A 71,794-nucleotide genomic window follows, 5' to 3' on the forward strand; every position below is an offset into this window, starting at 1 on the left:
AAACTTGTCGTGATTATACTCATTCGAAGCGTCTTGGCGAGCTTATCCAAGTTTCGATGGTGAAAATCAGAAATTCCGAAAATTTGAGCCCTAAAATTGCGAAAAATGGCTGAAATTTAGGGTTTTTGGTTGAAAATCGTCATTTTTCATTCAAAATTAACGAAAATCGTCTGTAATCGCCTCTGAAACCCAGATTTCCAAATTCAGCTTTCCAAGACGCTTTGAATGAGTATAATCATGCCTTGGTTTGCTCAAATTTGAAAATTTCGAGGTCTATGCGCCTTTAAAGTGGCTAAATTCCACTTGAGACCCAAAAATATCAAATTTCTTCAAAACTTGTCGTGATTATATTTATTCGAAGCGTCTTGGAGAGCTTCTCCAAGTTTCGATGGTGAAAATCAGAAATTCCGAAAATTTGAGTCCTAAAATCGCGACAAATGGCTGAAACTTAGGGTTTTCGGTCGAAAATCGTCATTTTTTCAGTCAGAATTGGCTGAAATAGCCTAAAAACCCAAATTTTCAGATTCAGCTCTTCAAGACGCTTCAAATGAGTATAATCATGCCTTGGTTTGCTCAAATTTGAAATTTTCAAGGTCTATGCGCCTTTAAAGTGGCCAAATTCCTCTCGAGACCCAAAAATTTCAAATTTATTCAAAACTGCTGGTGAGTATACTCATTCGAAGCGTCTTGAAGAGCTGAATCCAGAAATATGCATTTTATTGGTCTTAAAACGAAATTCAGCGGGTTACGGTAGTTTTTGTAAATTGGAAATTTTCGAAACGTTTCGAAAATCTGTAACTTTTTCACTTTCCAATCGATTTTTCTGAATTTTAGTTTGAAAATTGTAGAATCAATTGAATTTCAAAAGAAAAAACTAGTTTTCCACAGAAAAATTTGCGATTTGATGGATTCTGGAGCAAAAAAATGCGATTTTAGGCGGTTTTTCTCGATTTTTGAGCTCAAACTTCGAGATTTTTCGAATTTTCATTGCCATATTCGTTATCAGCTCGTCAAGACGCTTCGAATGAGTACAATAACGACCTGTTTTGCAGAAATTTGAAATTTTTCGGGTCTCGAGTGGAATTTGGCCACTTTAAAGGCGCATAGACCTCGAAAATTTCAAATTTGAGCAAACCAGGGCATGATTATACTCATTCGAAGCGTCTTGACGTGCTGAATCTGAAAATTTGGGTTTTGAATGCGATTTCAGCGAATTTCAGCCATTTCCGACTGAAAAATGACGGTTTTGGGTCATTTTGGCTCAAATTTTCTCGTTTTTTCCAGTTTTTCGGTGAAATTTTTGCATTTTTCGTATACTAACCAACAAGCAGCGAGTAATCCATCAAATGCATTCGAGTCAACCACTCGGTATCACTCGACAACATATCCAACAATTGTTTTCCGGCCTCCGGCGGCAAATTCAATTTCCAATTTTGTTCCAAAAAGTCGTTATCTTTCAAAGTTGGCAAATCTTTCGCTTTTTCTTTATCCGACGCCGCACGGGATACTGTAGATCCCTTCAAATCGAATTTCGTGTGGACACCGTATTTACGACCGAACACGTTACGCATCACGATTAGATACGTCTCCGAACCGTCGATTGTTAGTCTGAAAATGAAAATATCGAGATTTTGGGACGAAAACTCATCAAAATGAATAAAAATGGACTCAAAATCTGAAAAATTCACTAAAAATTGACCAAAAATGATCAAAATTCGGTTCAAATCAGTAAAAATAGGTTTTGGCTGAAATTTGGCTGAAAATATAGTAAAATTACTCAAATTTCATCAAAATCTGATCGGTAACTTATGAATAGACTGAAAATTGTGGCAAATCTAAGAAATTTGGCTGAAAAATGTGCGAAATCGACCAAAAATAATCAAAATTTGATTCAAATCGGTAAAAATAGAGTTTTGGCTGAAATTTGACTATAATTACTACAAAATAGCTAACAATTTGTGCTTGATTTGAAAATTTGGGTTTCAAAGGCGATTTCAGACAATTTTGGCCAATTTTTGGCGTGAAAATAGCAGAAACCGCCTAAAGTCACATTTTTTCGGTACAGCTTTTCGAAAAACTTATTCTTAAACAGGATTACGATAGATTTGAAACCAATTCAGTTTTTCGTTCAAAATACAGACTGCCCCAAGCAATTGGAACAAAAAATTAGAAAAATCGACTTGAAACTAAAAAAGTTACAGATTTTCGAAACTTTTCGAAAAATTTCTAATATACAAAAAGTACCGTAACCCGCAGAATTTCGTGGTGAGACTCATGTAACATAGATTTTCAGATTCAGCTCGCCAAGACGCTTCGAATGAGTATAATAACGACCTGTTTTGAAGAAAATCGAAATTTTCGGGTCTCGAGTGGAATTTGGCTACTTTAAAGGCGCATAGACCTTGAAAATTTCAAATTTGAGCAAACCAAGGCATGATTATACTCATTCGAAGCGTCTTGACGTGCTGAATCTGAAAATTTGAGTTTCAAATGCGATTTCAGCCGATTTTCGTTAATTTTGAATGAAAAATGACGATTTTCGACATAAAACCATACATTTCAGCCATTTTTCGCAATTTTAGGGCTCAAAATTTCTATATTTTTGATTTTCACCATCGAAACTTGGACAAGCTCGCCAAGACGCTTCGAATGAATATACTCACGACCTGTTTTGAAGAAATTCGAAATTTTCGGGTCTCGAATGGAATTTGGCGAATTTAAAGGCGCATAGATCTCGAAATTTTTAAATTTGAGCGAACCCAGGCATAATTATACTCATTCAAAGCGTCTTGATGAGCTGAATCGGAATATGACGATGAAAATTTCAAGTGTAATTTCGACAAGAAAAATTGGCAAAAATTAACGAAAATCATGGATTTTTGACATAAAATTCAAAGGCTGAAACCTTACCGATACAATCCGAGATATTGGGGCAGGAGGGTCTTTCCTTGCTTCTCGACGACATATTGATGATAGTTACGGAGGACTGAATGGAGTTCCGCAACCGCTTCCGAATCCATTGACTGAAAAATTGAAAGAATTGATTTCCGCAGTTTCGAGCGACTTTTAATTGAAATTAGCTAATTTTGGAGCAATTTTGAGACAAAATGAATCCAAAAATGACCAGTTTTTGAGGATTTTCAATATAAGCATTCTTATTTTCATTAATTTTTGATTCGATCAGTTTCTAGGCGTCTTTCAGATGATTTGAATCCAATTTTTATGAGAAAAAAAAGCGTTGAAGGAGGCACGCCAGACCACCGCTATAGAGTTTCCCCAAAAAACAAACGCGTTAGAGGTGCGCCAGAAACGAGATTTTCGACGTTTTCTGAAACGATTTAAGCAAAATTTAAAGAAGCGTCAAAGGCGCCCCAGCTAAGTGACTTATCGACATTTCGATCAGTTTCTAGGCGTTTTTTGGACGATTTAAAACCAATTTTTATGCAAAAAAAAGCATCAAAGGCGCGACAGCATCTGCGACTTCCGAAATGGCGTTTTTGTGGATTTTCAGCTATTTTCAGATAAAAAAAACCGCGTCTAAGGTGCGCCAAACGCGAGTTTTCTCAGACTTTTATGGTTTGTCTTGGCGTTTTTTTTGCTGGTTTTTCTAATATTTTTCGGTTATTTCTGACTAATTTGGAATATTGTATCAATTCCCACTGATTTTTAACAGACTTTTGCCGATTTTAGACCATTTTAAGTCGATTTATCTGATTTTTTCGCTAAAAATGGTATTTTTTTTCTGAATTTTAATCAATTTATTGACATGCTTGACTGTACTCAACTAATTACTGCTTAATTCGATTAATGTATCAATTTTCACCGATTTTAGACCATTTTCAGCCGTTTTTTCAGTTTTTTGGCTAAAAATCGTCTATTTTTCGATTTTACACTAGTTTATTGACATTTTTGCTTTATTGACTAATATACCAAATTCCATCGATTTTGGTCGATTTTGAACGATTTTACCCAATTTTTTACGGATTTTAACGGTTTTTAGCCGATTTTAACCAATTTTAATCCATTTTTAACCATTTTTTTCGATTTTTATGCTTTACCTTAATAACAAACCGCTTATCATACGATATAAAGAATCTCGGTGTCGAGTCTTTAGCGGATCCGTCCAACAAATCGGGTTCCGGTTCGTAACTCGTCAAACTACGTAAATATTCAAACGAATCGACACCGAATTGTTCTCGAAGATTCCGGAACACGTTGGGACAGTACTCCTTCACTTTATAGTGACTCGGCATGATGTCTTTGTTGAAATTGTGATTGTCGATCTTCACTTTTGAATACGCCTGGAAATTTGGGCGGTTTTTGGTGGGAAAATGGTGAAAAATTGAGAAAAATCGTTCAAAAATACTCTAAAATGCATATTTAAAAAAAATTCGAAAAAAAAAATTTTTTCATGATTTTTTCAAAACTAGAAAACATGTTCTAATATCAACTATTTAGGTGGAATTATGGGTTTTCGGGTGTAAAAATTGGGGAAAATTGAAAAAAAAACACCCAAAAATGAGTATTTTGAGCGGAAATTCGAAAACATTTTTTTCAATTTTCAGAAAAAAAATTTTTTTTTCAAATTTTTACAAAACCAAAAAATGTGTTATAGTATAAGCAGTTTAGGTGGAATTATAGGATTTCCGGGTCTGAAAATTCAAAAAAATCGAGAAAAATCACCCTAAATTTTTTCAATTTTCAGAAAAAAATTTTTTTTCAAATTTTTACTTTTTTTTTCGAAATTAGTCTAAAACTGATCTCTATAAGCTGAAATTAAACATTTTTAAGTATGAAATTATCTGAAAATCGAGGAAAATTACTCGAAAATTCAATTTTTAGTCTTATTTTTAGCTGAAAACAGGATTTTTGATAATTGTTTTTAAAAATTAAGGTTTTCTGAGTTTTCAAGGTGAAAATAAGGTTTTTCGTTGTAAAAATCGTCAAAAAATGAGAAAAAATCAATAAAAACAGTAGTTTAAGCGAAAAAATTTGAATTTTTTGAAAAAAAAATTTTTTAGAAATTGCTTGAAATCGAGATTTTGAGACGAAAATAGGGTTTTCAGGTGAGAAAAAATGCTGAAAATATAAAAAATTACCCTAAAATGTTATATTTTGAGCAAAAATTTTTTTTTCCAAATTCGAAAAAATTTTTTTTTTTTGAATTTTCGGTTTTTTTCTCGAATTTTTTAGATTTTAGGGTTATTTTTTATGATTTTTTCATATTTCTTATCAGATTTTAACAATTTTTATCGATTTCCACGGTTTTCCACCAACCTTAAAGTCATCTGGCATCAACAATCCGGGCGGTGGGACGTGCAACAACTGGTCGACGGTATGATTGATTCCCCACATGAAAACGGACAAAAGGGGCTCTTTGGCACGGAAAAGCTTCCATTTCGGCACCAGAACCTTGCCTTTCCCCTTTTTTGTCACCATCTTTGTCTTCTTTTTCGTCGACATCGCTTTTGGGGGCTCAAAGTGACCTTAAATGTTTAAATTTTTAATTTTAAGTACGATTTTTGAGTTCTCCGCAATTTTCTGATATTTCTAGCATTTTTATTCTCAAAAATCCGTTTAGAAATCGCTTTGAAAAATCAAAAAATTGAAAAATTGAAAAAATTTAATCTTGTCCGAGAGGAGTACACGGGGAGACGTCATAGCCGAAAGTTTTGGGTCATGCGCCTTTAAGGATTACGGTAGGCGGATTTATTTTTCTTTTCTAAAGCGAAAAATGCGATTTCAGAGCGATTTTTGGGGTTAAAAATATCAGAAATTCACGAAAAAACGGCGAGAAAAAAAATAGTACGAAAGTGTCGGCGGTGGGGAACGGCGAAAACAAAAAAAAAGCAAAACATAGAGTCAGAGAAAGTAAACAAAGAATATATTTTGGGAAAAACTACTTTTTGCGCTTTTTTTCGCCTAAAAATGACTCATTTTGGCAAAAAAACGGGCAAAAACAACGCTAAAAACAAAACAAAAAACAAAAATCGCGTTAAAACCAAAACTTTTTGATTTTTACCCATGCGGCTACTGCGACGTAGTTCGGCACCTGAAACAGCTCGTCCGAGAGGAGTACACGGCCGGCGGCCTAGGAACCCCCACTCAAAGTCGCGGTAGTTTGAATTCCTATTTTGAGAGTAATGTTATTTTTTTCTAGAAAAATGCGATTTTAATATTAAATTTAATTGATATTGTGGAGGAAATGAAATTTTTCTGGTAAAAATTTCGAATAAGGGATTATCATGTAGAAAAAATCAATTTTTGAAAATTAAAAATAAATTTCATGTTTTTTGAATTTTTCGGTTAGACTGCGGTCTGAAGTAAATTTATGATTATGATATACATACTTCTATTGGCTATTAGGAAAATGAAGTATATCTAGACACAATGTCAATCTAACGACAGTGTAGATGCAATGAAGATCTATTGCAAGTGACTATCAATCTAGATATGTGCGCCATCAGAACCTCGCTAATCTGGCTAGTGGAAAACATCTAAAAATTGACCTTTTAACTGTATTCATCTGTTCTTCGGTAATGAGAAGCGTAAAAAGGGCATTCCTATGATCAATTCACCTCATTTCTATCTAGGAGATAATATGATAAAAGTGGATTGTTGTAAACTCCTATTTGAAACATTCACAAAACAACAATTTTTGAGAAAAAATTTTGATTGCAGTTTCGCCTACGGCCACCAAAAACTTAAAAATTCGTCGAAATATTTTTTTCTTGAAAAAAAATACTGAAAATGTTCTCCGTCGTTTGAAACATACTCTGGTTCATTTCATTCATCTGAATCCACTTTTTGGATGATTTAGGTGATTTAAAACTTTCTACTTTTAGTACTGAAATCTCACAAGAATCTGAATAATTTTTCTACGAAATCGTTCTGCAAAATTGGAATACAGATTTGAAAAGAGCACGTTCTTAGCTTGTCATCGATTTGAACCTTAGTTTTTTTCATATCTGACAGCTTTATGGGTCTACGATAGTGAGATATTCTGGCACATGAAATGCCAGCATTCTTTTTATAAATTATGATTAAATAATCAACTTTCATATATATCTTTGTGTTTTTGAAGTGTATTCCACTATTTTCTCAAATAATCTGGAAAACTGCGAGAGCTCAAAAGTCTAGACTCGAAAAAATCGTACTTGTCAACCGGGTCGAACCGGGCTGACCGTTTTTTCTTGAATAACTTTTTCAGGCTGATTGATAGCCAGGTTGATTGATAGCTCAAAGGTTAGGTATGTTGAATTGCCACTCATTAAAAATAAAATATTAAAATTCCCAAGAAAATCACTCGAGCTACAATCGCTCTCGACCCGGGCGGGCCGAAGGCTGTGTTGGCATTTCCGGTTTTTAGATACATTTATGTGTTCAAATAGCCAATAGAAGTATAATCATAAATTTACTTCAGACCGCATTGCAGTCCTTTGACTAACCGAAAAATTCAAAAAAAAAAAATGAAATTTTTTTTTAAATTTTCAAAGTGATTTTTCTAATATTGTAATCCATCATTCGAAATTTTGACCTGAAAAAATCAATTTCAATTAAAATCGTATTTTTCTAGAAAAAATAACATTACTCTCAAAAAGAGGAATTCAAACTACCGCGATTTTGAATGGGGGTTCCTAGGCCGCTGGCCGTGTACTCCTCTCGGACGAGCTGTTTCAGGTGTCGAACTACGTCGCAGTCATGCGGCTTTAAATTACGGTAGTGATGTTTGTAAAATTTGAATTTCTGACTTTTTTTTGCGTTTTTTTCGCGTTTTTTCAGTGTAAAAATGGTGAAAACCGAAGAAAATGACTCATTTTAGCGAAAAACCGGGGAAAAACTATTCAAAAATCAAAAAAAAAAAATTGCCGTTAAAACCGAATATTTTCGAATTTCTGACTTTTGCATCGTTTTTTTTTTTTGCGTTTTTCAGTGCAAAAACGCTGCATAACGGGGTAAATGACTCATTTTTGCGAAAAAATGAAGAAAAAATCGTGAAAAATAAGCAAAAATTATAAAAACCAAAACTTATCGATTTTCACCCATGCGCCTTTAAATTACGGTACTGGTTTTTGTTAAATTTGAATTTTCGGCTTTTTCCGTCGTTTTTTTTGCGTTTTTCTGCACAAAAATAGTGAAAAACGAGGAAAAACAACGGTAAAGTCATAAAAATCGCTTTAAAACCAAAACTTTTCGGAATTCACCCATGCGCCTTTAAATTACGGTAGTGATGTTTGTAAAATTTGAATTTCTGACTTTTTCCATCGGTTTTTCACGTTTTTCTGCATAAAAATAGTGAAAAAAGGGCAAAAACAACGCTAAAAGCATGAAAATAAAAAAATCGCGTTAAAACCAAATCTTTTCGAATTTCTGACTTTTTCCATCGGTTTTTTTCATACTTGCAACGGGCCGGGCCGGGCCGGGCCGGGCCGGGCCGATTTGAGAATTTTCACCGGCCCGGCCCGGCCCGGCCCGGCCCGGCCCGGCCCGGCCTGGCCCGGCCCGGCCCGGTCGGCCCGGGTCATAGTACAAAAATTTGAAAATTTGAATTTTTTTGAAATTTTTTTGATTTTTTCGCAAAAAAGTCGAATTTTCGACTATTTTTTTACATATCGATAAAACTCAAGTTTACATAGGATTTTTGACTATTTTTGACGAAAATTTCAAAAAAATTTCGAAAAATTTTGTGAAAAAGTTGTGCTCATTTTTTGACTCCGGGCCGACCGGGCCGGGCCGGGCCGGCAACTTTCTCTACCGGCCCGGCCCGGCCCGGCCCGGCCGACGGGCCGAGCCGGGCCGGGCCGATATTTTGCAAGTCTGGTTTTTTTTTGCGTTTTTCAGTGTAAAAACGCTGCATAACGGGGCGAATGACTCATTTTTGCGAAAAAATGAAGAAAAATCGTAAAAAATGAGCAAAAATAACGAAAATCGCGTTAAAACCAAAACTTTGCAAATTTCACCCATGCGCCTTTAAATTACGGTAGTTTTTTTGTTAAATTTGCGAGTTTTTCCACCGTTTTATCGCGTTTTTCGCGTTTTTTAGCATAAAAATAGTGAAAAAATAGCAAAAAAAAGCGGAAAAAGTTCAAAAACCAATAGAAAAGCACAAATTCCCATGGGAAATCGATAAATTGATGTCTTAGTGAGAGCGCCAAAGACGGCGCAGTCTCTTGGGGTGGTTGGTGCATACACACACACAAACTGCAAAACATTGACGAAAAATGTGAAGGGGGGACACTAGGCGGTGGGGCGGGCGAGCGGACGGCGTGTGCGCGCGCACCCGATGTCTGCGTCTCCACCGGTAGATCACACTAAGCTGTGATCTCTCGTCACTTTCGTATCGACACTCTTCTCACATCAATGTCTCGGTCTCTCTCACTCTCTCGATAGGGGGCTTTGGCGGAAAATAGGGTATGCGCCTTTAAAGTGAGAGAGAGAGAGACGCAGAGAAATCGGGGCAACAAAATTATTCAAATCGAATCATGAGATGTGACCGACTTTGGAGAAACTAGTTTTCTCGGAAAAACGCAAAAATTGAGAGTGTGCGCCTTTAAATTTTTTCAATTTCCCCTTTTTTCGAGTGAGGGGCGGCTCCGTCCCCCTTTTCGCCTCGGGGGACTCTTGGACGATAAAATGGAGAGATAATAAAACTAAAAGCTTCGCTTTTTTTATTTTTCTAAAAAATCCAAGTTCTTCTGAAAATTTTAAGCCTAAAACCAAAAGATTTGATCAAAAATTGAAAGAGTTACCGATTTTCGAAACTTTTCGAAAATATTGCATTTTTCAAACTACAGTAACCCGCTCAGATTCGTGTCAGGACCCATAAAACTTATATTTTTGAATTCAGCACGTCAAGCCGATTCGAATGAGTATAATCATGACTAGGTTCTGAAAATTTTCGAAAAATGGGTCCCACCACGAAAATCTAGGGTTACTGTTGTTTTGATGAATGGTTTTTGGTAAAGTTATTTTTCATCGATAGTTCACAAGATTTTTTACTGGATTAGCACTAAAATTAGCTAAAAATGTTGAAAAATGAGAAAGTTACAGATTTTCGAAACTTTTCGTAAAAACTGAAATTTTCAAACTACCGTAACTCACCCAGTTTCGTGTCGAGACTCAAGAATTTTATATTTCTGAAATCAGGACGTCAAGCCGGTTCGAATGACTATAATCATGCCTAGGTTCCAAAAAAAATTGAAAAATCGGGTCCAACCAGGGGTTACTGTAGTTTTTGTGACGAGATCTGGGCGAAAAAAATTTTTTATGGAAAATTCGTTCCTGAGTATTTTGAGCTATAAACCCGCCAAATCGAGCGAAAACTCGAAAAATTACAGATTTTCGAAACTTTTCGATAGTCCAAAAATCTGAAAATCACTGAAACTACCGTAACTTGGTCAGTTTTGATGTGAGACCCGAAAAAATTATATAACCAGAACCACCTCAACGCGCTGATTCTGAAAATATAAGTTTCATGGGTCTCGCAGCGAAACTGGCTTACTGTAGTTTTAGTGATTTTCAGATTTTTTTTTTTGAAAAATTTCGAAAATCTGTAACTTTTCGAGTTTTCCGCCGATTTTGCTGTTTTTCAGTTCAAAATACTGAGAAACGCTTGAATGTTTCATAAAAAATAATTTCACCCTGGTCTCGCCACGAAAACTACAGTAACCCCTGGTTGGACCCATTTTTCGAAAAATTTCGAATCCTAGTCATGATTATATTCATTCGAACCGGCTTGACGTGCTGATTTCAAAAATATTAATTTTATGGGTCTTGTCACGAAACTGGGCGGGTTACGGTAATTTGAAAAATGCAAATTTTTCGAAAAGTTTCGAAATTCTGTAACTTTCTTAATTTTTGCTCAATTTTTTGGATTTTAGGCTTAAAGTTTTCAGCACAATCTGGATTTTCTGGAAAAAATGAATTCATAGTCTTGTGGCCTAGAGTTTTCCGGATTTCTAGGCCACCACACCTCAATTTGATGGTTACGAAATTTCCGATGACATGACTAATGAAAAAAAAATGAAACTGTCAATTTCAATTTTAATTTCAATTAAACAAAAAAAATAATAACTAGACTATAATAATTATTGCATTATGACTTTTTCTTATCACCACCACCCCACTCGTGTCATATGTGTCATACATGTATGGCTTCTCAAAAAAAATTTTTTTTGATTAAAAAAAAATTTATTACATGACTAGCGAACCGAACAGGAAGGGGGGAACCACAGACCAAAAAAATATTTTTTCGAAAATTTTCAAAAAATCGATAAAAATTCTCTGAGTAAAAGCAAAAATCTTAAAACAATTGGGGAAACCGGTTTTTGGGAACAGAAAATAATAAAAAATATTGCAATTTTTCGCATAAAACTTTTTTTCAGAAAAAAAATGGAAAACGGGGGGCAAGAATCATCGATCGACACCTAGTTCCTCTTCAGATGAGCGTCGTAGGCTTTCAGAAACGCGTCCGCCGACGCGCCAGCCTTCTCAGAAATTTCCGCTTCGCCTCTGGCGAACGCAATCATTACACGATGGATATAGAGATATTGGATTTCGGTTTGAATGCATTGGGCACGTTGTTTTCGGAGTTCCATGGCGATCTGGAATTTATTTTTATTTAGAAAATCCAGGTTACGCTGAAAATTCTAAGCTTAAAACCAAAAAATTTGAGCAAAAACTGAGAAAGTTACAGATTTTCGAAACTTCGAAAATACTGAATTTTTCAAACTACCGTAACCCGGTCAGCTTCGTGGCAAGACCCATGAAACTCATATTTTTGAAATCAGCACGTCAAGCCGGTTCGAATGAGTATAATCTTGCCTAGGTTTGGAAAAATTTGAAAAAATGGGTCCCACGTGGGGTACTGTAGTTTTCGTCCCGAGACCTGGGCGAAATTATTTTTCACGGAAAATTCAAGCGTTTTTCAGTGTTTTCAGCCAAAAACCGGCCGAATCGAGCTAAGATTCGGAAAATTACAGATTTTCGAAACTTTTCGAAAATATGGAATTATTCAAACTACCGTAACTCGCTCAGTTTTGTGGCGAGACCCATAAAACTTATATTTTTGAAATCAGCATGTCACGCCGGCTCGAATGAATATAATCATGCCTAGGTTTGGCGGAAATCGGGTCTCGCCACGAAGGCTGTCTGGGTTACTGTAGTTTTCGCGGTGAGACCCAATTTTCACCAAACCTAGTCATGATTATACTCATTCGAACCGGCTTGACATGCTGAATTTGAAAATGATAACCATTTCGCTCAAAAACCCTCGAATAAAATTTTTTCAAAGAAAAAACCAAAACTGACCTCCTCAAAATCCACCTTCATCCCTTTGTTCAATCTGGTATACGCGAATTCCAGTGCAACTACACAACCCGTCCGCCCGATACCAGCTGAGCAATGCACAACGCACGGACCTTGTCTGACTTGAGCGAGTAGCCTCTGGGGTACTGTATGACACTTTTCGTCGGGCACACCTCGGTCGGGCCAGCTGAAAAATTAGGTTTTGATATTTTGGGAAAATTAATGTCATTTTCGAATTCATCTCGTCTAGGCGGTTCGAATGAGTACAATCATGACAGGGTTTGAAAATTTTGGGTCTTGGCGCGAAAAAACTACAGTAATCCCCCAATTTTCGTGGTGGGACCCAACTTGCTTAAAATATGGTCATGATTATACTCATTCGAAAGGTCTTGTGACGCTGATTCCAAAAATATTAATTTTATCAAGTTCGATGCAAACCTGCCCGAGTTACGGTAGTTTTAGTGAGTTTTAGATTTTTAGAATTTTGAAAATTTTCGAAATTCTGTAATTTTTTCGTTTGTGAAGGTTTTCGTTTAATTTTTTGAGAAAAATTTTCAAAAACTTCAATATTTAACGTAAAAATAATTTGAAATATGTCAGAACTACAGTAATACCGTAGGTTTCGTGGCGAGACCCATTTTTTTCCAAAATTTCCAAAATTTTCCAAACCAAGGCATGATTATACTTTTCTAAAAGCCCTTGACAAGCTGAATTCAAAAATATAAGATTCATGAGTCTTGCCACAAAACTGAGCGGGTTACGGTAGATTTAGTAAAAATCTTGAACTTCGAAAAATTTCGAAAATCTGTAACTTTTTAATTTTCCATTCGATTTTCTTGATTTTGGTCTCAAAAAACGTAGAATTTCGCAAATTTGATCTAAAAAAATAAGAACCAACTCACTTGGGCCACTTGATCAAATTCACTCTCAACTCTGTCTTATCCGCCGGTTGCTCATTGGCCGCCACCTCGTCGGGCACAAAAGTCACCGCCAAATTGACGACTTCGAACTCGTCATTGCTCTCACCCATATTTTTGACCCGAATACAACCGTATTTTTCCTCTTCCCCGTTTGCCGGCCAGTACATCACACATTTCGGACGGCCCTCCTCGATTACTCTAAAAATTTTGAATTTTTTGGTTTTTACGTCACAAAATGCGAATTTTTGAGTTATACGAAAAATGCATGTCATTTTCAGACTCAGCAGGTCAAGACGGTTCGAATGAGTATAATCACGCCTATATTCTGAAAATTTTGAGAATTTCGGGTCTCGACGGGAAAACTACAGTAACCCAGTGAGGAGACCCACCTAGGTCATGTTTATACTCATTCAAACCGTTTTGATGTCCTGAATCCAAAAAAGTTGTTTTCAGACAGATTGGAGTAGAAATGACTGAGTTACAGTAGGTTTTCTGAAAAAGGCTAGAGTGCAGAGATACCAGACACTCTGCGTCTCTGACCCCAAAAATCGATATTTTCAGAATATAGGCATGATTATACTTTTCTGAAAGCTGGGAACGAGCTGAGTAAGATTTTGATATCAGGTTTACGCAGAAACGCTGAAATTTAAAATTTTCAGACTTTTTGAAAAAAAAATCGAAAACCTGAAATTTTCAAAATTTTTTGGAATCCAGAAACATAGGCATGATTATATTTTGCTGAAAGCTCTCAACGAGCTGAATCCAAAAACATAAACATTTTCGAATAATTCCGCCAAAAAAAACTTTATTACCCACCTACAAAGCATCAGAATACTTTGCGCCCGCTCCTGAAACACCATTCGCCAAAAATCGATGACGGTATACTGTAGCGGGCCTTGTGTGCAGATGAATGTGTTGTGAAGATACGGAGTTTTGACGTAGTTCGCGTGGATATAGTCACCGTGGTTACTGGCGTCAATGGTGAGTTTCACGCGGGTGTTGTCACGACACACGACATCTGGAAAATGAAAATTCGGGGGTTGTGGACTAGGGGACCGGGTTTAGATTAAAATAAAGTGAATTTTTAGAAAAAGCAGATCGAGACGGTTCGAATGAGTATAATCATGAACATATTCTAAAAATTTCAATTTTTAACAAAATATATTTTGGTTCAAATTTCCAGACTAAAACTACTGTAACTCGGTCAATTTTGCACCAAACTTTATAAAATCACTATTTTCGGAATCAGCAGGTCAAGACGGTTCGAATAAGTATAATCATGACTAGGTTTGGTAAGAATTGGGTCTCACCGCGAAAACTACAGTAACCCAGACAGCCTTCGTGGCGAGACCCAATTTCCGCCAAACCTAGGCATGATTATACTCATTCGAACCGGCTTGACGTGCTGATTTCGAAAATATTAGTTTCATGAGGTTTGTCACAAAAAGGATCGAGTTACGGTAGTTTGAAAAACTCAATATTTTCGAAAATTTTCGAAAATCTGTAACTTTTTCAGTTTTTGAGATTTTTCGATGTTTCTAAGCGCAATACGACTAGAGCGCTGGCAACTATCTGTGAAAATTAGTTTGACGTAGTTCCCACTACAGTAATCCGTATTTTCGTGGTGAGACCCTATATTTTTTTAATTCTCACTATTCCCCAAATATAGTCATGATTATACTCATTCAAACCGGCTTGACGTGCTGATTTCAAAAATATAAATTTTATGGGTCTCGACACGAAACTGTTCGGGTTATGGTAGTTTGAAAAATTCAATATTTTCGAAATTTTTCGAAAATCTGTAACTTTTCAATTTCCCAACCGATTTTCCTGAAATTGGGCTTAAAATAATCACAATAATTTGATCTACATTAAAATAATATTTCTAGTCTAATTTTCTAACCTGAATACCGATTCTTGTGCATATTAATTTTGAAGGCGTCGAAACTTAGCGACGAGTCCAGTTGGGCGTCCAATTTCCTATATTGCTTAGCTAATCCGTCGATTCCAAGTTTTTCAGTCGCAAAAATGAAATTTTCCAGTGTTTTTACATATAAATGGTGGTGGTGGTCGGGTTCGGTCTGAAAAAAAAAATTTCAAAAAATTTCAAAAAAAAATTTTTTTTTCGAAATTTTTTTTCAAAAATTTTTACTTTCTGTTGTTGAATAATATAATTATTCTCATCATTCTCAATATTATCTGTGTTGTGGTTGTTGTTGGTGTCCGTTTCGAAAAACTGATAGATCGGTGTGCCACGTGGCGGTGCGGCCGCTTTGATTCGGCCACGCGAGAATTTACAGCGCATTTTTTTTATGAGGGGGGTCTGGAATTTTATGGACTCACGAAAACTATGAAAAATAGAATATGAGAGAGATACGGTACGAAAATTGAGCGAAGGTGTTAGGAAAATAGGAAAAAAAAATTTCAGAAAAAAATTTTCAGGCTGAAAATTTTTTGTCTGAAATTTTTAGTTGAGAATTTTTCAGAAAACAGTTGTTATATTCAAAATCAGCGTGTTTTCAGCTTTCAGAAAAGTATAATCATGCCTATATTTGGAAAATTTCGATTTTTGGGAAAAAATGGTCTCAACACGAAAACATAGAAGGATTACTGTAGTTTTTCGTGGCATGAATTATCTCAAATTATTTTTTTGAAGATAGTTGACAACTTTGCGGTCATTTTGCGCTAAAAAACACAAAAATATCTTGAAAAATGAAAAAGTTACAGATTTTCGAAACTTTTCGAAAATATTGCATTTTTCAAACTACCGTAACCCCTTCAATTTCGCCATGAGACCCATGAATCTTATATTTTTGAAATCAGCATGCCAAGCCGGTTCGAATGAGTATAATCATGCCTATATTCCGAAAAATGGGTCCCACCACGAAAATATTGAATTTAAAGGCGCATACAGTAGGCAAAAAAGCAAATTGCTTCAAACCTAGACATGATTATACTCATTCGACGCGTCTTGACATGCTGATTCCAGAAAATTAAGAATTTTTGGTTTTTGACAAAAACCAACCGAGTTACACCACATTTTATGATTTTCAGTTTTTCGAAAAGTTTCGAAATTCTGTAACTTTATTAATTTTTGACATTTTCTTTTAATTTTTAACTCAAATAAACCAGAATAAGTTGAATTTTCTGGAAAACAATACAATCACACGGGTTGACACGGGTCTCGAAGCGAAAACTCAGTTTGACGTCAATACCAAGCACAAAGTATACAAGAAAAGTAAGTCGTCCACAAAAAAGTGTGCAAAACGGAACAGATTAGAAGTGGTCAGAAAATAGATATATTTTTGGGATAGGGGGATAAGTGGAGGGTGTCTATATCCTCTTGTTCAACAACACTTGACGCATTTCGGAGGAGCGAAGCGTTTTGTTTGATTTCTTATAATGAGCAACAATGGCAGAAAGTGATCTACCAAAGCGAAACACTTTTTCCTGATAAGTTCCAACTAAACACTATATTTTGAGCCTACAAACTATGCTGTATCTTTAAAACTCAAAAAGTTATAGATTTTCGAAACTTTTCGAAAAACTCGAAAATCTGAAAATCACAAATCCTACTGTATCTCGGTCCAGATGTATCCGATTCGGATGAAATTTATATTTTTGGAATGAGCACGTCAAGAGCTTTCAAATGAGTATAATCATGCCCCATTTTGAAAAATATTGGGTCTCACCACGAAAACCGACTTTAAAGGCGCATACAGTAAGCGAAAAATCAAACTGATTCAAACCTGGGCATGATTATACTCATTTGAAGCGTCTTGACGTGCTGATTTCCAAAATAAAAATTTTATTGGTCCCACAGCGAATCTCACCGAGATACGGTAAATTGTGCAGTTTGACTATTTTCGAAAAGTTTTGAAATGTTTCGAAAATATGTAACTTTTTTGAGTTTTCAAAAAAATTTTATGGTTTTTCTCTCAATTTGCTGTTTTTGAAGCTATCTAGCTGTAAAAATGCAACCACCTTGTTTCGTTGTTGTCTAGGTACAGTAACCCACTAAAATCGTGGTGAGACCCATTTTTGGAAATTTTCAGAAGTATGGCATGATTATACTCACTCAAACCGGATTGACGTGCTGAATTCAAAAATATAAGTTTCATGCGCCTAGAAAAAAAACGTGGTGAGTTACAGTAAGAAATCACAATTTCAGAAAGTCTCAATTTTCGAAAATCTGTAGCTTTCTGAATTCTTGCTCAAAATTTTTGGTTTTAGGTTCAAAATGTGCGGGATTAAATGGACTGGTCAAAAAAAGTAAATTGAGGGCTGAAAATTGATGTAGGGTTTCAGCAAAATCTAAAAATATGACATTTTTTGAAATTTTGAAATTTTCAAAAAATTCAATTTCATAGAAAGTTCAATAAAACGTGAGAACTCGAAAATAAACACGAAAACTTTCTAAGAAACCAACATTTGCACTCAAATAAAAAAATTGAACAAAAAATTGGAGAGAGAGAACGTTTTCTTTCTTTTTTCTGTGTGTGCTTTCACCGAGGTTTTGTGTGTTAAGTGGGATGACCCAACAGACCCTCTTGACAGGTTTTCCCCTTCCTTTCTGTACTCAATTTTATGAGTAAAGAGAGAATTGATCGAGATATCTGGAGGATTAATGTGATGTCATAAAGATGTAACAAGTTTTTTTTCTCAAATTTTCAAAGAAGAGCGTGGTGGGGACCCAATATAAAATATTTTTGAGAAAATTTGTCTTTTTGCTGCTAACTCATGTTATACCAATAACATTCCTTCAAAAATCACAAAAATCGACCAAAAACTCAAAAAGTTACAGAATTTCGAAAATTTTCGAAAATTCGAGTACGACTAAAACTACCGTAACTTGGTCCTAGTTGCTCCAATTTGTCTGAAATTGAAAATTTCAGAATCAGCCCGTTCAGAGCTTTCATTTGAGTACAATCATGCATATATTCTGAAAATTTTGAAATTTTCAGATTTTCAATGTTTTCAAAAAATCTGAAATTTCTGAAATTTTGGCATTTTTGGGTAAAACTAATATTTAAATCGTACTCAGCTCATTCCCAGCTTTCATTTGAGTATAATCATGGCTATATTCTGAAAATATCGGTTTTTGGGGTCAGAGACGCAGAGTGTCTGGTATCTCTGCGCTCTAGCCTTTTGACTAAACCCGCCGTAACTTGGTCGGAATTGCTCTAATTTTAGAAATTTTTAGATTTTCAGAATCAGCAAAACAAGAGCTTTCAGAAAAGTATAATCATGACATAGATTTCTAAAAAATCTGAAAATGCGCCAAAAAATCAAAAATCAATATTTTTCCAAAATATGCCATGTTTATACTCATGTGAACCGTCTAAGTGAGCTAAACCTAAAAATATTAGTTTCAAGCTATTCCACTCAATTCTGACAGAATTACAGCTATTTTTGTGATTTTCGAAGTTTTCGAAATTCTTCGAAAATCTGTAACTTTGCTCAAATTTGAGCTACAAGCATGGTTTTAGCATCAAAATGAACCTAATATCCTGAAAAAAACAGTAAAAAATAAATGAGAAAGAACTGGGCTAGAAGCTCCAGGGTTACTGTAGTCCTAAGGTGAAAATCGCCAAAAACCGGCCAAAATCAAGTTTTTCAGAAACTAGACATGATTATACTCATTTTAAAGCTCTCAGTAAGTAGAATTTGACTACAGTGTCTATTTGGGTCCCACCACGAATTTTTTTCAAAAATTTAAACAACAACAACAAAAAATTCAAAATCTCACCTCCGCACCATTCGAACTTTGTGCCGATGCCGGACGTTTCTCGTTCACATTATTGTTATTTTTAGCTGGAAAAAATGAAAAATTTATAATTAAAATCGATAATTTTTTGATCTACCGTACCCTTTTTCTCTTTCGCCTTTTTGTCCTCTTTGCCAAATAGCTTCAGCATATCCATCGACTGTATAATCGCAATAGACGATAGGCTACGGTAGTGGTGAGCAATGATTCTTCTGGAAAAAAGAAAAAAAAATAGGGAAAAAAATGTTTTCAATGGCTAAAATAGGAAGGTGATTCATCGAAAAAACCGGCGTCATTCAAACAAAAATCAATCAATACAATGCATATCATATGACATAACAATAAATAAAATGTATAGGGAGCGATGGCGATGACAAATAAAAATAAAAAATAGCAAAAATAAAAAAGAAAAAAAGGTTTTGGCGGGGACGGGGAGTCGAACCCGGGTAGGTCGGGGTGGAAAACGTGAGCGTTAGCCAGTAGGCCAAACGTTCGGCAAAGAGAGAAGTGGTGGAGGGCGTATAAGAATGCGGGGGTTCACGGAGAGAGCGGTGGAGTAGATTTACGGGGGAAAAGGTGATTTTATAAAGAATTTTGGGGTTTCAGGTTTCTTTTTGAGTGAAAAAGACTTTTAAAAACTCAAAAATTCCAAAAAAAACGGTCAAAAAAACGTCCAAAGTCCACCAAAATCTGTCAAAACTCAAATTTTTCCAAAAAAATTCATTTTTCGAAAAATGATTTTAAAAATTGGGTTAAAGGTGTTTCAGATTGATTTTTGATTTCGGAGTGTAAAATACCAAAAAATGCTGAAAAATGCTGAAAAACGCCTGAAAATCGGTCAAAACACCAAAAACCACTTTTGTGGAAAAATCACCGAAAAACTTTGTATTTAGGTATATTTTAAGTGTTTTAGACTAATTTGTGGTTGAAAAAACTGGAAAAATTAATAAAAATCAACAAAAACTACCTTAGGCTGCGAAAAAACGGGAAAAAACCAACAAAAATTGGTCAAAACCACCAAAAACCAGATTTCTGGAAAAATCAACTTATAGACAGTTCTAAGGTGTTTTTAAGTTCTAAGGTGTTTTTAAGTTCTAAGGTGTTTGGTTAAGTGTTTTAGACTAATTTCAGGTTGAAAAAAACCGAAAAAAAACCAATGAAAATTGGATAAAAACTATCGAAAACTATGAAAAACCACCTTTCTGACAAAAAAAACCACAAAATTTCCCAATTTCCGGTTATTGATTGATGTCTGAAACATAAAAACGTCATACTGCCCGAACTGCAAACTGTCTCTAAGCACACAACACCCACAATTGTTATCAGTTTTGGCGAATGATTGAGGGAATTGGAGGAGAATGTCAACATAATACTCTTTCTCGATTGATAACGTTTCGAAAGGAAAAAACTCAAAAATTAGGCAAAAATTGGAAAAAATTGGCCTAAAATCAGGAAATCTATGCTGAAAATGGATGTTTTTAGTATTTTGAATTTTCGAAATCCGTCAAAATTTTCATTTTTTAGAAATCTCCACCACCCGCATTCTTATACGCCCTGCACACCCTCTCTCAGTGAGTGCGGTTGGCGCAGTGGTAGTGGGCGCGTGGTGTCACCCAATGGGTTTTTGGTTCGATTCCCCGGTGGGGCAAAACTTTTTTTCTTCTTTTTTTGTTTTTTGAAACTGTGCTTCGAGACTACAGGGTACATGTTTTATATGTTTGGAGGGTAAATTCAAACATTACTCATCGTTTGGCGTGCGGGAGACAGAAAAAAGTGAAAAAAAGAGAAAAAGACAATAGAGAGACGCAGACAGCATTACAAAAAACACAAAAGTTATGATGAAATGAAACATGGGGAAACAAATTTTATAGAAAAAAAGATTTTTCTGGTCACATGGTGTTCAATTCTACTACTACAAATTCTGATCGAGAAAAGGATAGAGGCGAAAAAAAAAACGAGTGGAATCGGAAGTAGTGAAAGTAGTGTTGTGGTAGAGACAAGACAAAAAAAAACGAGTTTTTGAATGGAAAGTGGTTGTGTTGAAATAAATCAAAACAATACTTTTAATACATGGAAATTGTTTTCTTAGAAAGGAAAAAAATCGAAAAAAAATTTTTTTTGGGGGTGCTGAAAATTTTTCAAAAAAATTTCAAAATTTCAGAACTTATATCATATCGTTTCGATATTCCACCTACAATTCATAGTTTATTGTATTCAGCTCGTTGAGACAGTTTGAATGAGTATAATCATGACTAGGTTTCGAAAAAATCGAAAAATCACGAATTTTGGCGATTAAGGTAGCTTTAATGAGTCAGGAGCAGGCCTACGGTATTTTTAAAAAGTAGTCCACAATAGTAGCGTTATATTACACTAAAAATAAGAGAAAATTAGCAAAAACTGAGAAAGTTACAGATTTTCGAAACTTTTCGAAAATTTGAAAAACTGAAAATCACAAAAACTACTGTAACTCGGTCAGTTTCAGTTTTTAATTAATAATTTTTATATTTTCAGAATCAGCGCATTAAGAGCTTTCATGTGAGTATAATCATGATATATTTTGGATTTTTTCGGAAAATTTGGAAATTTTGGGTTTAAAGGTTTAAAGCAGACTTGCAAAATATCGGCCCGGCCCGGCTCGGCCCGTCGGCCCGGCCCGGCCCGGCCCGGCCCGGGCCGGGCCGGGCCGGGCCGGGCCGGGCCGGTAGAGAAAGTTGCCGGCCCGGCCCGGCCCGGTCGGCCCGGAGTCAAAAAATGAGCACAATTTTTTCACAAAATTTTTCGAAATTTTTTGAAATTTTCATCAAAAATAGTCAAAAATCCTATGTACACTTGAGTTTTATCGATATGTAAAAACATAGTCGAAAATTCGACTTTTTTGCGAAAAAATCAAAAAAATTTCAAAAAAATTCAAATTTTCAAATTTTTGTACTGTGACCCGGGCCGACCGGGCCGGGCCGGGCCAGGCCGGGCCGGGCCGGGCCGGGCCGGGCCGGGCCGGGCCGGTGAAAATTCTCAAATCGGCCCGGCCCGGCCCGGCCCGGCCCGGCCCGTTGCAAGTATGGTTTAAAGGCGCATGGATCCTTTAAAGTAAAAAACTTTCGGGTTTTTGAGTTTATAATATAAATCTGAACTACAAAATCTCAGAAATTTGCAAAAATTCGGAATAATCTTATTCAAAATCAAAAAATACCTTGCTAATGCAACGTTTTTTTCGCTTTTTTCATTTTCCCACATATTAATCATATTTCCCAGTTTCCTGCAAAGTTCAAAACATTTTTGCAATATAGAACCAAAAATTCTGAATATTTCACAAAAAAAATTATGAAAAAAGTCTGAAAATCAAAAAGTTACAGATTTTCGAAAATTTTCGAAAATCTTTCCAAAACATTCGAAATTCTGGTGGATTTCGAAATTCCAAATTCATTTTTTTGGTGGGAAACTTATATTTTCAGACTCAGCGTGACAATACCTTCAATATGAGTATAATCATGACATATTTTGAGCAAAATTTTTTTTTGGCTGAAAAATGACCTAATTTGGCTGAAACTAAAAAAATTGCAAAATAGGGGCATGATTATACTCGTTTGAAAGATCTCAACGCGCTGACTTCAGATTTCGCAACTATTTTCATTTTAGACAACGTAGAAAAATGTTATGACTCAATTTTCACCAAAAAAAATTTTCAAAAAAAAATTTAAAATTGTATAAAAATCATCAAAAAGCAGCAAAAATGAATGAAAGAAACGAGACGGTTGGTGAAGGTTTGGAGGGATTTCTTGTGTACACACACACACAAAGAGCCACGGGGGTGCGAAAGGGGGTATAAGGGAGGGGAGACGCAGACACACACACAGACGAGCGCGTGTCTCCAATCGTCTTCCCGGAAAGGCGGCGAGAGAGTGTGTGAGATGGAGAGAGTGCAGAGAGAGAGAGATGATGATGACACGGAAGGTTTTGATTTGACGGATTTATGGGGTGGTGGTGGTGGTGGGTGACCAGAGAAGGGCATGTGACCCCCCATATGAGGGGATTTCTCATTTTCCAAGAATCTGGTCTAACTAGTTCCTGGAAAATAGAAAATATTTGTTGTTGGCTTAGTTAGTATCTAGTTCTTGAAAATGAAAAAAAAACATTTTGCTAAAAAAAATTTTTTTCAATTCTTTTTTTTTGGAAATTTTTAACTTTTTTCAAGACTAACTCAAGACTAAAACTAGTTTTCCCCCCTACAAGCTCCAACGGATACCTGAATATTGACACTAAAACCAACAAAATCGAGTGAAAACTAGGAGAGTTACAGATTTTCGAAACTTTTCGAAAATCTGAAAATCTGAAAATTACAAATCTTACTGTATCTCGGTCCAGATTCGTCCAATTTAGATGAAACTTATATTTTTGGAATCAGCACAACGAGACCTTTCAAATGACTATAATCATGCCCTATTTTGGACAAAAAAAAGTTGTAGGCCATTTTTCAGATTTTCAGCCAAAACTTTGATTTTTCAACTTTTTTGCTTAAAATATGGCATGATTATACTCATATTGAAGGTCTTGACACGCTGATTCTGAAAATATAAGTTTCCCGCCGAACAGTTTAAAACCGACAATTTTACACCGGAATTTTTGAGTTTTGGAAAGATTAGACATGCTTGCTGAAATTTTTTGTATTTTTTTCCAACATGTTCATAACTTTTCGGTCTGAAATTATTTTCTCCTGCAAGCTCCAACAAAAACCTACACATTGATATTAAAACCAAAAAAATCGAGTAAAAATTTGCGGAGTTACAGATTTTCGAAACTTTTCGAAAATCTGAAAATCACATATCCTACTGTATCTCGGCCCAGACGCGTCTGAATCAGATGAAACTTATATTTTCAGAATCAGCACAACAAGAGCTTTCAAATGAGTATAATCATGCCCTACTTCTGAAAATTTTCTGAAAATCTGAAAATCGATCTCACCACGGTCGTTTTTCTGAAATTTTCAAATCTAGTCATGATTATACTCTTTCGAAAGCTCTCATCACGCCGAGTTCAATAAAATCAAAATCTTTCGATTTTATTCATCCGAAAACCAAAAAAAGGGTTCACGGAGACTCCGAGTCTCTAAACTGGATACCGTTCGCAACGACAGCCAAATAGAGTACCGGATTCGACGATTCCAGACTGACAATGTCATAAAAACGGAGATTTGTGTCGGTGAGTGCAATCGGAATGAGATCGGAACGGCGAGTCGGCTTGACGGTGGAATAGTAGAAGCGAGAGTTGACAAGGAGGTCTCTGAACGTGTATTTTAAATTTCGAATTTTCTCGAAAAAATCATCATAACCTTTTCAGTTTTGCTTCTAGACCTATCACACCTAAATTTTCAGAATCAGCACGTCAAGCCGGTTCAAATGAGTATAATCATGCCTATGTTTGAAAAAAGTCAAAAAATGGGTCCCACGACGAAAACATGGGGTTACTGTAGTTAGACCAGCGTCAATCTATTTTCACAAATAGTTAACGTGATTTTGAGTAGCTTGACACCAAATTTAGCTAAAAATGTCGAAAAATGAAAAAGTTACAGATTTTCGAAACTTTTCGAAAACTCTCGAACCACTAAATCTACAGTATCTCATTCAGATTCGCGGTGGGACCCATGAAATTTATATTTTTGGAATCAGCGCGTCTTGCCGGTTCGAATGAGTATAATCATGCCTACATTCCGAAAATTTCAGAAATCGGTCCCCCGGGGGTCGTTTTTCTGAAATTTTCAGAATATAGTCATGATTATACTCATTCAAACCGGCATGACGCGCTGCTTTTAAAAATATAAGTTTCACGGGTTCCACCGCGAATCTGACCGAGATACGGTAGATTTTGTGGTTCGATTATTTTCGAAAAGTTTCGAAAATCTGTAACTCGCTCATTTTTTGCCCGTTTGAGCTGATTTTTAGCTCAAAATACTCCAAATCAAATGGGCTACTCGTGAAACAAAAGTTTGAGCATACTTTTCCAAAAAAACGTGCTCTATTGATAATTTTTGCAAAATTTAAAAAAAAAAGTGAAAACCCACTTATAACGTTGCAAACTCTTGATAATACTCGAAAGTCGTGCCGACGAGGAGTATTCGAATTCGATTTGAGTACGGAGGATGTCACGTCCGAAATTCTTCAGAATTGAGATGTGAGTTGGGATCATCTCCACTGCGCCAACTTGCTGGAAAAAATCAGTATTTTCAGAATCAAATCGCAAAAATCATTTTTTAAATTTCAAACGGTTATAACTTTCCATGGTGAATAGCTATCAAAAACTTGTCAACTAGTAAAATGTAGAGAATTTCAAGGGCTACATTTTTGTAGTTTGTAGTTTTTTGATTACTGTAAAGACTGGTGAGATACGATTGCTAGAAGTGTCCCTTATCCTATTTTTTTTTAAATAAAAATGGAGATCCCCGGAGCTGAAATCGGGATTTTGATGAGAATAGACTAGAGTTTGGTATGAAAATTGCAAACAACTTAAACGAAAACTTGACAAATGAAATCTCAATTAGAAGAGAAAAAAATGTAATTGGGAAAAAAAATTGTTTCCAAAAATTTTTGATTTTTCAAAAAATCTCCAATTTTATGAAAATTACCGTAAAATAGATGGATATTGTATTTAAAAAACGCTAAAAAACCACAAAACACCTCAGAAAACCGTTAGAACCCATAAAAAACACGAGAGACGCAGAGAAACGAGACACTCTAACTGTCTGCGCTCTCTCTCTCCTGCCACAGTCATCTTTGACGTACCGTATCTCAAAAAGGGGCGGAGCTAAAAAAAAGTTGTCAACTACAAAAATGTAGCCCGTAAAATTTGCTACATTTTACTAGTTGACAACTTTTTGATAGCTGTTTGCCCTGAGGAGATACGGTAGCTTCAAGTTGGGAGTCTGCCAAGAGAGAGAGCGATGGAGGGCGCAGACAGTTAGAGTGTCTCATTTCTCTGCGTCTCTCGTGGTTTTTTGGGTTTTGGGGAGTTTTGAGGGTTTTTGTGGTTTTCTAGCGTTTTTAAAACACATTTTCCATATATTTTACGCCAATTTCCATAAAATACAGATTTTTTGAAAAATCAAAAAAAAATCAAATTTTTTTGAAAAAACTTTTTTCAAAAAATTTTCTTTCTCTCATCTTTTAGGGTAACTTTTCACGCTCTTTCCAGTCGTGCCCACCGTTTTCCGTCCTTTTCGTCGTAAGACCCACTTACCGTACAAACCGACGCCACCGAATCCGACTGGCCAGCGCACACCTTATCCCCTGCCATTTTCACACACATTTCGTTACAGCAACCGGGCGATCCGTCAAACAAGGCGGCCGACGGATTCTTTTTAAGACACGTATCACAGATAGTATGATCACATCCGAATTGACTCGTACGCGTTTGATCTACAATTTTGCCGCAAGGACCATCGCAACGGACGCCTGGAAGTAAGGGGAAAATCGGAAAAATTACAATTTTCTAGTCTGAAAACGTCGAAAAATCAAGGTTTATATCAGTCAAAAACACAGAAATCACATTTCCGCGAGAGAGACGCAGAGAACCGAGACACTCTGACTGTCTGCGCTCTCTCTCTCTCTCTCTCTCGCTCTCAGCAGACTCTTAACTTGTAGATACCGTATCTCCTCAGGGTGAATACCTATCGAAAAGTTGTTAACTAGTAAAATGTAGAGAATTTTTCGAGCTACATTTTTGTAGTTTGTAGTTTTTTAATTGCTCCGCCCTTTTTTGAGATACGATGGATCAGAGATAAGCGACTGCCGAGAGAGGGAGGGGGAGAGCGCAGACAGTTAGAGTGTCTCGTTTCTCTGCGTCTCTCGTGTTTTTTGGGTTTTAGTGGTTTTTTAGCGTTTTTAGCGTTTTTCAAATACAATATCCATTTATTTTACGCTAATTTTCAAAAAATTGGAGATTTTTTGAAAAATCAAAAATTTTTGAGATACGGTGGGCTCTGTCCTCGTTTTTTCTTATTTTTGATCATTTCAGACAGTTTGATGAAGGTATAGACATTTTAGCAGTTGAAACAATCATTTTCTCATATTAAAAAAATTTTGAATTTTTTTTGATTTTTCGATTTTTCAAAAAATCTGCAATTTTATAAAAATTAGGCTTAAATGTATTAAAAAATCTGTTTTAAAAACCACTAAAACCCATTAAAACTCTCAAAAACCCGAAAAAAACACGAGAGACGCAGAGAAACAAGACACTCTAACTGTCTGCGCGTTGTTCTCTGCCTGCGCATCTTTGACGCACCGTATCTCAAAAACGTGCAGTGCTATCAAAAAACTACAAACTACAAAAATGTAGCCCGTAAAATTTTCTACATTTTACTAGTTGACAACGTTTTGATAGGTATTCACCCTGAGGAGATACGGTATCTACAAGTTGAGAGCTCGCCGAGAGAGAGCGCAGACAGTCAGACACTCTAACTGTCTGCGCTCTCTCTTTCACGGAAATTCGATTTTTAAACGGTTTATAAGGTTTTTGGCGTTTTGAAACGTAAAATCTGTAATTTCCGGTCAAAAAACTGGAAATTCTTGTTTCGGTACTCTCTCGTGGCCTTCTGCTCATCTTTGACCTACCGTATCTCAAAAAGGGGCGGAGCTATCAGAAAACTACAAACTACAAAAATGTAGTTCTTGAAATTCTCTACATTTTACTAGTTGACAACTTCTTGATAGCTATTCACCCCGAGGAGATACGGTAGCTACGGAGAGACAGCTTAGGAGAGAGAGACAGGGAGAGAGAGGGCGCAGAGAGTTAGAGTGTCTAACTGTCTGCGCTCTCTCTCTCGGCAGGCTCTCAACTTGTAGCTACCGTATCTTCTCAGGGTGAATAGCTATCAAAAAGTTGTCAACTAGTAAAATGTAGCAAATTTTACGGGCTACATTTTTGTAGTTTGTATTTTTTGATAGCTCCGCCCCTTTTTGAGATACGGTGGGTCAAAGAACAAGTGTTCTACCAATTTTAACGATTTTTTCACTCACTTCCGTTAATTTTCATCATTGACGACGTCTTCTTGACCAACGGCACCGGCTCCTCGGATTCAGATGACTCGGATCCAGAATCTTCGGTTCCAGACGTAAAAATACCGCCTAATTTCGCTTTTTTCCCTTTTTCCTTCGAATCTTTCTCGAACCATTTGAATTGATAGACGAAAACGGGTTTATTATCACGAATCTCGGTGGTCACTTCCACTTTTTCGATTTTCGTGACACGTTTCGGGTCGATATTCGGCGGAAGAAACATATGCGCGTTTTGGGTCGAAATTATGTCTCCAGATGGCTCCAAATCCGCCAAATTCTGGTATTGGGCGTCGGTGGCTACGGTCGGTTTTATGAACAAGTGCTCGGCGAACACTCGGGCGGCGTGTCGGTGCTGCGAGCGGAGGTCTCTGAAATTGGCTCAAAATATCATTTGGATCCTAAATTTAGGATCGGGGGTACTGTAATTCCCTAAACGTCCATTAAATTCTGCGCATTTTAAGCTAAATTTCAAGTTTGTAGCATCAAAATTGATAATGTTACAGATTTTCAAAACTTTTCGAAAATCTGAAAATCACAAATCCTACGGTATCTCGGTCCAGATGCGTCCAATTCCGATGAAACTTATATTTTTAGAATCAGCGCGTCAAAACGGTTCAGAAAAGTATAATCATGCCTATATTTAAAAAATTTGAGAAAATGACCATTTTGGTGCCATTTTTTGAAAATTTCTAAAAATTTCAGAACATAGGCATGATTATACTCATTCGAACCGGCTTTACGCGCTGATTTCAAAAATGTAAGTTTCACGAGTCCCACCACGAATCCAACCGAAATACGGTAGATTTAGTGGCTCGATTATTTTCGAAAAGTTTCGAAAATCTGTATCTCCCTCAATTTTAAACATTATCGATTGATTTTTGCACAAAATACTCCAAATTTTTCAGTTATCTTTTTAAAATGCAATCGCGCTCCACTGCACCTAAAACTCACTCTAATCCCAAATTCATCGTTTTTCCTTTCTTTTTCCTTTTAGGATCCGTGGATTTTGATCACAATGTTTGATGTAAATAAATGGGAATAAATCGATTTTATCGATTGATTAGAAATAAAACAAATGACACGTGGATAACAGGGAAAAATTGAGAACAAGTGGGGTGACACGTGGGGGAACTTTAAAATTTAAAATTTCAAAAAATCAAAAAAAAATTAACAAAAACCGATGAAAATCGGCTGAAAAACTGAGAAAAACACAAAAAATAGATTATTTGATTTCGTTCAATGGGACGCCTTCTAGAATCGGGGAGATCTGAAAAATTCAATTTTTCAGATTGAAAAAATGAAATTTTGGGCATAGCTTCCGCCTACGCGTGACTAAATGCGCTCCACTGATAAAATGACGTAATTTCGGCGAATTTTACAATAAAAATCGCAGAAAATGCATCAGATTATCAGTAGAGCGCATTTGCCACAAGACACACGATTTTTAGGTGGAAAACGGTTCAAAAAAGGTTCTCAGATTGCAAAATCAGACCTAAAAACTGAGAAAAACGTGCCAATTATAGAAATTGAGAAGAATAAGCTGAAAATTATGGGTTTCGAGGAGAAAATTTAGTAAAAAATCAAGAAAAATGAGCTGAAAATGAAATTTTGGGCATAGCTTCCGCCTACGCGTGACTAAATGTGCTCTATTGATAATCTGGTCTGAATTCTGTCATTTTGAATGCAAAAATAACGGAATTTCCACCAGATTATCAATAAAGCACATTTGCCACTAGGAGAGACTTTCAGAAGGGTTTCAACTCAAATTTTCCAATTTTTTACTGAAAAATATCAGAAAATCAGTCTAAAAATGATAATTTCCTCGATTTCGTCAAAATTTAATGAAAAACTACCTAAAAAGCAAGAAAAATGAGCTAAAAATGAAATTTTGGGCATAGCTTCCGCCTACGCGTGACTAAACGCGCTCTATTGATAATCTGGTCTGAATTCTGTCATTTTTAGGTAAAAATAACAAAATTTCCACCAGATTATCAATAGAGCACATTTGCCACTCTAAGCTGGGTTTTCACTAGAATTATTCTATTTTTTACTGAAAAATATAAGAAAATGACTTTAAAATGCTAATTTCCTAGTTTTCGTCAGAATTTTGTAAAAAAACTGGCTGAAAATCAAGAAAACTGAGCTAAAAATGAAATTTTGAGCATAGCTTCCGCCTACGCGTGACTAAATGTGCTCTATTGATAATCTGGTCTTATTTCTGTCATTTTTGAATGCAAAAATAACGGAGTTTCCACCAGATTATCAATAGAGCACATTTGCCACAATATCTTAGTTTCAACGATTTTTCGCCATTATTACATGAAAAACCATCGAAAAATGCGTTTTACAACCATAAAATTTAAAAATTGGCCCATTTATCCACCTCATTCAGTTTTCTCTCTTCAAACAACTCCATCATCTCTGAAATTTCTTTTTTTCTTTCTTCATTCGTCTGATTTGTAAATAATTTCGAGTAGACGTTACGAACTTCATATGGACGAATGTAGAAGCGGCGATCGGTCGGTGGACACGTTTCTGAACTCAAAATATGAATTTTTAGGTCAAAAATCGCGTTTTTAGGCTGAAAATGACCTCAAAAACGTCGTTTTCAGCCTAAAAATGGGATGTGTAGGTCACAAATGTCATTTTCCGCCTGAAAACGCAATTTTCAGACTAAAAACGCAATTTTCAACCAAAAAAAACGTTATTTTTTAGCCAAAAAACGTTATTTTTGGCCTAAAAACGTTATTTTCAGCCTAAAAACGTTATTTTCAGCTTAAAAACGCAATTTTCAGCTTAAAAACGTAATTTTCGGCCTAAAAATGCGCATCGATGTCAAAAATCCCGTTAATCGTGTTTTAAGCCTAAAAACGTTATTTTCAGCCTAAAAATGCGATTTTCACAAAAAACGCGATTTTAAGCCAAAAATCGCATTTTCTGGCTGAAAATGATCTCAAACATGTAATTTTCAGCCTAAAAACGCAATTTTCAGCCTAAAAACGTTATTTTCGGCCTAAAAATGCGATTTTTAGCAAAATATGCGATTTTCACCAAAAAAAAGAGATTTTAGGCAAAAATCGCGTTTTCCGGCTGAAAATTAGCTCAAAAATGCGATTTTCAGCCTAAAAACCTCTATAATTCCGAACAATCTCCTCTTCCGTCATTCCTTTCAACAACTCATTCGCAATTTCACTTTTGATCAACTTTGACAGCGGCAAATTATGGATATGAATGAGTCCCTCGTGACCACAATGAGTTAGACATGCACGCACTTCGATGTGGCTGAAAATTCAAGAAAAATGGGTAAAAACTCATAAAAAAAAAATAAAAAAAATAAAGCTAAAAATGAAAATTTGAGCATAGCTTCCGCCTACGCGTGACTAAATGTGCTCTACTGATAAAATGACGGAATTTCGGCGATTTTTGAAATAAAAATCGCAGAAAATGCATCAGATTATCAGTAGAGCGCATTTGCCACAAATTCCTATTTTTAGGTGGAAAACGGTTCAAAAAAGGTTCTCAGATTGCAAAATCAGACCGAAAAGTTGAGAAAAACGTGCCAATTATGGAAATTGACAAGAATAAGGTAAAAATTATGAGTTTCGAGAGGAAAAATTAGTAAAAACTCATCAAAAATGGGCCAAAAATGAAATTTTGAGCATAGCTTCCGACTACGCGTGACTAAATGTGCTCTATTGATAATCTGGTCTGAATTTTGTTATTTTTGGAGGAAAAATGACAGAATTCAGACCAGATTTTCAATAGAGCACATTTGCCACTGGGAAAAACTTTCAGAAGGGTTTCACTTGAATTTTTCAATTTTTTTACTGAAAAATAGCAGAAAATGAGTCTGATTAGAGTTTTTAGGTTAAAAATCTCTGCGGAAAACTGGAGTTTTGGCAATTTTTAGACAAAAATTCACCAAAATTTCACAAGATTATCGATAGAGCACACTTGCCACATACCTAGTAAGATTTTCAGCATTTTCTGCCGGATTTTGGTCCAAAGTGGCTCAAAATTGGTCTGAAAAAGCTTATTCTGTCTTTAATTAACGAATCTTTCAATAGAAGTGTCAAAAATTTCCAAAAATAGAGAATTCCAGCATTTTTTCAATCAAAAATCAAGATTTTGAAAGTATTGAAGCGAAAAAATGAGTTTTCATCAAAAATGTCTGAAAAAATTACTGAAAATCCATCGGAAATCATCTAAAAATGAAAATTTGAGCATAGCTTCCGCCTACGCGTGACTAAATGTGGTCTACAGATAAAATGACGTAATTTCGGCGATTTTTAGATAAAAATCACCAAAATTGCACAATATTATCAATAGAGCACATTTGTCACTGTCAGGATACTTAATTGACGCTAAACGCAATCTTTCACAAAAAATTAAAATTTCACGACGGAAAAATTGATATGCGCTCTATAGATAATTTCTGGAAAATTGTCTAACAGAATTATCAATAGAGCGCGTTTACTACATTTTTGAATTTTTCAGTTTTTGGCTAATTTTTCACGATTTTGGCTCAACTTTTCGCGATTTTCGTTCATTTTCCCACGATTTTCACGATTTTGGCTCATTTTTTCACTATTTCCTCTCATTTTTTTGCTCCAAACCGTACCCAAACGTCTCGCGAGCAACAAAATGCGCGGTACACGCTCTTTCTGACTTTTTCGATCGCTTATTTCTATGCATAATCAGATCAGACGCTGATTTTGAATTTGTGAAGTGTTTGACGGTTCGAGTGAAGTAACATGATAGCCATCTGGAAATTCGAAAAAAAAATTTTTTTTTTGATCTACACGAAAATCGATGCCTACAAAGATCGTCCGCAGTAGTTCTTCTTCGATGAGGCGTGAACGAAGCGTGACATCGTCGTGAATTCCAGATTCTCTTTCCAGCGCTGAAAACCTTTTTGGAAAAATTTGAAAAAAAAAAACCTAAAAATTGATTGAAAACTGAAAATTTAAGCATAGCTTCCGCCTGCGTGTGACTAAACGCGCTCTACTGATAATTTAGCGCAATTTTCGTGATTTTTACAATGAAAATCGCAGAAAATGCATCAGATTATCAATAGAGCGCATTTGCCACATGAAAAGACTATTTGCAGCCGAAAAATTGAAATTTTGGGCATAGCTTCCGCCTATGCGTGACTAAACGCACTCTACTGATAATTTCGTGCAATTTTGGCGATGTTTGAAATGAAAATCGCAGAAAATGCATCAGATTATCAGTAGAGCGCATTTGCCACAAGTTACGATTTTTAGGTGGAAAACGATATTAGATTGGTAATTTTTATTTTTTGGCCGAAAATTAGAGAGAACGTGTGACTAAACGCGCTCTATTGATAATTTGGTGCAATTTTCGTGATTTTTGATCCAAAAATCGCAGAAAATGTATAAGATTATCAATAGAGCGCATTTGCCACACGAAAAGACTATTTGGAGCTGAAAAACAGAAATTTTGAGCATAGCTTCCGCCTATGCGTGACTAAACGCGCTCTACTGATAATCTCATGCAATTTTTGTGATTTTTAAGACAAAAATCGCAAAAAATCCATTAGATTATCAGTAGAGCGCGTTTGCCACAAAATGCACAATTTTTAGCGGGTTTTCAGTCCAAAAACTCTAATTTTAACGATTTTTAGCGAGTTTATGAGCATTAAATTTGATTTTTAGCTCAAAAACCCCAATTTTGTACCTCAAACTCATCCCAACTGTCGAAATGAAGAATATCATACACCAAATCGTGTCGATTATGCTCAATTTTGACGTGTTTATTCAACGTCTCCTGACAATCACAACGGACGGTACACTCGTCGTATGGACAGACAAAACCCGGTGCGCGGCTGGAAAAATTGAGTTTATCTGCGGAATTTCAGCCGGAAAATTGACTGAAATCGTCGAAAAATGAAATTTTGAGCATAGCTTCCGCCTACGCGTGACTAAACGCGCTCTACTGATAAAATGACGTAATTTCGGCGATTTTTAGAATGAAAATCGCAGAAAATGCATCAAATTATCGGTGGAGCGCATTTGCCACAATTTACTTTTTGTTGGTGGGAAAACGGTCTCATTTCCATTATTCACGCCGAAAATCTCAGAAAACGTGTGACTAAACGTGCTCTACTGATAATTTAATGCTATTTTCAATATTTTCAAGTCGAAAATTGCTGAAAATACATCAAATTATCAGTGGAGCGCGTTTGCCACATAAAGCCACAGTTTGGTGACAAAAACTGAAATTTTGAGCATAGCTTCCGCCTATGCGTGACTAAACGCGCTCTACTGATAAAATGATCTGAATTCTGTTATTTTTGAACAAAAAATAACGGAAATCCCACCAGATTATCAATAAAGCACATTTGCCACTAGGTGAGACTTTCAGAAGGGTTTCAACTCAAATTTTCAATTTTTTAACCGAAAAATAGCAGCGAATGAGTCAAAAAATAGTAAATAACTCTTCAAACGCATTTTCTAGGGATTTTGCTGAAAAATTGGATAAAAATACTGAAATAGTCGAAAAAATGAAATTTTGAGCATAGCTTCCGCCTACGCGTGACTAAACGCGCTCTATTGATAATTTAGTGCAATTTTCGTGATTTTTGAATAAAAAATCGCAGAAAATCCATCAAATTGACAATAGAGCGCATTTGCCACAGGTTTCATCTTTTGATAGAGATTTTTGTTGATTTTGTGCGGGAAAAACGTTAAAAATATCAATTTTTAGCAAAAAATTAGTTTTCTGTATTTCCGAACTCTAAAAACTGGAAAAAAATCGACTTTTTTCGGAAAATTTGAGAAAATCCTGTTTTTCAGCATTTTCTCACTGAAAAACGCAGATTTCGAATAGAAATATGCGGATACTTGCTTAGGGTGTAAAAATTGAGTTTTTACATGAAAAAACTCTATTTTCTGCTTATTTACTGCAGAAAAATGGGATTTTTGCGTTTTAAACACGAAAATTTGACGATTTTCGAGTTTTCAGTCATTTTCAGATCATTTTTCAGGTATTTTTCACCCAAAAAGCCTTATTTTTGCTGAAAAATGAGTCTATAAAAATTTTAAAAATCCAAAAAAAAAAATTTTTTTCAATTTTCAAAATTTTTCATTCAAAAAACTTTCTTTTTCATTTTCCTAACCCAAATTTCGCGTATTTTTCAAATTTTCAGCTTATTTTCTCTGAAATTATCGATTTTTTGCCATTTCCGCCTTCTTACATCTTGACCTGCGGGTTCTTATGCTGTTCTATATGACTATGCAGCAAGATTTCCGAGCGATACCAGAATTTGCATTCCTCGCAATTCTGGAATAAAAATCGTATTTTTAATGAATTTTTGAGCTGAAAATCACAAATTTTCAGCCAAAAATGTGATTTTTGACGCAAAAACCAAAAATACCGTCAATTTTCGCTCATTTTTCGGGTTTTCAGGGATTTTCACATCTCTTCGAACGGATTTTTCGATATTCAGCTCATCCGACACCCCAAAACACGATCGCTTCCGTTTTCGCGCCGGAATTTGATACATTTCCGGGAATTTTTCGAGTCTTTCGGCTGTTGAGATGGGTTTCGAATCGATTTCTATGGAAATCGATGTGCCGACGTCGTCGTGAAACTCCAAAAATTCCTGGAACTTCAAAATATTATTTTTAAAGACAAAAATTTTTTTTTTCCAAATTTACCTCGTCAAAATCGCCAAAATCATCACTTTCCGCGTAGTTTTCGGCGGAATCACTCATTTTTTGCTGAAAAAATCGATAAAATCAATGAAAATCATCAAAAAATCAAGAAAAACGAGTAAAAACCAACAAAAATTGAAAAAAAATTAATTAATTAAAATATTTTCAGTCTTGTCCGAGAGGACTACACGGCCCTTGGAGTTCTAGGCCAGGAAGTGGAAAACTAGTCCGCGAGAGGAAAAATGGAGGGAAATTCAAAATTTCAAAATTCAAAAATTGTGTTTTTGCAGAAAAGCTGAAAATTTGGCGATTTTTATGAATTTTTTAACAGAAAATTCTAAATTTAAATATTTTAAACGTGAAAAACCGTTTATCTCAAAAAAATCATCAGGACAATCAGATAAAAACCAAAAAAAACTGAAATTCAAAAATCTCTCTTCAGTTTTAATATTCAAATGTATTCATATTGATTTCTAGCAACTAATTGGTGTTGAAAGTGAGTTTATCATTGGAAAAATTAATAATTTTTAGTTTTAGTGGCAGAAAATTACGTAAATTTGGCGGATGTGGCGAAAAAAGAGCATGCCAATGATACTTACATGAATTTGGCGGATTTACCGGGAGCCTTATCTCCGAAAAATGCTCCGGTGGTAAGTGCGCTCTATTGGACTTTGGGAAATCAGGAAAAATAAAAATAAATTGAAAAAAATTGAGAAAAATTGAAATTTTTCTCAAAAATTTGAATTTGGCGCGCAAAATTTTTGCTTAATTCAAACGCGCTCTATTGTACCAAGTCGAAAAATTGCGTAGAACTCCAGTTTTCAGGTCAAAAAACCTATTTTCATCAATTTTAAGCAATTTCCGACGAAAGTTCGGTGGAGCGCATTTGCAACCTCCATAAAATTCAAATTCCTGAGTTTCCAGCCGATTTTTCTCGATTTTTTTGATTTTCTACTCCAAATTTTGTAACTTTTTCATTTTTCCAGGTACCACCACCGCCACCACCGCCTGTACGTCCCAAACCGAAGAGACCGTCGTGTGATTCTGGAGAAGCGGCATTGAGGAGTCCGTTGCGGGAGCGCAAGAAGAATCAAAACTTCAATTTTGCAAGATATCCAAAATATGCGAATCCGGGAGCACCGGTGGCTCCAGTGGTGACTCCGCCCCCACTCCCGCCGGCTCTTTCGCCCAAAAAACCGATCACCCCGCCGATTTCACCGAAAGTGAGTGAAAAAATGGTAAAAACTACACATTTTTAGCCGAATAACCCTGAAAAATCGGTTAAAACCACAAAAATTGTTATAGGAACGAGAGACGCGGAGAAACGAGACACTCTAACTGTCTGCGTCCTCTCTCTCTCTCTTTCTCTCGCTGCGCATCTTTGACCTACCGTATCTCTACGGGGTGAATAGCTATCAAAAAGTTGTCCACTAGTAAATTGTAGAAAATTTTACGCGCTACATTTTTGTAGTTGACAACTTTTTGATAGCTTTGCTTCTTCTCGAGATACGGTGGGTCAAAGATAAGCGACTGGCAAGAGAGGGAGGGAGGACGAGCGCAGACAGGTAGAGTGTCTCGTTTCTCTGCGTCTCTTTTTAGGTGTTTTTTTTGTAATTTTAAACGTTGTTTAACAACAGTTTTTGTTTATTTAAGATAGAATTACCAGGATTTTAATTTTTACCAAAAAAAAATTTTCGAAAAAAATTTGTTGTGATTTTTTTTCACCCAAAAAACTTCCTTCCAGCCCCAATCTCCCGCCAAATCCAAACACCACAACAACCGTCGTCACCAAAAGGACCGCGAAAAACCAAAAAAAGAAGAATCCCCCGAATCTAGCCAACCGGAAACCGACAGTAACCCAGGATCGGCCGAAAAAGGAAAATCTCCGCTTCCCGCCGCCAAATCACCGGCCGCCCGGTCGTCAGTGATGTCGGAAGTAGATGGAAATCAAGATTCTGAGAAGACGACGTCGCCATTGGTATTTGTGGTAAGTTTGGTGAAAATCGAGGGAGAGCGAGAGACGCAGAGAAACGAGACAGTCTAGATTCGCTGCGCTCTCGAGTGGTCGTGGAACTTTGGAGCGCTGTATCTCAAAAACGTGCAGCGCTACCAAAACACTACAAACTACAAAAATGTAGCCCCTAAAATGTGCTACATTTTACTAGTTGTCAACTTTTTGATAGCATTTTACCCTGAGGAGATACGGTAGCTACAAGTTGGGAGTCTGTCGAGAGAGAGAGAGGGAGAACGCAGACAGTTAGACACTCAAGCTTCTCTGCGTCTCTCATGGAAATGTGATTTTGAACTGTTTTTGACGGTTTTTAACGTTTTTAAAAGTAGAAATCTGCGATTCCCGGTCAAAAAGTGGTAAAAACACTGTTTGAAAAATTAAAAAAAATTTTTTTTTGAAATTTTCGATTTTTTTGATTTTCCTAAAAATCGTCAATTATATGATAATTAGCGCAAAATACATAGAAAATGTGTTTTAAAAAACGCTTAAAAACCCCAAAAACCCACAAAATCCAAAAAACCATGAGAGACTCAGAGAAACGAGACAGAGACCCAGAGAAACGAGACAACTGTCTGCGCTATCCTCACTCCCTCTCTTGCCAGTCGCTCATCTTTGACTCATAGTATCTCAAAAAGGACCGGAGCTATCAAAAAACTACAAACTTCAAAAATGTAGCCCTTGAAATTCTCTACAATTTATTAGTTGACAACTTTTTGATAGCTATTCACCCTGAGGAGATACGGTGGGTCAAAGACGAGCGGCGAGAGAGAGAGAGGGCGCAGACAGCTAGACACTCTAGCTTCTTTGCGCTCTCTCCTTTTTTCTGCTCTTTTCACATTATTTTCAGATTCGCATCTGCTACTTCACCTCTTTCCTTCTTTTCATCATTGTTCTCATCCTCTGGTTCCTAGCCGCTACTACAGTACTCCACTACATCGAAATGGAATTTTTCGAAAAAATATTTATTGGATAAAAATTTTATGAACATTTTACAAAAATATTTGAAAAAAAAAATTAAATCAAATTCCCTCCTCGACTTTGTGAACCACATCCTCGCCGGCAGTCTTGATAGAGCTTCCCGCGTTCTCAACGGCTGTCAGACCTGGAAAGTATGCTCTATTGAGAATTTTATGTTTTTCTAAGAATCTCTTAAAAATTCCATAAAATTTAAGCTATAATTCGTAAAAGTCGGTTGAAAATTGAGAAAGTTATGGATTTTGTTTTGAAGTTTTTCGAAAATCCAAAAATCTGAAACTACCGTAACCCTGTCAGTTTTGCTGCGATTTTAGTGAAATTTACATTTTTGAAATCAGCGCGTCAAGATCTTTCAAATGAGTATAATCATGACTAGGTTTCGAAAATTTCGAAAAACGGTCCCCAAAAACGGTCCCCAAAAGTGTCAAAAACCAAAATTTTTCAAACCTAGTCATGATTATACTCAAATGAAAGGTTTTGACACGCTGATTCTAAAAATCTAATATTTATAAAAATTGAAGTAAAACTTACCGGGTTACGGTAGTTTGAAATTTCGTAATATTTCGAGATGTTTCGAAAATCCATAACTTTTTCAATTGTTGACCAAAAATACTGTTTTTTGGGTCAAAATTTTCAGAATCTTCCGAATTTGCTGCCAAAAAGTGTTCCAGCTTATTACCAGATTTTCCCAGCTCGCCAGCCTTGCTCCACGCGTCTTTTCCAAAAGTCTCCACCGTATTTACAGCGTCGTGTCCAGTGTTTTGGAGCTCTTCGACAGCGCCACGACGTTTTCTGTCGTGTTTTGGGGGTTCTTCTTCAGAATGGTCTCCTTCGGTCATATTCATTGGAGGGGCGTGGCCTATCGGACCGCCCGTCATGTTCATACCGTCCATGTCATGAGTTGAGTTCATTGGTCCTCCTGAAATTTTGAAAAACATTTTTATTGGAAAAGAAAAAGTACCGTAACCCGATCCTATAACGTCAATTTTGGATCCTATAGCTACCGTACCCCGATCCTAGAACTTAAATTTTGAATCCTATACCTACAGTAACCCGATCCTAGGCAGGAGATCCAAAAATTTCAATTTTGGATCCTATAGCTACCGTAACCCGATCCTAGTCAGGAGATCCTGTAGCTACAGTAACCCGATTATATGATTTCAAATTTGGATCCTATAGCTACAGTACCCCCGATCCTATATTTTCAATTTTGGATCCTATAACTACAGTAACCCGATCCTAGCCAAGTGATCCTAGGAGGTCGATCCTGCAGCTACAGTACCCCCGATCCTATACCTTCAATTTTAGATTCCATAGCTACCGTAACCCGCTCCTAGGCACGAGATCCTGTAGCTACAGTACCCTCGATCTTATATTTTCAATTTTGGATCCTATAGCTACCGTACCCCCGATCCTACAATTTCAATTTTGGATCCTGTAGCTACAGTAACCCGATCCTAGTCAGGTGATCCTGTAACTACAGTAACCTGATCCTAAAATTTCTATTCTGAATCCTATAGCTACAGTAACCCGATCCTAGCCAGGTGATCCTAGGAAATCGATCCTAAAGCTACAGTAACCCAATCCTGAAACTTCAATTTTGGATCCTATACCTACAGTAACCCGATCCTAAAATTAGGGATCAAAATTTTTTTTGAAATTTTTTTTTGAAAAAACGTAATTTTCAGATATTTTTCAAATCTACAGTACCCCCGATCCTAAATTTTTGGATCTCTGCAAATCTACAGTACCCCCCTACCGTACCTTCCATCGGATCCATAGATCCTGGATACCCCATAACCACCGCCGCCACCATAACCGCGCAGACGAAAACGAGAGAATTCATGTAGATCACAAAATAAATGAGGTAGATGACAAAAAATTTGTGTTGAAAATCCGTCCGCGCCTATTTTTATTTATACGCCTCCGGGTAATCCCCCTGTTTTGATGATTTTCGAAAAAGGACATCATCGTCATTTATTTTGGGGGATTTAGACGGATTTAGGCAGATTGGTGATTGGGAAGTAACAATAATATTTTCTATAATCTGTTTTTACCCGGAACCATCAAAAAAAAAATTAATTGAAAAAACTTTTTTTGGAATTTCTTTTTTGAATTTTTGGAGAACTTGGGTTACTGTAGAATACAGTAGCTACAAAAACTGGTCCAAACTATTTTTTCTAATAAGTTCAAGTTAGCCTCAGCATTTTAAGCCTAAAATCACCAAAATCGAGCAAAAACTTCAAAAGTTACGGATTTTCGAAACTTTTCGAAAATCTTCGAAACTTCAACCTACCGTATCTTGCTGATTTCAGGAGCAAGATGTATGAAACTTATATTTTTGAATTCAGCGTGCCGAGACCTTTTAAATGATTACAATCATGACTATATTTGCTGAAATTCCTGAAATTCGAAAAAATTGGGTCTCACCATGACTTATCAGGGTTACTGTGGGTTACTGTAGTTTTAGTGGCGGGAAAAACTGAAAATATTTTTTTGACAAGTTCTATTAATTTTGAGCATTTTGAGCTTGAAGTCATAACAATTGAGCTGAAAATTCAAAAGTTACAGATTTTCGAAACTTTTCGAAAATAATCGAAAATCTGAAAAATACAAATCCTACTGTATCTCGGACCAGATGCGTCCGATTCAGATGAAAATTATTGTTATGTCGTGAGGAAGAGTAGAATAGAGAGTGATAGACAGAATAATAGTTTACTTGAGCACAGGTTTCTTAGTGTAGGAAACCAAGGAATAATTAATAAATAAGAGTTCAATACTACGTAGAAGTTCACGTCACGTTAATGCCAGCGAGGGCGGCCACGTTCCTTGCCAACAATTATATATTTGAATTCAGCTTATCAAGACCTTTCAAATGAGTATAATCAGGACCATCTTTGGTCTTGACACGAAAATTGCAATTTTTTCAATTTAAAGGCGCATACAGTAGTCTGAAAATCAAAATTCACCAAATCTTGTCATGATTATAATTATTCGAACCGTCTTGACACCCTGATTTGGAATATTATAATATTTTTTTCTAAAACTGAAAAATTGAAAAAAAAATTAACCAATTTATTGACAAGAATGACTGAAAAACCACCAGGAGAGAAAATGTAAAGGTTACCCGTAACATAATACGTTTTTTTTGAATAGGAATGATAGGTAATACAAAAATCATCAAGTGTAGATCAAAAATAATCAATAATCATGTATGAGACACATCCGTTTGATGATTCGTTTGAATGCGGCACGGAAGTCCTGCGAGAATACGGTATAGATGATGGGATTGAGTGCCGAGTTCAAGTAACCTGCAAACATTATCAATTTCGGGAGTTTGGTTGTGAAAATTGGGAAAAAATGACCTAAAATCGTATAAAATTGCTTAAAATCGCCTAAAATCTCAAAAAAATTTTTTTTCAAAAATCTGAAACTCTGAAATTCTACTATAACTCGTTCCAGATGTATCCAATTCAGATGAAATTAATATTTTCAGAACCTGCGCAACAAGACCTTTCAAATGAGTATACTCATAACCCAATTTAGAAAATTTCAATTTTTGAGATTTTAGACACCCCCCGAGGACCGATTTCTGAAATTTTCAAAAGTATGTCATGATTATACTCATTCGAACCGTCTTGACCTCCTAAATTCAAAAATTTAAGTTTTGTTGAGATCGGACAAAGTCTGACCTAGTTACGGTAGTTTTAGTCACCAAAAATCGCTTAAAATTTCCTTAAATTCACTGAAAAATTGCATTTTCAGACCTTAAACTATCTGGAATGCGTGAAATTTCAGCCTGAACCACTTACCTAACCACAATGTGACCTGTTCGAGGACCGGTGAAATTTGACATCCGCAAATCGGGCGGTATATGGAGACAAGGAAGAATGGCGTCCAACACGCCACGAATGTACCTGCAAGAATTTTCGTATTATTGATTTGTTTGGGTTTAAAACTAAAAATTTTGGATTCAGAAAGGCAAGAGCTTTCTAATGAGTATAATCATGCCTATATTTGAAAATTTGGAAATTTTGACTACAGTACGACTACAGTAACCCTGGGCATACTGTAGTTTTGGAATGAATCATATTTTTTTTACTTTAACTTAAAACTTAAGTTGTTTGACACGTTTTAAACTAAAAACCGGCTTTCCAACTCTAAAATTGTCTGGGTTACAGATTTTCGAAGCTTTTTGAAAATCTGAAAATCTAAAAATCACAAATCCTACTGTATCTCGGTCCAGATGAGTCTGATTCAGATGACACTTATATTTTCAGAATCAGCACAACAAGACCTTTCGAATGAGTATAATCATGACCCATTTCAGAAATTTTTGGTTTTTGACATTTTTGACACCCCGGGGGGCCGATTTCTGAAATTTTCTTAAGTATGTCTTGATTATACTCATTCGAACCGTCTTGAAATTTAAAATTTAAAAATTTAAGTTTCATTTAGATTGGACAAAGTCTGTCCGAGTTACGGTGGTTTTCGTCTAGAGGCCAGAGCGCAGAGATACCAGACACTCTGCGTCTCTCACCCTGAAAATCAAAATTTTCAGAATATGGGCATGATTATACTTTTCTGAAAGCTGAAAACATGCTAAATATGATTTTTATATTGGTTTTACTCAAAAACGCAAAAATTTCAGATTTTCAGAAATTTCAGATTTTTTGAAGAAAAATGAAAATCTGAAAATTTTCTAAATTTTCAGAATATAGGCATGATTATAGTTTTCTGAAAGCTAATAACACGCTGAATTTGAAAATTTAAATTTCATCTAAATCGGACGCATCTGGACGGAGATACAGTAGGATTTGTGGTTGGAAGATTTTTGAAAAATTTCGAAAAATTTCGAAACTCTGTAACTTTTGAATTTTTCAGCCGATTTTTGAGATTTTTGATTTAAAACAATCACAATTTCTTACTTATTTCAAATTTATTCAATTTTTTTGGAAATCCTCATCTACAGTACCCCATACCTGTAATAATAGCCAACGTCCGCCAAGCCTTCCTTTCCCTCTTCATCTCATTCGACTCTTTCGTCCTCCGCCTCCTTTTGATAATTCCCGCTTTGCCCCGCCCATCTTCTCCATCGATTTTTGTCTCCTGTGTCGCCACGTCACCTCCGCCGCCACAATTCGTCATCGTCATCGTTCGTTCCTCTTCAGAAGCCGATGAACTCGATTCGTGGTGTCGTGGGGGATTCTGGAATTCATTTTAGAGATAACTTTTTTGCTTCCGATATTTTGAGATGAAACTATAGTTTTCAAATTCAGGAGGTCAAGACGGTTCGAATGAGTATAATCATGTCTATAGTTGAAAAAATTGTGAAAATCGGAAATATTGGGTCCCGCCACGAAATAAGTGAAAATTCGATATTATCCAAAATATGCCATGATTACACTTTTCTGAACCGCCTCAGCCTGTTGATTTCAAAAATATAAGTTTCAATGGTGTAACTGCAAAAATAAGTGAAATATAGCAAGTTTTCTGAAATTTCAGATTTTCGAAAATTTTCGAAAATCTCTAACTTTTCGATTTTTCGTCGGATTTTAGCGTTTTTTGGCTTAAAATGTTTAGAATTGCATAATCTAGTAGGAAAAAACTTTAAAGTCTATATGTATGCGCCTTTAAGATCGTGGCGGGACCCAAAATGTCTAAAAAAATTAAAATTTCAGATTTTCGAAAAATTTCGAAAATCTGTAACTTTTTTCGTTTTTGTTGGTTTTCAGCGTTTTTTGGCTTAATATGTTTGGAAGTAAATGAATTTGTCAAAAAAAAGAAATAAAACATATTTTTCCTGTTATGCGCCTTTAAGATCGTGGCAAGACCGAAAAAATTAAAAAAAAAATTTTTTTTTGAAATTTTTTTTTTCTCAAACCTCGGCATGATTATACTTTTCTAAAAGCTCTCGTCACCTTGAATTTAAATTTCACACTCAAAAACTTGATCCACCCACCTTGATCGAATTATTCTTCACAGATCCTCCATTATTCTGAATATCCGATATCACCACTGCCGGTGGTAACGGACATTTCTTCGATTTCTTCGGCATCATCGCCTTTTTTTCGTCGATCGCGTCGGGCGGCGGACGGATTACTGTACGTCGGTCGCGTTCTCGTTTGAATCTCTTTTTCGCGGCACGCATGATTTTCCAGTAGACTACGATGATGGCGATGAGTGGGATGTAGAAGGCGGTGGCCGTGGAGAACACCTGGAATTCAGGAATTTATTATTATTTTTTTATTAAATCTAAAAATTCTGGACATTTTGAGCTAAAAATCAACAAAAACCGTTGAAAACTTCAAAAATTACAGATTTTCGAAAAATTTCGAAAATCCTCAAAACTTCAAACTACCGTATCTCGGTCAGATTTGCGATAGGAACCAAAAAATTTATATATTTGAAATCAGCAAAGAAAAACGATTTGAATGAGTATAATCATGCCATGGTTTAAAAAAATTCAGAAAAATGAGAATTTTGAGGTCTGAAAAACTGAAATTTTCGAAATTTTCAAAATTCTCAAAAATATGTCATGATTATTCTTATTGGAACCGTCTTGACTTCCTGATTCCAAAAATATAATTTTTTTGGGTCCTACCGCGAATCTGACCAAGATACGGTAGTTTGAAGTTTTAAGGATTTTCGAAATTTTTCGAAAATCTGTAACTTTTGAAGTTTCAGCTCAATTTTCATGATTTTAAGCTTAAAATGCTCAAGATTATTTAAACTTGCAAGAAAAATAGTTTGAATTAATTAAGTCTTGCCTGTACAGTAACCAACAGTAACTCAAGTTCTCCGAAACTCAAAAAAAAACTCGAAAAAAAATTTGTGTGGAAATTTTCATTTTCTAAAACTTTCTGAATTTTAAACATAGGAGTTTTTTAGCTTAAAATGTTTAAAATAATTGGATTTAGTAGAAAAAGGGGACAACATAGTTTTCACAGATAATTAACCTATTTATAATTATATTTTACTAAATTTCAAAAATTTTCAAAAAAAAATTTTTTAACTTCTTTTTTCAAAAATTTGAAATGTTGTAAAATTCCACCCCCTGACCCAAATTTTCAGTATTTTTCAAAAGTTTTCATGTTTTCTCAAACTTCAAAGACCAAAATGCCGCACTTAGAAACTTTTTTTTCAAAAAACCCCTTGTTCCATATCCCGCTCTGATTATTACCCCGATGGGACCAACTATTTTTTGATTTATAGCCAAAAAGTGCATTTTTTAAGAACTATAAGAACATACATTCCCTTATTCTTTAGAAAATTTGAGTTTTTTGAGAAAAACTTTTTTTGGTCGAACTTTGTGCTGAAATTATTGCTCTTAACCGGATTTTTTAACATTTAAGCAAAAAAATCAAAAAAAATTATAAAAATTGGATATGACAGGAAATATGACATCCGCTAGCACCTATAGTTCCGGTGTTTCAATAATTTTTAACATTTATTCAAAATAATTTCAATCTAAAAAAAAAAGATTTGACATACCTGGTAGCTGATTTGTTGACTTATCAAGCAGACATGTGACTTGAGCACCCTGAAAAACTTTTTTTTTGAGAATTTCAGATTATTAGACTAAAAAATTTGAATTCAGCGTGAAAAGATGCGTCGAATGAGTATAATCATGAAATGGTTTTGAATTTTTTTTGTTGAAATTTTTGAAATTTGCAATATACTACATATGTACCTGTAACTTGGCTGGAAATGGTCACATCTCTATGAAACTTATATTTTTGAAATCAGCACGTTTAGACGGTTTGAATGAGTATAATCATGACTAGGTTTGACAAAAATTGAGTTTTAGCCTAAAAACAGATTCTGGGGGGTCAAAATCTGAAAATTTTTAAACATAGGCGTGATTATACTCATTCAAACCGTCTAAACCGGCTAAAATCAAAAATATAAATTTCATGGGTCCTACAGCGAATCTGACCGAGATACGGTACATTTTGCAGTTCGACTGTTTTCGAAATGTTTCGAAAATCTGTAACTTTTTCATTTTTTGCGATTGTTCTTTATTTTTAAGTACAAAATGTTTTGACAGTTGCCAACCACTTGTGAAAAACAATAAAAATCAAGTTCTGACAATTTCAAGCCAAGTTACAGTTTGTATTTTAAAGGCACATAGGGTGCGTCAAAAAAAAAATTGAAAAAATTTGAAATGTAGGCATGATTATACTCATTCAAAAGGTCTCGTTGTGCTGATTCTGAAAATATACGTTTCATCAGAATCAGACGCATCTGGACCGAGAACTTGTGATTTTCAGATTTTCAGATTTCCGAAAAGTTTTGAAAATCTATAACTCCTCCAAATGTTTACTCGATTTTTCTGATTTTGGTGTCAAAATACTTCTCATCACTGTGGCTTCGCAGAAATTAAAGTTTGACTTTATTGGTGCTACAAAAATCCACAGTAACCCATAAGTTTCGTGGTGAGACCAAATTTTTCCACTTTAAAAAAAAAAAATTTCAAAAGTATGGCATGATTATACTCATTCGAAAGGTCTAAGCGAGTCAAATTTAACTAGAATACTCAAAAACCGATATTTATGACTCACCGATCACTGAACCCCTCATCCTTCCATCCAGCGAACGGAGCCAACGAAATGAGCAACGAGGTGAACCAAATAATTGCCAACATCAACGTGATCCGCCGCGGTGTCCGATTTTGTACATAACAGATATCAGTGATGGACCAATATCTATCCAGAGCAATTGCCACTAGATGAAGTATAGAAGCTGTGCAAACCAACACATCGACCGATATCCAGAAGTCACACGCGATCACTCCGAGATTCCAGGTGCCGGTGACGGTGAACCACGCGCCGAGTGGAGTGACTATCATGCCGACCTGAAAATTCAAAAAATTACAAAAATTTTAAGCCTACATTCATAAAAATCCGTATAAAACTCAAAAAGTTACAGATTTTCGAAACTTTTCGAAATTCCTAGTTTTCGAAGAATCCGTCATAACTCTATGGGTTTCGAAGCAATTTGAAAGATTTTAAGTTTTTTGAATTCAAGGTAACAAAACGGTTCAAATAAGTATAATCATGACTAGGTTTGTTAAAAATTGATTTTCAGCCTCCTGTATGCGCCTTTAAATCGGAAAATTGAAATTTTCGTGTCAAAACCAGAGATGGTCATGATTATACTTATTTGAAAGGTCTCGTTTTGCTGATTTCAAAAATACCGGTTTTATCCAAATTGGACGCATCTGAACCGAGATACAGTAGGATTTGTAATTTTCAGATTTTCGAAAAGTTTCGAAAATCTATAACTCATTACTCGATTTTTCTGATTTTGGTGTCAAAATACTTCTCATTACTAACACTTTTTAGCAAAAATAATTTGACCCTTCTGGTGCTCCAAGAAACCTACAGTAACCCCTTACAAGGGAACCTTTTAAGTGGGACCTAATGCCAGCAAAAACGACCTATACAGGTCGAAAGAGGATGTTTGAAAACCTATAAATCAACTTTCAAAAGTTGCTTACGTGACCTGTAAGTGGCTGAAATCTCGACCTGAAAATTGACCAATTTTACCATTGATTTGCTGTATCTCCTACCACGTTTGTAAAGACTACGGCGGCAGTATAAAAATGTGTTCGATTGGCACAGGTGGTTAGAGCCTAGGAGGAGAAAAGTTTTGCCCTGGTTCGACCCCTGCACCATTTTTTCTTTTTTTGTTGATTTTTCCCACTTTTTTCTGTGATTTTTTGGAATCTATCACATAAGTTTTTTGTACCACCACCAACGTGATTCCCTTCTGAATCCATTTCAAATGATGATTATGAGAAATTTCTGCCAGTTGACAGATGAAAGTGCTGAAATTTATGATTTATGATAGATTCCAAAAACTCATTGAAAAAAAGTGGGAAAAATCAACAAAAAAAAAAGAAAAAATGGTGCAGGGGTCGAACCAGGGCAAAACTTTTCTCCATCTAGGCTCTAACCACCTGCGCCACTCGAACACATTTTTATACTGCCGCCGTAGTCTTTACAAACGTGGTAGGAGGAACAGCAAATCAATGGTAAAATTGGTCAATTTTCAGGTCGAGATTTCAGCCACTTACAGGTCACGTAAGCAACTTTTGAAAGTTGATTTATAGGTTTTCAAACATGCTCTTTCGACCTGTATAGGTCGTTTTTGCTGGCATTAGGTCCCACTTAAAAGGTTCCCTTGTTAGTTTCGTGGTGAGACCAAATTTTTTCAGTTTTTCAACTTTTTTAAAAGTTAGGCATGATTATACTCATTCGAAAGGTCTCGTTTTGCTGATTCTAAAAATACAACTTTCATCTGAATCGGAAGTATCTCGAGCAAGATACAGTAAGATTTGTGTTCGGATTTTCGAAAAATTACGAAAATTTTCGAAAATTCATAACTTCACCATTTTCAGCTTTTTTTCAAAGTTTTTTTGCTCAAAATGATTAAAATCTTCTGAATTTGCTTCAAAAATTACATCGATCCATGTTTTCCCTATTTTTCCCCATTTTCCCATTAGAATCTTCAAAAATCGCGATTCTATTTCCAATATTAATTAAGCCCACCAGGAAATGGCACCTCTCCCACGTAGTTCATTTCCTCTTTTTTGATCTACACTTATTTTTAGACGTTTCCTTGCTAAAAATATCTCATTCATCCCCACATTAATCCCAATTTGCAAAAAAAAAATTGAAGTTGACACGTCCGAAATCTCCCCGAAATAATTTTTATATATCCATCAGGAACAAAAAAAATTGTGTGTGATGCTTAGCGGAAAAATATGAAAACTTTGAGACAAATGATGCCAATTTTCGGCGGGAAAATGAAAAATATTCTGTTTTGCACCGCGCAAAATAAAAAAGATTCCGATGAAATCACATGTGTGCTTAGATGGTCAATAAACTAAGGTTCTGCCAAAAAATCCGATTTTTTACAACATAATTCATCAAAAACAGCGAAAAATCTCAAAAAAAATTCGAAAGCTATGATTTTTCAAAAAAAAAAAAAACTTCGAATATTTTCAAAATCTGAAAACCGCTGAAATTCGTGTAGATCTGGAAACCAAGCTGGAAAACCTAAATATTCATATTCAGCGCGGTGAGAGCTTTCACATGAGTATAATCATGCCTAGGTTTGGAAAATTTGGAAAATTTCTGAAATTTGGGTCCCACCACGAAAATAGTGAAAAATTAAAATTTTCAAAATTATGTCATGATTATACTCATTTGAAAGGTCTTGTCACGTTGATTTTGAAAATTCAAATTTTAGAGAGTTTGGAGCAAAACTGACAGAGATAGAGTAGGATTTGTGATTTTCAGATTTTCGAAATTTTTCGAAACTTTTCGAAAATCTCTAACTTTTTGATTTTCCAATATTTTGAGCTGGTTTAAAATGAAAAGTATTTGGAAATGCATGAATTTTGCTAAAAAATGTTTTCAATCGGTTTTTGACTATATTCCATCGGTCCCCCTCTCATTCCAAAACTTTTCTTTGCAGTTTTCTGTTTTTTGGTCCCCCCTTTCATCCTCCCCCGCTCCTTCTGCATTTGTGTCTATGTGTCAGTTTCAATATACTTGGTTCTCTTGGTTCTCCCATTTCCACAATTTCCCGTTTTCCAACTTTTTGTTGTCTGCTCTCTCAGTATCAATTCAATGGAGTTCATTTTGGAAGGAGCAAGAATTGGAAAAAAGAACGAAGAAAGTTTAGAGATGCAAACCTCTATCAGAAGTATTTTTCCAGAAAATTCCGAAAATTCAGCTCATTTTGAGCCAAAAATCGACTGAAATGACTCAGAAATTAAAAAGTTACAGATTTTCGAAACTTTTCGAAAATCTTCAACTCACAAATTCTACTGTATCTTTGTCAATTTTGCTCCAAACTTTTGGAAACTTAAATTTTCGAAATCTACGTGTTAATACCCTTTAAATGAATACAATCATGCCTAGTTTTGGAGCAGGTTGACTTTCAGCCTACTGTATGCGCCTTTAAAGTCGAAAAATATGAAATTTTCGTGTCGAGACCAAACATGGGCGTAGTTATACTCATTGGAAAGGTCTTGTTTTGCTGATTCTGAAAATACAACCTTCAGGTAGATCAGACGCATCTGGACCGAGTTACAGTAGGATATGTGATTTTCAGATTTTCGAAAAGTTTCGAAAATCTGTAACTTCCCAAATTTTTACTTAATATTTCTGATTTTTATGTCAAAATACTTCTCATCATTGTGGCTCCTCAAAAAAAAACAGTTTGACTCATGCCTACAGTAACCAATTAGTTTAGTGGTGAGACCAAAATTTTTCATTTTTTTCAAAATTTCCAAAAGTAAGGCATGATTATACTCATTTGAAAGGTCACGGTTTGCTGATTCTAAAAATACAAGTTTCAGGTAGATCAAACGCATCTGGACCGAGTTACAGTAAGATTTGTGGTTTTCAGATTTTCAGATTTTCGAAAAGTTTCGAAAATCTGTAAATTTTCGGGTTTTAGAGATTTTTGACTGGTTTTTGATAAAAAATGCTCAGCATTTTTTGGATTTTTTGGCAAAAACAATTGCATTAGTTACAATCGTCCTTATATATTTTGATCCCAATAAATCCGGAACTGAAAATCTTCCCCCTTTCAAAATGACGTGATTTTCATAAAAAGTGCTCATTGAGCACATCCTGTTGTCGGCGGCTCCCCCGAGCAAAACACGAGAATTTTCAGTCCCTTCAGTATTTTCTGGTCCCTCATGCAGAAGTCGTATAAGGCAAGAATCAAAAGTAGAAGCTCAGCAACAAAATTGAATTTGGATGACTTTTCAGTGAGCACACGACGGAGAGCAAGAAGTTTCTGAGCACATGATGCTCCGATAGATTTCTCAATTCGATTTCAAGTGTGTAGGCACTTTGGATTTGATTTGAATTGACAACTTATGTAGAAACTTCCGCTCAAAAATCAGCTCCAAATCAAAAAAAAAATTTGGAAAAAATTTTTTTTTTGAAAATTTTTTTTTGAAATTTTCGCGCCCAAACTGACCAACAAGTCCGCGACGGCCAGAGAGAATATCAGATAGTACTGCGGTCGACCTCTTAAATCCCGTTCCATGATGATTGCCAGAATAACGAAAAGGTTACCGATGAAACAGGAGAGGATGAGGATTAGCAGCACGGAGGCCAGGATTACGGTCTGCAACAAACAAAAATTTAAGTTTTTCCAAAAAAATCCAACAAATTCTGAGCATTTTTCAGCAAAAACCAGGTGAAAATCTTTAAAAATGAAAAAGTTACAGACTTTCGAAATTTTTCGAAAATCTCGAAAGTCTGAAATCCTACTGTATCTCGCTCCAGATTCTTTCAATTCAAATGAAACTTATATTTTTTAAATCAGCAGAGTAAGACCTCTCAAATGAGTATAATCATGGGTATGTTTGAAAAATTTCGAAAAATCTGAAAAAATTGGTGTCACCACGAAACTAATGGGTTACTGTAGGCATGACTGGAGTAAAACTGTTTATTCTGAGAAGTCACAGTGATGAGAAGTATTATGACACCAAAATAAGAAAAATCGAGTGAAAGTTTGAGGAGTTATAGATTTTCGAAACTTTTCGAAAATCTGAAAATCTGGAAATCACAAATCCTACTGTATCTCGCTTCAGATGCGTCCGATACAGATGAAACTTGTATTTTTAGAATCAGCAAAACAAGACCTTTCAAATGAGTATAATCATGCCTAGGTTTGGAAAATTTTGAAAAATTCTGAAATTTGGGTCCCACCACGAAAATAGTGAAAAATTAAAATACTCAAAAACATTTCATAATTATACTCGTTTGAACGGTTTTTTCACGCCGATTCTAAAAATACAAGTTTCAAAACATTTCGACTAAAACTGACAAAGATACAGTAGGATTTGTGGTTGGAAGATTTTCGAAAAGTTTCGAAAATCTGTAACTTTTCGAATTTTAAAATTTCTAGACTGATTTTTGCTGGAAAATGCTCAGAATTTGTTGAATGTTCAGGAAAAATAGTCTTACCTGCACCAACGGCCAATCGGCATCACTAAAAATCTCTGCATGCGCCGGGAACTGATCCACCAGATGTGTGCCCCTCGCCACCGCCGACAACACCGTCGGTGGTGGCGCCGCGGTCGTGAAGTTGAGAAGCGTCTCGTCGATCATCATCCGGATGACACGAGCCTCATCACGACGCGTCTTTTAAAAAAGAAATGAAATGTAAATGGTGGAAATCGAAGCAATTGGAAGAAGGAATTAGAAAAAAGAGAAGCGGCGGCGGCGGAGGGGGGGGGGGGGAAATCCAATAAGAGAAGAAACAGCAGAAGGCGTGTATGTATGTGTATGCATTTGTGTCAAATGTAAATAAACGGCGGAGGACTAAGAAGATGTTGAGGACAAGGGAGGAGCAGAATAATGTTCGGCGGTTTAAGTGGTTTAAGGGGAATCGGGATGAAGGGGTCAGAATAGGGTACTGTGGAAATGTTTTTTGAAATGATAAAGTTGTACGGTACGGTAAGGTACAGTACCGCTCAAAAGTATTTTGAGTTTTGGTTTTTTCAGTTGAAATGGTCCGACTTTGAGAGTGTGTCATGGTAATACTTATTGTCGCATCAAGTAGATTTTGATGGATCATACAGATCAAAGGTAGAACTTCATTTTTGTAGTTGACAACTTTTTTGTACGGACACTCCCTAGCAAGTTACATCTCGTTGAAGTAATTACTCCCTCAAATCGACCAATTACAGTGCAAAATAGTGCAATTTTTGAGCTGTCGTCTTAACATGACCATAACTCTCTAAGGAGTTCTCGTACAAAAAAGTTGTCAACTGCAAAAATGGTACTCTACTTTTGATCTGTGTGATCTATTAAAAACCTACTAGGTGTGACAATCAGAATCACCATGACACACTCTCCAAGTTGGGCAATTTCAACTGAAAACGGTTCAAGTTCATATCCTATTGAGCGGTACTGTATATATATATATGGTTAAGCGTTTTTATATAGAGTTCCGAATCGGCAAATACATAGTATACGCAAAAATGACACATATAGAACGGTGCGGCGGCCTATACTTGGTCGATTGAAAAAGCGTAACCATAGGAAAAGTTTGACGCCCTAACTCGGTTCACAGAAGGATTTAGCAGAATTTTATTCTAGATTCGGAATCTACGGATTCGAAAATGTCAGGGGATAAATTATTGAGTTTGTTCAAACAAAGAGACTTCAAGGACTTTCGTTAATTCCAGTGATTCTGAGTATCTGATTTCAAAACTGGCCCAACATAAAAACACGGCGATATACAACGATTTGAATCAGATAACCAAAAAGCACCCGGATGATTCACAAAATCCCTCGATGATCTTATTTTATATGAGATTATGGGTTAACATTTGTTTATGGAGATGTTTATGTCATGGTGGTCGTCGTCAGAAATGGTTTATCTCAAAGGAAGATATGATTAGGTCATATGACAAGTATGATTTATATGATAGTCATGATTTCAAAAATTATATCAAATTTCGGTTTTTTACAAAGTTTCAAGGTTTCAAGAAGCCAACTAAGGGAACTGAAAAAAACCCTGAATTTTCTGAGAGTATTTATAAGTATTTTGTGCTGAGTTAAGTTAACTGTAGAATTGAATTTTGCTCTGTACTTATGGATAAGAAATATATCAACTTTTTGCTAGTGAAAAAAAAACTGATGATCGTTTGGCCGCTGATAAGTCACAACCGTTTTGGGACCGCCCGATTGGAAATTCTTCCAAAATTAATTACTTAAAATCCTGCGTGACCACTCCTACCAATGGGAAAAAATAAAAACTCAAATGACCATTTTTAGACTATTTTTCACAACCAGGGCTCTAGACTTCCCGGGAATAAATAATGAATAATAATGATAAATATATATGTACCTTTTTGAAATTTGGACAAGATTATAAATTCAAGCAGTTACATATAGCTAAGTACATCTAGCAAACTCTAATCTTTAGCCTAAAAGAAGCCATCAGATAAGAATACACTCTATTTAAGACCTGAGAGCAACATCAAAAAAAGAATGAAAAAAAATAAGAAGACATTCAAGACGTCCCCCCCTAGTGCAAAATGTGTGTATATAAGTATATATGAGTGTTGTTTTACACTTCTACGGATAAGAAGGACGTCTCTCTTCTCACAAGAGGAGGAGCTGAAGGGAGAGCAGGAAGTGGGAGGAGCAAGAGAAGAAGACGTTAGGAAAGACGAAATGACGATGGGTTCGGATTAAGGGCAGCAGCGAAATGCTGTGAAATCCGGAATCCTGTTAGCAAAATGGAAAATCGAAAACCAAAAATGCGAAGACATTTTTATTTCAATTTGGGGGATTACTTAGATACAGTACTCCCCAAATCTTGTTAAGTGGGAAGGAAACGATAAAACACAAAAAACACAAGAAAAAAATTTAGTGAGTTTAGTGGTTTTAAGAAAATTGGAGATTTTATGTGGAAACTCAAAAAATTACAGATTTTCGAAAATTATCACATCCTAAAACCTACTGTATCTCGTTTAGTTGTGTTCCAAACATTCTGGAACTTAAATTTTCAAAATCAGCCTGTTCAGGCCGTTAAAATGAGTATAATCATGCCCTATTTCGAAAATTTTGGATTTTAGACATACCAGGGGGCTGGAAAGGGTACTATAGCAAGTTTGATACAGCCCCAAGTGTTTTTATCAACTTCAACAAGTAATTTAACGCATTTTAAGCCAAAACTCATAAAAGTGGAGTAAAAACTCAAAAAGTTACAGATTTTCGAAACTTTTCGAAAATCTGAAAATTGTCAAACTATAAAACCTCCTGTATCTCAGTTCAAATGCGTCCGATTTTTATGAAACTTGTATTTTAAGAATCAGCATAACGAGACCTTTTAAATGAGTATAATCATGTCTTACTTTAGAAAATGTCGATTTTTGACACCCTCGGGGGACCGTTTTCTGAAATTTTCAAAAGTATGTCATGATTATACTCATTTGAACCGTCTTGACACCCTAAATTCAAAAATGTAGGTTTCATCGGGATTGAACAAAATCTAACCGAGTTACGGTAGCTTTAGTGGGGAGGTCAGAACCTAGAAATTTGAAATTTTCAGAATATAGGCATGATTACACTCATTTTAACGGCCCTAACACGCTGATTCTAAAAATTTAAGTTTTAGAAAGTTTGGAACACAACAAACCGAGATACAGTAGGATTTGTGACGAGATGATTTTCGAAAAGTTTCGAAAATCTGTAACCTGTTGAGTTTTAAAGAGAATTGGATGGTTTTTGGCTTAAAATGTGCACAATCTCAACAATTATATATGAAAAAAATTTAAGCCCTATATCTGATAAGGAAGTGAAATAAAAACTGGTCAAAGATTTTAGTGCCCCCCCCCCCCCCCCGGTTAAGTGTCTATATGTACTCAGGAAATATAGCTCAACATTTCCGGCGGGGCCCATCCCTCTCGTGTCTCCAAACCATGTGAAAAGAAGTAAAAGTGAGACTTCACACATTAATTCCAAAAAGTTCAAGTTTGCTCAGCACAGGGGGGACCGGGCGGCTCACACGTTGTTTGACATGCCCGCGGGCTAAAAAAACGTAGTGGGGGGAGGACCTTTGAGATTATGTGTATGTATGTGATGTGTGTGCAAGTAGGATAGGAAAATGTGTAATTTTGAGAAAATGAAGGAAAAGAAGACGAAAAAATTTGGGATGGGAAAGTTAGGGGGGCTCGATTTTTTTTAAAGGGAATTTTTGTAGTTGACTAACTAGGGAAGGCCCTCGACTCGGTGTCTGGAGTTATGGGACGTGACCTATATTGTTGGAAAGCTGAGAAAACGCTGATTCCAAATATCTATTCCGTTTTTGCCCTCGAGGCCTGGTATTCGAGAAAAATGAGGTCAAAGTTTTAAAAGTTTTGACCCCTGTCTGAAAGGGACCTCGTTTTTCTCGAAGACTAGACCTCGAGGGCAAAAACTGAATATATATTTGGAATCAGCGTTTTCGCAGCTTTCCAATGATCCATCACTTTATGACTTTTCCTAGGTAGCCTTCAATACTTATAAATATACCGAACATTCTTAAACATCATCTTACGTTACAGTAAGACTTCCCGTTTCCTAATTTACAGTAAACTCGTCGATCCTTGCTATCCAATTGTGAACCAAAAAATTCAGCATTTTCAGACATTTTAAAGCTTTTTTACAGTGTTTTATTGTTTACAGTGACATTTCGAAAATTAACCTCAAATCTCGAACATTGCTAAATATCATACAGTACCGCTCAGAAGTATATCAAGTTTTGGTTTAAAACTTAATACACTTTTGAGCGGTACTGTACCTTACCGTAGAACTCAATCCTACCGTACAACTTTATCATTTCAAAAAACATTTCTACAACACCCTAGAGTAACCGCTTCATCCCGATAAAAAAAATTACTTGCCAGGGGCCAAAACTTTGACCTCGTTTTTCTCGAATACCAGACCTCGAGGGCAAAAACTGAATATATATTTGGAATCAGCATTTTCTCAGCTTTCCTATGATATAGGACACGTCTCATAACTCCAGACCAGCTTTGATTTACACAGTCATATAACATGGCCATAGTTAAAAAAAAACAGTTTATTTTTTGAATTTTTAAATATTTTTAACTTAAAACTGTAGTCCATATAGTTCATATTCCTAGAAATTAAGTCTAGACAGTAGTGTTCACTAATAAACATAGTCATGATAAACAAAACAATTCTGAAAATTGTCAAGTGAGACGGCGGACGGAAATTGTAGCAATAACACTACGAGTTCAAGACAAGAAGTGCTGTAATCGGACAACAATGAATATTTGATCTTTTTTAAAATTTAGAAAAAAAAACGAATTTTATGCTAAAAACCATAAAATACAACTGGTAATTCAAACAGTTAAAGATTTTCGAAACTTTTTGGAAATCATCTTATCACAAATCCTACTGTATCTCAGTCCAGATGCGTCCGATTCAGATGAAACTTAAATTTTTAGAATCAGCACTACGAGACCTTTTAAATGAGTATAATCACGACACTCTTTGGAAAACTTCCATTTTTGAGACCCTCAGGGGACCGTTTTCTGAAATTTTCAAAAGTATGTCATGATTATACTCATTCGAACCGTTTTGACACCCTGAATTCAAAAATGTAGGTTTCATTGAAATTGAACAAAGTCTCACCGAGTTACGGTAGTTTTAGTGGGGGAGGTTAGAGCCCGAGAAATCAGCCACAGGTCAAATATCTAAATTTTCAGAGTATAGGCATGATTACACTCGTTTGAACGGCCTTAACACGCTGATTCTAAAAATTTAAGTTTTAGGAAGTTTAGAACACAACAAACCGAGATACATTAGGATTTGTGGATTATGGATATTCGCAAATTTTCGAAAATCTGCAACTTTTCGAGTTTTTTATGGAATTTTATGGTTTTTGGCTCAAAATGTGCACCATAGCCAATATTATTTGTGAAAAAAAAATAGTGGGTCCTATAGGCGGGACCCAAAACACCCCAACCTCTTATATAGTAAAAGCCTAAAGTGTTTCCAATAACTTTTTAAATTCTTAATAATTCTCAAAAACGTCTAACCCATAGATCTCTGTGAGGGAAATAAGTTCTTGAAATTCTCCTAGTGTTTATTATTATTATTCCGTCCCCCTTTTTATCTACACTCCCACCAGAAAAAAACGGAAGAAAAAGGAAAGAATAACAAGCAATTTGAAGTTTCCCTTCATCTCTTGTGTCCCCTACTATTGTACATACAAATGCATAGAAAAAAATAGAAGAAAAGGGGGAAAAAACATAACAGATTTTTTTTCTTGACTACTACTCGGTGGGAAAAGGAAAGAATATTATAACAATAGGCAGAGAATGTTCGGGAAATAAGTTTTTTTTTTGCAAAAAAAATGAAATAAAATGTTTGAAGTGATGAGAGAGACGTCCCTACGTCAACTACTAACTAATTCATTGGCTCTAAAAGTGGTCAGAAATAAGGGAGCAGGGGATAAAAGGTACATTTTATGAATTTCCGACGGGCGGTCGATTTATGGGTTCTTAGGGATGGGAGCAATGGGTTCAGGGCGCTAAAAAGTTTGAGGCGGAAATTTATGGTTTTCGTGGTGGGACCCATTCTTCATAAACAGAAATCATTTCACACTTAGAACATTTTTGTGCTTATTTTAAGCCAAAAACCATAAAATTCTAGTGGAAACTCAAATAGTTACAGATTTTCGAAACTTTTCGACCGTATCTCGGTTAGTTGTGTTCCAAATTTCGTGATAATTAAATTTTTAGAATCAGCGTGTTAGCGCCGTTAAAATGAGTATAATCATGCCTGTATTCTGTAATTTTCGAATTTTGAGGTTCTGACCTCCCAACTAAAACTACCGTAACTCGGTCAGACTTTGTTCAATCCCGATGAAACCTACATTTTTGCATTCAGGGCGTCAAGACGGTTCGAATGAGTATAATCATGACATACTTTTGAAAATTTCAGAAAATGGTCCCCCGAAGATATCAAAAATCGAATTTATCTAAAGTGGGTCGTGTTTATACTCATTTAAAAGATTTCGTTGAGCTAATTCTAAAAATGCAAGTTTCATCAAAATCAGATGCATCTGGACTGAGATACGGTAGGGTTTGTGATAGGATGGTTTTCGAAAAGTTTCGAAAATCAGTAACTTTTTGAGTTTTTATTAGAATCTTATGGTTTTAAGCTTAAAATAAGCGCAATAACATGGTCTAATTGTATAAAATTGTGCCAGGTAATTTCAGCACCTGGAAAACTACAGTACCATTATTTAAAGGCGCATAGGCATGGACCACGGAAATTTCAAAATTGTCGGAGTCTAGTCATAATTATACTCATTTAAAAGGTCTCAGCTTGCTGATTTCAAAAATATTAATTTTATTTCGTTCAGGTCAAATCTGGACGAGATACAGTAAAAAAATTTCTTACTGTTTTGAGTTTTCAGAGCGTATATGAAAAATTTATATTATAAATTTATTCAAAATATGTTTTCTATATAAATTACCAAGTTTAGGTAAAAAATGGAAATAATTCAAACGGACGGAATATGAAAAATTTCGAAAAAAAAAGTCTCACATCACTTTTTTTCGCTTAAATAACAAAATTCCAAAAGTTCACCATTTGAACCCATATACTCATTTTTCTCATTTCCAAGCTATTGCCCCCTTTTTAAAACTCCTAAGAACTCATTGACCAACACATAGGCTACATATTTGCCGGCATGTCATTCCGGTTGATGAGATCCATAACATGAACATTTTCGTTTTTTTTTCGTATTTTTTGGAGGAGGAGTTCGGGAGACATCATCTTTGATTTCTGAATTTTATCGTGATGAAAAGCCGAAAAAAGTTGAAAATGACTTGCAAAGGTTAATATGATTAACTTTACACAAAAAAAGATTGGCGGTAGGTGGAACCGAACTACAGCTACTCTTTCATTTTATTCTAATGTTTAGTGAATATTTAAAAATTCCACGAATTTTAAGCTTAAATTCATAAAAATCGGTAAAAAAATTCGAAAAGTCACAGATTTTCGAAACTTTTTGACACTTTTCGAAAATCACTAAATCTACCATACCCCACTCAGATTCGTGTCAAGACCCATGAAACTTATATTTTCAAAATCAGCGCGTCAAGACGGTTCAGAAAAGTATAATCATGCCCAGATTTGAAAATTTAAGAAAAATGGGTCAAAACTTTTCAAAAATCTGAAAACCACAAAATCTGGTGTAACTTGGTCAATTTTCATCCAAATTTTGTGAAAATACTATTTTTGAAACAAGCGTGTCAAGACCTTTAAAATGAGTGTAATCATGTCTAGGTTCTGAAAATATCGAAAAATAGTCCCTGTCAGGGTCCAAAATCAAAATTTTCAGAATATAGGCATGATTATACTTTTTTGAACCGTCCAAGCGCGCTGATTCAGAATATATAATTTTTATAAATCTTGACGCAAATAGAGCTGAGTTACTGTAGATTTAGTAATTTCCAGAATTTCGAAAATTTTCGAAAATCTGTAACTTTTTGAGTTCTCAACCGATTCTCATGGTTCATAGCTCAAAATGACCGGAATTACGTTAACTAACTAGGGAAAATAAAAAAAGTCCCAAAATATTCGGTGAGCTCCGTGGTGCAGTGGGTATGGAGTCATACCGGTAGTTTAGCATACCCGCCAAACTTTTTTGCTTCTTTTAAAAGGGCGAACTTTTTCATTTAGAGACTTCGACTAGACACCGGATAAGCCAAAGACACCCAGATGGGGTCTCTGAAAAAGAAGAGAAAAGTTTGACCTATTCTCTGCTAGGGACTGACCGGAATTTCACGAGGAAGGGGGAGGGGGGGGGGGGGGGGGACAGGAAGTCGTTAGACTATTACCCCGGGAGCTTTTTGTGACTTTTTTGTTCAAAAAACTAGAGAATTTTACTTCAAAAAGTAGAGGAAATAAACATTTGAGGAGCAAAAAAAATTCATCGAAAAATGTTTTTTTTTGAGAAAAAAAATCCTTATCCCCTGTGCTCATCGGATATAAATTGCGGCTCTAGTGAAATGTGCTTTTTCCGTTTTACACACCCTAAGGGGATGTTGCATCGCGAAAAAAAAAGAAGACGTGTGAAATTACGAAATTACACCGGGGAAAGGGGGCGGGGCTTTATATAGAAGGGCGGCGCCAGAATAGAAATAATAAATGAATTTGAGACATCACAATTCTATTGTTTTGAATAAAAAGAGTGGGCACGGAGAATTTTTAAAAATTGGGGAAAAAAAGTTTTTGGAAAAAAAAAGTTTTTGGAAAAAAAAATTTCCAAAAATTTCACAAGATAGAAAAACAGGAAAAACAGTTTTTCTAGTTAGTTAAAGTGATTCCGGTCATTTTAAGCTATGAACCATGAGCGTCGGTTGAGAACTTGAAAAGCTACTGATTTTCGAAACTTTTCGAAATTCTGGAAATCACTAAATCTACAGTAACTTAGCTATATTTGCGTCAAGACCCATGAAACTTACATTTTTAAAATCAACAGGTCAAGACGGTTCAGAAAAGTATAATCATGCCTATATTCTGAAAATGTTAGTAATTGACCCTTTTCTGGACCCATTTTTCTTAAATTTTCAAATCTGGGCATGATTATACTTTTCTGAACCGCCTTGACGCGCTGATTCTAAAAATACAAGTTTCATGGGGTTTGACACGAATCTGAGTGGGATACTGCAGATTTAGTGATTTCGAAAAAACATTGAAAAAAAATTTTTCCCAATAATTGTATTTTTATCCTAATTCTAGGATGTGAAAGTTTCCAGAGACAAAAATATCAAAAAAAAAACTTTGTGGTGGTTTTCAATATGTAATGCAAACCAGCCAACCAGGTGTGTGTCCTTTGTGAAATATTCATTGTATTCAATATATAAAATCTATCTCATGACGGCGGTCGGCCAGCGAAAATTGATACTTTTTGGTGTATGTGTGCATGTTTTACATAGGGATTTTTGATTGGGGGATAGTGTATTCACGTATTTTTTCGATAAAAATTTAAAAAAAAACACACACAAAAATTTGAAAAAATAGTGATAGGGATAGCGAAAGGGAGACTTCAGGAATTTTTTTTTCTCAAGTCGTGTGACAATCCAATTTAATTTGAATAATTCAATCCCCTGATATCGTTAGTCGGCGAAAATTGGAAAAAAACAAATTTAAGTATTTTTTTCTCTCGAACGGAATGCGATGAAAAACAACAAAAAACTTATTATAACTTTTTGTGAACAGAGGACTTTTAGGCAGAAAACAAAAATATAAAGGTCTAACATAATGAATGAGTAAAAGGTCCTTGAAAAGTTTAATGTTTTTATTTTCAGAACTTTTTTTTCTTCGAAAAACACCATTTTAAAAGCATAGGCACCTTCAGAATAGTGTCCCCCTGCTTAAAAAAAATACAAAAAAAATTTTACCCTACCTCGGTTCGAACCCTGGTAGGTAGATTTCTAGTCTACCTCCTTACCGGGTACACCACGGTTGTCACCGTGGAGAATCGGCCGGCGGCGAACAGTTCCTCCGCTGTAGGGGAGACACCGCGCTTATCACCGCCCTCGCCTCCTCCTCCTTTGTATGCCCAAGTGGCTCAGTGGAACTGTTTTTGACATTCAGAATCGGATACCAGGGTTCGAACCTCGCCGGTGGCAATTCTTTTTTGCATTCTTTTTAGAAGCATAAAATGGCATTTGGAAGCTTCCTACACACTTTCCGCCGAAAAGAAGAAAATATTTGGAAGTTTTGGATATTAAAATGATGTAAAAGATGAAATTGAAAAACGGGAGGATCTCTCTATTCCGTTTCGGACACTCATTCGGGGGACATGTCGCTGCGCTTAGAGGGGGAGAAAAAGTGACGGCTCACTTCCCGCTTGGACGTGTCTGCGTCTCTTCATCTCACACAAACTCTCTCGTTTAGTTTCACGCGTTTTGCTCTTTTTTCTTTACGCATAGGTAATTAGGAGTGGAGGAAGCCGGGGGACTGAAAAAAAAAATGTTGCCGAATGTTGAATGAAGAGAGAGAGTGAGAGACGCAGGAAAGAGGCTCTCAATTAGGAAGAGAAGAAAAAGTTGAAGAAGAAGAAGATATTTTTAGAAAAGCAGGGTCCTTCACACTAGTTAGACTCGTTATGGCGAGAGATTTTTCTGCGAAAATTGGATGTGTGTGTATGTGTGCAAAGAGGATTGCTCACGACGTCACAGCAAGAAGTTTTTGAGTTTTTGCTAAGCTATTTCGGATGCTCAAAATATTTTTTTTAAGCCAAAAGATCTCAGATCAAACTTTCAAAAAAAAACTGCAAAATTTCTTCAAGGAAGAAACTCCTTTCACTATTCAAGTGTGCCTCAACACAATTTTCGGACAATAGAAGGATTCGGGGATTTAAACGTCACTTTTGAATGAATGATCTTTGAAATTCGACTTTTTTTTTTGAAAAATACATTTTCAAAAGTGTGGAATAGTGTATCCCTGCTTAATAAAGAATGCAAAAAAAAGGAAAAAAAGTTTGACCCTACCTCGGCTCGAACCCTGGTAGGTAGATTCCTAGTCCACCTCCTTACCGGGTACACCACGGTTGTCACTGTGGGGGGAGCGACCGCCGGCGGCGAACGGTTCAGGGTGACACCGCGCTTATCGCCGCCCTTCGCCTACCCTTCCACAGGTAGTTGGCCAGCGACGAAATACGGACCATATATGCGCCCGCGCGCGGACTCCAAAAGAATTAGCTAAGGACGAAATGTGTGCGTCATATACGGTCCGTTTCGAGTCCGCGCGCCGAAAAAGTCGCTCCTCTTCCTCCCACCGCCAGCCCCCTCCCTACTTTTGTTTCTCGGTTGAGATCGTCATTTAACAAGGAAGATTAGTGATAAAATTACTATTTTATTTAAAGAAAGATAAAAGAACATTAAAAATAATGAAAATAGGAAGAAAACATAGCAAATTAGACATAGAAACACAGCACCCTGCACGAGGAATGCGCAACACTAAAAGATGTTCCTGTGAAAATAAAGGCGCATTTGCTGTGCGTGTCTGCGTCTCTCATTTTCGCGTTATCTCTCGCTCATTTAGCAAGAACGCCCACTCATTTTGAGAATTTGAAAATTTTGTGACTTTTTTCGACTCAGGGACATATCAGAAACATAGAATACATCAATCTGAACAGAAAAACTCATTTTTGCCAAAAAATTTTTTTCATATTTTTTGCCCGATTTCTCAAGTTTTGATGAGAAGATCTCATTTTTTCCATTAGATATCTTGATAATCAAGCTTGAAAGAAAGTTTTTATATGGAAAATCTAAAATTTCACTTCAAAAAACTAGTTTTAGTCGGTTCGAAAAAGATGCCTTCAGGAAAACGAGCTGATCTCACTGAATACGCAATGTTCCGCTATAAATTTTATATATTTTCGTAAAGAAAGACATTCTCTACAATCTGATGGTGTGCAAATCTTGCGAAAATTGCCTAATTTTGAGTAAAACGACGCGAACCGGCGACGTTTTCAGCTCTCAGTTGTAAAATTACAGTATGATGCAAACGCGCACCACGGCTAATTTCTCAAAAAAGCTTTACGCATTCCTTGTGCAGGGTGCTGTGTAGAAATCACAAGTTTGTCGGGCAGTCGTGTCCTTGAAATCCATCGAAATCCAATTGTCGTAGAAACAATTTCCAGTCGTTGATTTCAGTTTTTCCCTTTGTGTTTCTGAAAAAAATCAACTAATTGATGAATAAAATAAAATTATTCAGTTAACTTACTTTCGAAAATGGGTTCCTTCCTCCGGATGATGCGTGATTGAGAAGTTGTTTTATCGAATTTCCTCACTGAAAAAAATTTATTTTGAATAAGGAATGCTGAAGACTATTACAAACCTTCAAGGAAATCGATGAATTGATTCCATTTCAGCTATCGCCGCTGTTTCTCTTTTTGGGATCATCGGACTGACTGAAAACACAATAATTTTTCGATCATTTACATTAAAATGCGAGAATTTTTTTACGGAAAAAATTAATTAAGAGAAATTTCAATAGAAAAAACATTTAAAAGAAAGCGAAACTTTCGAAAAATAGGGAAAGAAACGAAAAAGCTCCGTAAATGATTAAAAAAATATCATTATCCGAGAGAAGTCCGAGAGCTTCGGAAGAGCTGCTGCATACGGCGGCCGCGGCCAGCGTGTCCATATACGGTCCGCGCGCGGACGCCTGCTGCCCACTTCCTCCTCTTTTCCCAAAGTCCACACTGCGTCCATATAGAGTCCGCCGGGACCACATTTCCGCCCCGGACTCTATACGGACGGAAAATGGGACTGAATCCGCATGCGGACCACACGCCAACTACCTGTGTCGATATCTGAGCGATTGGCTCAGTGGTAGCGTTTTTGACTTTGAGAATTGCCCACCAGGGTTCGAACCCCGCCGGGGTAAAAACTTTTTTGCATTCTTTTAAATACCATATTATGATATTGGGAAGCTTTCTACACACTTTTTCGGTTAAAAATGATGTAAAACTTGAAATTGAAAAAAAAAAGATTTTTCTACCGGGTCCAAAACTCAAAAGGACAGCACCGCCTAATTCAATAATTTTTTCTTCTTTTGCAAAAACGAACAAAAAAGGTTTACGGTAGTGGAGAGGACTAATCCAGGGAATTTATTTTTAGGCGTTGTTTTTCAAAAGAGTATTATTTTCGCACCTCACTTCTGATCTTACATGGATCATTACAACTAATCTGTTATGATTTCATTTGTTTTTTTCCGAAATAGATCGGTTTTTTGATTTTCGAAAAATTAGAAACTACTAAATTCCGGGGGATCTCTTTGGGGACCCTCTGCAAACGAAGAAACAAAGCGCGCGCCGAGAAAAATGATGGGACCGAAAAAAAACAGGAAAAAGATGAGGAAAAATGAAAAATTGACGAGGCTTACCACCCCCGAAAGTATTCGAAATTTTGGTTCTTGGTATTTTGTTTAAAGAAATCTAAATAGCATCTTGATATTAGATTTCGTGCAAAAAAAGAAGGAAAAGAGGTGCAAGAATACGTGCAAAATGCTTTAAAATGTGGAGAATCACGTATTACGGTATAAAAAAGAATTTGAGTCAATTTTATGAAAAATTTCAAAAATTTTTCGGCGGAAAGTGTGTATGAAGCTTCCAAATATTTCCAAATGCCATTTTATGCTTCTAAAAAGAATGCAAAAAAGAATTGACACCGGCGGGGTTCGAACCCTGGTGGGCAATTTTTAAAGTCAAAAACGCTACCACTGAGCCACTCGGCCAGATAAAAGAGGACCTGGCGAAGGCGGTGATAAGCGCGGTGTCTCCCCCACCTTCTCGCCGGGGAACTGTTCGCCGGCGGCTCACCAGTGACAACCGTGGTGTACCCGGTAAGGCGGTGGACTAGAAATCTACCTACCAGGGTTCGAACCCAGGTAGGCCCAAACTTTTTTTGCATTCTTATTTAAGCATGGTGACACTATTCTGAAGGTGCCTAACAGGTTTTTTTCAAGAAAATCGAAAAACAACAAGTTCTGGCGAACTTGAAGAATGCAAGAATGCGGCTATGACCCTGCAAAAAGAGAGAAGTACCCGTGTGAGGAGGGGACACATTTCGAAAGAAAAATAGGAAGAAAAGTAAGAGCTCCTCCTCCGTTGAGGGGGCTCCGTCCGCCGCTCTTTTTCGCTCTCCTCACGGCGTCACTTTAATTCAATTTGTCATCTGACCCCATACTCACATCTTTTCGTCGTTTTGCTACTCGTTTTTTGACAAAAAAAAACGTATTTTTTGAGTTGAGTCCTCTTTTAGCAAAGATGTTGAGATGGGCGGGACTTTAGGTCACGTGTTGAGGGGGGAATGGGTGAATGACGATTTTGCAAATTAGTAAAGAATTTTGAAGTTTTGAACTTTAGGGGGGATTAGGAGGCGAGAGATATCACAAGGAGGGAATTGAATTATATAAACGAAATATAATTGAGCACAAATTGATAAATAAGACGTATATATGTAGATAAGACGGGATTTCAGGAATTAGGGGTTTGAAACCGAAAATTTTTCAACAAAACAGTCAAAAAACGGCATTATTAAAAAGACAAGACTTTCTGATTATTCATGACCATCTTATTACTTTCCACCATTTTTTGTTATTTATAATTACTGGATTTGATAAGAACGGTGATCAATGCACCATTGGATCATAAGGATGGATACGCAGATTTAAAGGCGCATAACTTGTTTTGGTTACGGGATTTGAACGTTTCGATCACTTTGAAATTGTAGAGAATTTCAAGGGCTACAAGTTTATAGTTAACAACGTTTTGAAAAAATTACCGAGAAATTGAGAAAAATTGGTTAAAAAAAATTCAATTAGATAAAATAGCAGGAAGATATGAAAGTTGAAGTTTAAGGTGAAGGTGAATGGGAAAGCTCTAAAATGATTCATTTTTTAAGGATTAAAATTCCTCAAACGTAAAAATGGGAAATATAATAAAATAACTAAAAATTTGCAACAAAATGAGCCTAAAATGAACAAAATTGAGTGAAAAATAAGAAAGCTGGAGTTTTCGGACAAAATTGGTAAAATTGACGGGAATGTTGAGTGTATTGTGACAGTTTAGAACATGATAGCGTAAAGACAACGGAATTATTATAAAGAAACAAAAATTTGCTGAAAAACAAGCCAAAAATGAAAAAAATCGAGACAAAACACAGAAATTCGTAACAGTTTTTTTCAGCGATCACACAAATATTCTGTGAATGAAAATTAGCCGGTTTTAAAAGGTCTAGATAGGTATAAACGTTTTGAATTCTATATTTTCTTGAAGCTCGTTAAATTTCCTACAAAACAAGCTTAGTTTCATGAACAATTGAGCAAAACTAAAAAAGTTATGGAGGTTTGAAGTTTGAAGCTTAGTGAAAAAAAATTAGTGAAAAAAATTCAGAAAAATTTTTCAAACCAATTTTTCTCAATATCGCGGTAATTTTTTTAAAAAGTCGATAACTACAAATTTGTAGCCTTTGAAATTCTCTACAATCTCAAATTAATCAAAATTTCAAAATCCCATCACCAAAACAAGTTATGCGCCTTTAAATCTACAAATTCACCTAAAGCACCAACATGGTGCATCGACCACCGTTCTTATCGAATTTTATCAAATCTACCGATTAAAAATATCCAAAAAGTAATAAGATGGTCATGAACGATTCGAAAATCTTGTTTTTATTAAAAAAGTACACTTTTTTCAAAAAAAAAATCTAAATCCGCGGGACAAACATCATTTTTCTCATTTTTCCATAAATACATCGTTTTAGTAATCCGAAATCCCAAGAGGTATTAAAAACTGAGAATTATATAAAAATATATGGCTGCAGTAATACAAGATCAGGTTTTTGAAAGATTGGTGGTCGAAAATAAAAATTTGAGAAAAAAATTTTTTTGAAATTTTTTTTTGAAATTTTTAATATTTCGAAACCTTATCAAACTCGAAAGATAAAAAATGTGTGTGTAGATCAAATAATATATTTTTTCTCCTATGAAGAATCTTTTTGATCGGAAAGCGGTCTGAGGGGGTCGGGGTGTTTAATCCGTGTATTTGTTCAGGCTTTGCACTTGTCCTGCGGTTTGCTTAAGCCTAACCACACCTAGTTTTTTTTTCGGGCAGAAAAAAAACGAACACTGATCAGTTAATGTAAAGAAAAGAATCCCGCAAAAAAAATTTCAAAAATTTTTTTTTTTTGAAATTTAATTTTTTTGACTATTGCTAAAATTTTTTCAGATTTTTATATAAAAATTTGAATTCCTCGTGTATTTTAACCCCTATCCCCCATTTCCTAGCAATTTTCCGCAATTTGTCGTAAGATATGATGTTTCACTCGGTGTTTGCGTACTTTCCGAGCTACAGTACCCCAGAAATTCAAATTTTGAGTGAAAATTCCCAAAAAAAGTGGTTCCGACGCAGAATTTTGCGAGAAATTCGATTCTGACAATTAAAATGCACTAAGTGAATTTTCATTAAGTGAAAGCATCCAAAAAATGACAAAAAAAATTTTAGGAAAAAAAAATGCAATGACATTTTTCCTTATCGGAAACTAGGAAAATAGCGGTCAGAAAGAACTGAAAATGCTGAAAATTCAGAAAACAAGATGTTTTTTTTATTTCAGACAGACTTATGATGAGACAGGTGAAAAAAAATATGTGAAAAAAAATTTTTGACATAAAAAATTAGTTCCGAGAAATATTATTCTTATAAATCTGCTATCATTGGTTTTAGAAAAACAGTTATAGGATCGGGCTACTGTAGTTTTAAGGGTACTGTAGTTAGGATAGGGTTACTATAGCTGACACATATAAATCTCTCAAAATTGAAAAATGGAAAAAAATTCAAACCAATTTTTCTCGATTGTGTGGTGATTTTTTCAAAAAGTTGATAACTAGATAGGTATATACATCTTAAGTTCTATATTTTCTTGAAGCTCATTAAATTTCCTACAAAACAAGCCTAGTTTCACAAAAACTTGAGCAAAACTGGGAAAGTTATGAAGGTTTGAAGTTTGGAGCAAAAATTAGTGAAAAAAATTAGGAAAAATTTTTCAAACCAATTTTTCTCAATTTTGCGGTAATATTTTCAAAAACTTCATAACTACACACGTTTAGAAGTATAGAATCTCAAAAAGGGGGTTCTTAATAAAAGATTGCCCCGAAAAATTCCTATCTTTTAAAAAAATAAAATCAAAATTTCATCGAGAATCGGAAAAGTTATTAATGGCGCAATTTGGGTATAAAATCTTGACATTTTTTTGTCGCTTTTTTCGCCTATTTCTGAGCACAACTCTGCTCTTTTCCACTCCAGAAGTATGGAATTTGGCAAAAAGCAAGAAAAAGTTATTAGCTAAACAGCTAAAAAAAAATTATCGGAAAATATGAAGTTTGAACAAAGCTACACCGGCAAAACTGAAAAACAAAATTATCTACACGCGCTTAAGCCCCGCCCACTTTTTTTCCCCCCGCCATACCTACTACCCATTGGGAAAGAAGGTGGTGGATTATAAAACTTTGAAAATTGTGAAAAAGGGATAAAATGGTCATGAACGATCAGAAAATCTTATTTTTCAAAAAAAAAAACGGTTACTGTAGTTATAAAATTTGTAAGTGTACTGTAAATATAATAAGATTACGGAAGTAAGGTACTGTGGAAGCTTGTTATAGGATTACTGTAAGCTTACTGTAGTTTAGAGAGTACTGTACCTATATGTGTACTGTAGTGGTCAAAGAGTACTGTAGCTAAGGTTACTGTATTTAAATATAAATAGAATCGGTGTCTCATAGAACAGAACAAAAATTCTTGAAAAAAAAATTTTCTTTTGCAGGTGAAAAAAAGTTTTTATGAGTGCTCATAAAACATAATCTTATCAACATGTTGTACATATCATGTGATAAAAATTGAGCGCTGAAGGGCACTGGAGCAGAAAGTTCATCTTTTTGGGCTATTTTTGACTGAAACTACAAAAAAAAAATTTTTGAAAATTTTTTTTTTGAAAAATCTGGTGACAACAGGTACCTGGCACCGTGAAATGTTTAGTGGTGCATGAAAAATAATAAAAATTGTGTTTTTTTTCGAAAAAAGAATTCGAAAAAACTAAAATATTGTCAACTACTAAAATAAAGCTCAGAAAATTTTCAATAATTTTATATCAAAATTTTCAGAAATGAGCAAAAAATAACATTTTTACAATGTTAGAAAAAATTTTAGTCAATTTTTTTTTTGAAAATTTTGAAAACGTTTTTTTTTTCTGAAAATATGTTTCTTGCAAATTTTATATATATAAGTACCTATTTTTAGTTATTTTGATACTTAATAGTAAAAAAAAGAAAAAAATGATGAGCAACAACAAAAAAAGAAGACGAAAAAAAGTGTCGCATGGAAATTTGATAGGGTTACACTCTCTGGAGAAACAAGACTACGGGGGTGTGTCTGCTAACAGATTTTTGACTCTTCTAGGTGTTGAAAAATAGATATATGTAATTAGAGAATAATTTTTAGAAAACAATTACAAAAAAAATTTTTTTGGAAAATTTTTTTTTTGGTCTGAAAAATTTGTTTCTGAAAATTGTCTGAAATTTATTGATATTGGTATACAATATATAGTCAGAAAGCAGGAAAAAAACATTTGAAACCATAATTCGTTTTTAAAACTATACTATAAATGGGAATTTAAAAGAAAAAAACCGCCAAAAAATTCCAGCCAAAATTTTTTTTTTCTTTTGAAATTTTTTTTGTGGTTTGAAAAAGAAATTACTGAAATTGACAATATGTAGTTAGAAACCAAGAAAAATGATTAGAAATCGTCTCCTGATAGCTAAAAATATACTGCAAAAAAATTTTTTTTGAAAAAAAAGTTTCAGCTAAAAAATTTAAAAAATTTTCATATCATATAACTTTCACAAACCGCTGAAAATGTATGTCTAAATAAAATATGTTCAAAATTTTTTCTTTTTTCGTCTCCAAAATCAAAAATTCTGCTTACTGACCCCATATAATCCCCCAAC

The 71,794-nt window shown here is 35.5% G+C and overlaps 8 protein-coding genes across 8 annotated transcripts in view; 1 reads left to right on the top strand and 7 right to left on the bottom strand.

Annotated features, from left to right (window-relative positions):
- GCK72_011504 (uncharacterized protein) overlaps positions 1-5,463 on the bottom strand; it is a gene marked incomplete at both ends in the record, with an annotated part of 8,014 nt that extends 2,551 nt beyond the window's left edge. Inside the window, 4 exons of the mRNA XM_003103959.2 lie at positions 1,322-1,608; positions 2,911-3,023; positions 4,059-4,301; positions 5,278-5,463. Coding sequence (XP_003104007.2) covers positions 1,322-1,608; positions 2,911-3,023; positions 4,059-4,301; positions 5,278-5,463 — 829 coding nt within the window. The remainder of the gene's footprint in view (positions 1-1,321; positions 1,609-2,910; positions 3,024-4,058; positions 4,302-5,277) is intronic.
- Positions 5,464-11,426: 5,963 nt separating this feature from the next.
- Positions 11,427-15,531, bottom strand: GCK72_011505 (uncharacterized protein; the record flags this gene model as incomplete). The annotated part of the gene is made up of 6 exons (XM_053728501.1): positions 11,427-11,603; positions 12,310-12,493; positions 13,209-13,424; positions 14,043-14,244; positions 15,130-15,307; positions 15,379-15,531. The coding sequence occupies 6 exons, from the start codon at positions 15,529-15,531 to the stop codon at positions 11,427-11,429; spliced, it is 1,110 nt and encodes a 369-aa protein (XP_053588078.1).
- An 8,546-nt stretch (positions 15,532-24,077) lies between these two features.
- Positions 24,078-29,005, bottom strand: GCK72_011506 (uncharacterized protein; the record flags this gene model as incomplete). The annotated part of the gene is made up of 5 exons (XM_053728502.1): positions 24,078-24,270; positions 25,049-25,191; positions 26,221-26,435; positions 27,999-28,405; positions 28,989-29,005. The coding sequence occupies 5 exons, from the start codon at positions 29,003-29,005 to the stop codon at positions 24,078-24,080; spliced, it is 975 nt and encodes a 324-aa protein (XP_053588079.1).
- Positions 29,006-29,259: 254 nt separating this feature from the next.
- GCK72_011507 (uncharacterized protein) lies at positions 29,260-35,776 on the bottom strand (the record flags this gene model as incomplete). Its single annotated transcript, XM_053728503.1, has 9 exons — positions 29,260-29,304; positions 30,421-30,572; positions 31,168-31,319; positions 32,659-32,802; positions 32,858-32,940; positions 33,738-33,885; positions 35,257-35,342; positions 35,437-35,664; positions 35,720-35,776. 9 exons carry the CDS (start codon positions 35,774-35,776, stop codon positions 29,260-29,262), a joined length of 1,095 nt encoding a protein of 364 aa, XP_053588080.1.
- Positions 35,777-36,315: 539 nt separating this feature from the next.
- On the top strand, positions 36,316-38,700 carry GCK72_011508 (uncharacterized protein; the record flags this gene model as incomplete). The annotated part of the gene is made up of 4 exons (XM_053728504.1): positions 36,316-36,366; positions 36,703-36,939; positions 37,461-37,703; positions 38,575-38,700. 4 exons carry the CDS (start codon positions 36,316-36,318, stop codon positions 38,698-38,700), a joined length of 657 nt encoding a protein of 218 aa, XP_053588081.1.
- A 46-nt stretch (positions 38,701-38,746) lies between these two features.
- Positions 38,747-40,548, bottom strand: GCK72_011509 (uncharacterized protein; the record flags this gene model as incomplete). The annotated part of the gene is made up of 3 exons (XM_053728505.1): positions 38,747-38,829; positions 39,382-39,621; positions 40,467-40,548. The coding sequence occupies 3 exons, from the start codon at positions 40,546-40,548 to the stop codon at positions 38,747-38,749; spliced, it is 405 nt and encodes a 134-aa protein (XP_053588082.1).
- A 1,355-nt stretch (positions 40,549-41,903) lies between these two features.
- Positions 41,904-51,779, bottom strand: GCK72_011510 (uncharacterized protein; the record flags this gene model as incomplete). The annotated part of the gene is made up of 7 exons (XM_053728506.1): positions 41,904-42,013; positions 42,515-42,619; positions 43,685-43,910; positions 44,665-44,919; positions 46,197-46,245; positions 47,267-47,559; positions 51,711-51,779. 7 exons carry the CDS (start codon positions 51,777-51,779, stop codon positions 41,904-41,906), a joined length of 1,107 nt encoding a protein of 368 aa, XP_053588083.1.
- Positions 51,780-52,642: 863 nt separating this feature from the next.
- Positions 52,643-52,852, bottom strand: GCK72_011511 (uncharacterized protein; the record flags this gene model as incomplete). The annotated part of the gene is made up of 1 exon (XM_053728507.1): positions 52,643-52,852. One exon carries the CDS (start codon positions 52,850-52,852, stop codon positions 52,643-52,645), a length of 210 nt encoding a protein of 69 aa, XP_053588084.1.
- Between the last annotated feature and the right edge of the window lie 18,942 nt (positions 52,853-71,794).

The sequence above is a fragment of the Caenorhabditis remanei genome, chromosome III (assembly GCF_010183535.1).
Source record: "Caenorhabditis remanei strain PX506 chromosome III, whole genome shotgun sequence".
NCBI classification, from domain to species: Eukaryota; Metazoa; Nematoda; class Chromadorea; order Rhabditida; family Rhabditidae; genus Caenorhabditis; species Caenorhabditis remanei.